Raw genomic sequence first — 71087 nt, 5'->3', positions numbered from 1 at the left:
CTGCCAGTCTCTTGTGACCCGTATGCCGAAGTCCAGACACCCCTCGGGCTTTATTCCCACTAGGGGCTTCCCTAGGCTGCCACTAGGGGACATATTCTGGGCCGGTGTCTCTGTTCTGCTGGCCAGGGTCCCCCCCCCCACCGAGTGTTCCTGTGGCGGCCACCTGCACTCCGGGTATGGCCTTTGCCTGTGGCCATTGCTGACTGGAGCTCGTAACGTCAGACCAGGGTCCCAAGGCCTCTGGGACGTACGGCCCAGGCACAATGATGGGACTCCTGCTACCTCTGGCCACCCGACGCAGGGGCTCCCGGGCTTGTGTCACAGACTGGCTTCCTTACTCGGCACTGGGGTGGGCCTTGTCTCCTAACATCACCTGGGCCCTCCTCCCCTCTGCCCACCTAAGCGACTGCTCCTGATAGACAGCGGGTCCCTGGTCCTCCCCACCCCCCAAACGCCCCCACCCCTGCCCCCGACTCTGAAGCCCTGCATATCTGAGACTAGGATGCATGAATCCAGTTTTGCCCAGTGTCCCCATCCCGGCCATGGGCCTGCTCGAACTGACTGTTGTGGGGTCCAGGCTCCTCCGTCCTCCCTCTGCATCATCACCAGGAATTTCCACAGGACACTAGCCCTTCCCTCTGTCGACCAGCCCCGACCCAGCCCCGACCCCCTTTGGTGTCTCTACACCTGGCTGTGGAAGTCTGACCCTCCTCACCCCTGTGAGTCCCCATCCTGCCCTTGGCCCTTCTGAGATAGATGTGAGGGCTCCAACTCAGGAAGGTCTCCTCTGTGTGTCCTGACGTCCTGAGTCCCGTGATCCTCCCACTGCCCCCAACCTGGACTCCCTGGCCCTACCCGTGCCCCTGCCCTTACCTGACCTGGGATCCTGCCCCTCACCCCAAGCTCCTCAGCTCCCTCAACCCCCCCCCGAGGTATAGTTGAGAGCACACAGCCTGCAGCTGCCCTCTCCAGGTACCGCAGGGCTGTGGGAGGGGATGAGCACCTCTCCCGGGGTGGGGTAAGTCCCGAGGCTCTCTATCAGGCCCCAACACCTGCTCCAGGACAAGCCTGGGCAAGTCGCTCTGGTGCCCCAAGTCCACTGCCCTGAGCCCCACTGGGAGAGAGTCTCTCAGGGCTGCCGGCAGGGCTGAGCTGGAGTCTGGGATGAGGGGCATGCTCTGCTCCCTCACGGGTCAACGTGCACAACGGGCTGCCGGGCCTGGGCCCTTCTCTCAGCTGGCCCTAATCAGGCCTCCCAGACCAAGGCCCCCACCTCTGTCCACCCTGCCTAACAGGTGGACATTGGTGGATGTCACATCTGGGCCCCGTGGCTAGGGATCCCCAGGCTCTTGACAGCACCTGGCAGAGACAGGTTCCAGGGGTGGGGGTGGACGGGTCCTTCCATCCTTCTCTGGAGCCTCACCTTGACTCTGGCAGGCTCAGGCCAGGCCCCAGCCCTCGGCACAGCTGAGTCTATGCAGCCTGTCACTCCCCAACATCCCAGAGACTGAAGCAGAGAGTGAAGTGCGGCCACTGTTCCCTCCCAGCTTCACTGTGATCAGCTTCCCAGAAGGCATCCCACTGAGCGGATACCCCAGGCCAGCCTGGCTTGGGCGGGGCATCCCCACTGCAGGGCTTGGTCCTGAAGCCCCACCCCCTCAGCCTTGTCTCACTTGTTCTGCTCCTCTCAGACCCCTCCCTCCCTTCCCACAGGGTCCTAGGCTGCTAGACAGTGTCACTATGGGTGGGACATGTCCTGCCTCTCCTAGGGTCCTCACTGCTAACACAGGGCCCTTCTGACAGTGAGCAGAGCTCAGCAAATGTCTGGCAACCAGTAAGCCTGTGAGCAGGGGTCCTCTGTGCCCAGATGGAGTGGCTCCTCCTTTCTCAAAGCGTCGAGCCAATGCAGGCACACACACAGCTATGTCACTTGTACACAAAGACACAGGAGAGAAGGGGTGAGAAGAAGCCAGAAAGAACAAATGGGCTCTGGCATTTATTTCTTGCTTTCCTGACCCTGGCACATTATTGCCAAGGTGTTCAACGTCCAAGACATCCCTGTGCCCAGTCCAGGCACTGCGATTCCCTTTTGGATCCCAGACGAGGATGGAAGGGTTCCCAGCTCGTTGCAGCAAATGGCAAAACTCTGACTCTTGAACTGGGGAAGTACAAGAACTGTGGCGTGGATGCCATTCACACACTGAGCCTCCGAAGCTCCTGAAAACCTTCTGACACAAGAACAACATTTGAAAACTTCCTCAAGGAAACAAAGATGGATTTCCGAGGTCGCATAGACAGAGAACAAACACGGAGCCACCCAAACATGCTCTGGGTCCCATTTTCCCCCAAGCAGCCCTGGCCCTCCCCTACTCACAGCGCCCAGTGCCCTCCCAGCTCCCAGGCACAGGGAAGAAGGAGCCTGGCCTCCTACCCCTCAGGGGAAGGTGCTGGAACCCGGGCGCAAAGGGCCCGGCTGCTCCTCTGGCTCACGCCTGCTCTTCCTCATTGCTGGCAGCCTCGTGACACGGGGACAGGGAGGCCCCGAGCAGCCTGCGACTGACCATGAGGATATGCTGCAGCACGTGCACGCTGCTGGTCTCCGCGTGGGCCCTGGGACCCCACAGGAACTCGTAGCGTGCGGGCTCGCTGCCGGGCACCTGCCGGTACTCCAGGTACCCTTCCTGCACCCAGACCTCGGTGAGCAGCTCCCTAGGCTCCCCATAGAATATGTGCTCCCTGCCGGCACACACCCCCATGAGACTCAGCTCTTTCCACACCTCCTCCTCAGGGGCATGGTCGTCCTCCAGGAGGATCACTCCCAGGACCACCACCAGGAGGCTGGTCGTGGGCATGCCCTGCTTACCACTTAGCATCCCATCACAGGTCAGGCCGAGAATGGTGTCCAGGACGTAGGAGTGCCCGCCGGGGTCCACTTCCTTCACGTCAACACCAAAGACCAGCAGCAGGTACTGGCAGGCTTGGTGGAAGATCACAGGGAACTGGTCCTGGACATCTGGGCTGACCACTGTCAGCATCTCCGCCTGTGTGGTCGGCTGCTTGGTGCGATACTTGAGGAGCAGAAAGAGCACCAGGCCAGCCACCTGCATGCGGAGCGTGTCAGGGAGCGAGGCCTGAGTGACTGCCTGGGTCCCACAGGTGCTCGATCCCTCCTCTTCAGGGCTGCTGGTGCCCTTGTTGGACTGGCTCCCTGGAGTGCCTGCCATGGCACTGGGTGAGGGACAAACACTCTGAGCGCTCTGAGGAGGACCTGGGGACACAGCAGCAGCAGATCTCTCCTCCTGGGGGACCAGGATGGGGACAGAGCAGGAAGACAGGGAGGTAGAGGAGGATGAGGATGGAGATGCTGCCCCCTCCTCCTCTACCTCTCCTTCCTCCTCCACCTCCTCCACATCTCCCTCCTGATCCTCCCCCTCCAGCAGCCATGCATCCCATGGCAGCGGGGACTCTCTTGGCTCTTCCTCAAGCTTGCAGAGCCCACCCTTCTGCTGCAGGGGCATGATGTTTGTAAGAACCTGAAGAAAGACAAGGGGGATCCTCAGGGGGCAGCCCAGCCCACAGAGCCTGAGGTACCAGGCCTGAGAACAGGGCCATGTTGGGGTTGGGAGCCAAGGGGTCCCCTCTGGGATGGGATGGGTGAGTCCCCGGCTCCACACGCACAGCATGCACCTCACCTTGACAATCGGCGGGCACTAGTCTGCACCTTCTCTTCTCTGTGACCTCACAGGATTCCTGCCTCAGACCAAGGCCTCAACTCCAGAGCTGGTTGCCCCTGGAAGAAGGTGGGAGGAGACACCTCAGGGAGGGTGCAGGCTCTAAGCACCACCCTGGGCCCACACCCCACACCCCCTAGTGCTGCCAGGAGATTCTGGGCCAGACTCGCTGCTGTCCCCAACAAATCCTGCCTGTACCTTCCCCTACTCGGCCTCTCTGCTGACAGCTATGGCCCCTGGCAAGGCCTGGGCCCCTCCCCTATGCAGGCCCCTATGTCCCCTGGACACGCCTGCCAAAGGTCCACAGTGGTTGTCCCCCATCAGGAGGGATGGCCACATCCTGGTTTCCACCAGTGCTGGCATGGGTGCCCCTCTTCAACCTTCAACTGGACCCCCTGGGGGGCCGGGAAGAGCTCCCTGTGTGGACCTCAGGCCACCCTCCTTAAGCCGAGGCTTCCTCTCCATGACCCCAGAAGAAAACGCCAGGAAAAAGCACTCCACCCACCCGGCCCGGGTCCCCCGAGGCTCACACGAGCGGCGGGGCAGGCCTGGTCCCTAGGTAGGTTTCCTGTCCTGGGACGCCTCTCCTGCTTTCTCACCTCCACCCCGACCAGAGCCCGGCATCCTGCCTCAGCTGACCTGGGTCCAGGCCCTCACACCCAGGCCTCCCCTCGCTGAGACCAGGGGACTGGAAATGCGGAGGGGCTCAGCCCGGCAGGCCCTGCCCCGGGGTCCCAGGGCCCCCCGCGGGGGCGGCTCTCAGAGGGCTGCCCCTGTGCTGGAGTCCAAGCAAGGTGCCTCCCGCAGTGCTCCCGCAGGGATCTCCGGAGGAGCCGCAGCACCTCTGCAGGCCTCTGTCCGCCGTCCCCAGGCCCGTTGAGCCGCCCCCCCCCACCCGCCAGCAAGGCCCTCTGGGCCCCGAGAAGCAGGGGCGAAGGCTGTGGACGTCGCACGAGGTGACAAAGTCCGGGGGTCCCGCGGCTTATGGCAGGGGCTGCGATGGGTTCCTTGGGATCCCTCCGCCGGATCGTGTCGTCCCTGTCTGGAGTCCCTGGACGGCCTGGGCCTCAGGATCTGCCGCCTGAAGGCTGCTCGTCACACACAAGAAGCTCTCAGTCTGGCGACTTCCGACCCAGATCGGAAGTTCCCACAGGCCTCAAGTCCCTCAAGTCGTCTTGTCGTCACCCCACCCTGTAGCCTCTACCAGTCCCACCCCCGGACTGATTCCCCTCTGTGTCCTGAGTCCCTCGGTCCTCGCTCTGGTCCAAACCTGGAAGCCTAGTAGGTTCTGCACCCTTCCCGCTGCTGATCAGAGGTGAGGCGCTGCCGCCGCGAGGCGAGGCGCTTCTGCCCTGAGTGGAGGCACTGCTCAAAAGACGCCAAGCCGCCCAGGCCCTGCCTGTCCCTTGAGACCTGGATGCGGAAGTCCCAACACCCCGTGGGGCCTCATTCTCACAAATTGCTTCCCTAGGCTGCCACTAGGGGCCGCCTTCCGGGCCGGGGCCTCTGCTCTGGCGGCCAGGTTATTTCCCTCAGTGTTCCCTTGGCGGCCACCTTCAACCCGGGGATGGCCTGTGTGGATGCCCGCTGCCGACTGGAGCTCTTGCCCCTCACCGGGGTCCCCAGATCTCTGGGATGCACGGCCCAGGCACAATGATGGGATGCCGGCCGCCTCTGGCCACCCAATGCATGGGCTCCCCGTGGCTGTGGCAGGTACTGACTTCCTCACTCTGGGCTGGCGTGGGCCTTGTCTCCTGACAGCACCTGGGCCCTCCTTCCCTCTGCCCACCTGAGCGGCTGCTCCTGACAGACAGCGTGTCCTCAGTCCTCCCCAGCTTATCCATCTGACCCCGAACCGCCACCCCCCGCTTCTCCAGTCCCGGCTATCTGAGACCCAGATGCCTAAGACCTGGTGTCCACATCCCACCCAGGGACCTGTCCGGACTGACTCTGTTGTGGGGTCCAGTTTCCTTCTGTCTTCCCTCTGCATCCTCATCAGGAATCGCCCCAGGACCCGGGCCCTGCCCTCAGTGGACCTGAGGTGTCCCATCGCCCCGCCCCCCTCTGGTGTTCTGAGACCCGGCTGCGGAAGTCTGGTTCAACTCACTGCCTGGAGTCCCCATCCAGCCCAGGGCCGTTCCTGGAAGGATACGAGGGTTCGAACTCTGGGAGGTCCCCTTTGTGTTTCCTGGGGTCCTATGTCCCTTGGTCCTCCCCTGACCCTAACCTGGACTCCCCGGCCCGGCCAGTGCCCCTGCCCTTTCCCACCCTGGGATCCTGTCCCTCACCCTAAGGTCCTCAGTTCCCTCAGACCCCGGAGGCGCAGTTGAGCGGACGCAGCCTGTGGCCGCCCTTTCCAGGTACTCTAGGGCTGCCGCTGCAGGGGCTGAGGCCTCTCCCCCCGGGCAGGGTGGGCCCTGCGGTTGACCCACGGGTAGCAACACCGCTCCAGAAAGAGCCTTAGTGTGTACCTCTTGGGCCCCGAGTCCACCACCCTTAGTCCCACTGGGAGAGAGACTCAGCCTGATGACCCTGCCAGGGTCTCCTGGGGCTGCTGGCAGGGCTGACCTGGATTCCGGGGTGGGGGGGCCTGCTGTGCTCCCTCACGGGCCTGCTTGCACGCCTGGCTGCCAGGCCTGGGACTTTTCTCTCGGCTTCCTGAATCAGGCCTCCCAGACCCAGGCCCCCACCTCTGTCACCCTTGCCTGCTGGGGGACATCAGTGATATCACATCCGGACCCCATGGCCAGGGGTCTCCCGGCACTGACAGCATCGGGCAGAGACAGGTTCCGGGGGTGGGTGTGGGAGTGGGGTTGACAGGATCCTTCTGTCCTTCCCGGGATCCTCATCTTGACTCTGAGAGGCTAGCACCCAGTGTTGTCTAGACATGAGTCTGTGTGCCTCAGACCCAGGCTCTCAGATTCCCTGTCTTCCCCTAGGCTGTAAGGGATGGTTTGGTAGGGTCATGCCCAACCTGTTGTCCTGGCCTGGTCTCTCGGGTGTGCCAGCAGGGTCACAGCAGACTTACATGGCCCCCAGTAAGACTGAGGCATGTGTACTTCTCAGTCCTCAACAAGGAGCCCCTCATCAATACTAGCAGGACACACACAGTGCAGGAAAGGAGTCTAATGTGGAATGGCAGCACCCATGACCCTGGGGCCCTGTCAGAGAACAAGTACTCATTTGAAAGGGGTCCTTTCACCAGCAACCAGTCACCCAGTCTTCAGAACCATTCTGTTCAAGATTTATGTACTGAAGAGGCTGATCAGCTCCAGGGTACTTGGGGGATAGTCCTACACTTTTATGGTTATCTAATATTGTAGTGTCCAGTTCAGTGAGTTTTTCTTTGTCATGTTCATTCATAGTAAGAAATACATTGTCCAACACTACCTAGTGTGTTTACTATATACATATATATAACATGTATATTTTATGTGCTTATATACACCCGCATATATGTATCACATACATGTAGACACATATATATGCACGTGTTCATTTATATGTGTATGTATTTATATATGTGTATACTTACTTAATGAAGAATACTTTCTCTTACTGTGTGATTTGCCTTGATACTCGCTATTCTATTTCCAGTCAATTCTTTATATTCCATTTAAATAAATAATTTTTTGAAAGGGCATTCCTCCTTGCTAAGACGATTTCAGGTGGTTATTAGCACAGACTCAGGTCAAATGCCTCAATCATCCCATCTTTCCCTCTCTCCTGGTATCACTCCAGGGCTCCTGGTATGTGTGCTCTGAGGTCTACTGCCTCCAGTTTGTACAGGAAGGGGAGGCAGAAGTTGAAAATTGGTTTCTTTATCCATCCTGTCACCTGCATTTATGCAGCCTATAGTACCTCCCCAAATCCCTGTTTCTCCCTGCATTCCTGCCCCAGACATAAGTACCAGCTCAGGAGTCTTAAGTGTCCCCCAGTGCTTTGTCCTGTTTTATTGTTTGGTTATTGTTGTTCATTCTGTGTGTGGCTATTCTTTCCTGTTTTGTTGAAAATTAGTTGGCCATATATTTGTGGGTCCATTTCTGGGTTCTCTATTCTGTTCCATTAATCTATGTGTCTGTTTTTGTGCCAGTACCATACTGTCTTGATGATTACAGCTTTGTAATACAGCTTGGAGTCTGGAATTGTGGTATCTCCAGCTTTCGTTTTCTTTTTCAACATTGCTTGGGCTATCTGGGATCTATTTTGGGTTCCATGCAAATTTTAGGATTGTTTGTTCTAGCTCTATGAAGAATGCTGGTGCTATTTTTTTTTTTTTACAAACGGTTTATTGCCAAATTAGTTTCCACATAACACCCAGTGCTCATCCCCACAAGTGTTCTCCTCCATGCCCATCCTCTCCTCCCCCCAACATCCATCAGTCCTCAGTTTGTTTCTCAGCATTCAAGAGTCTCTCATGGTTTGCCTCTCTCCCTCTCCCCCACCATTTCCTCCCTTCTTCTCCCCCTTGTTCCTCAGTTAAGTTCCTCCTAATCCTCCTATACGTGCAAACATATGATATTTGTCCTTCTCTGCCTGACTTATTTTGCTCAGCATAACACCCTCAAGGTCCATCCAGGTTGCTACACATGGCCAGATTTCATTCTTTCTCATTGCCATGTAGTATTCCATGGTATAGATAAACCACATCTTCTTGATCCATTCGTCCGTTGATGGACACTTAGGCTCTTTCCATGTTTTAGCTATTGTTGAGAGTGCAGACACGTAGACCAATGGAACAAAATTGAGAACTCAGAAGTGGACCCAAAAGTATACAGCCAACTGATCTTTGACAAAGCAGGAAAGAATATCCAATGGAAAAAAGACAGCCTTTTAAACAGATGGTGTTGGGAGAACTGGACAGCAACATGCAGAAGAATGAAACTAGATCATTTTCTCACACCATGCACAAAAATCAACTCAAAATGGATAAAGGACCTGAACGTGAGACAGGAAACTATCAACACCCTAGAGGAGAAAGCAGGAAACAACCTCCTTGACCTCCACCGCAGCAACTTCTTACTTGACACATCCCCAAAAGCAAGGGAATCAAGAGCAAAAATAAACGATTGGGACCTCATCAAGATTAAAAGCTTCTGCACAGCCAAGGAAACAACCCACAAAACTTACAGGCAACCAACGGAATGGGAAAAGATAGTTGCAAATGGTGGTGCTATTTTTACTGGGATTGCATTGAATGTGTAGATTTCTTTGTGTAGTATAGATATTTTTAACAATATTTATTCTTCCAATCCATGAGCATGGAATGTTTTTCTTTATGTTTTCTTCAGTTTATTTCATAAGCATCCCAAAGGGTTTGGATTGTTGTATTTTCATTTTCATTTGTTTCCATATATTTTTAAATTCCTTCTCTAATTGCCTGGGTGACCCATTCATTCTCTAGTAGGGTGTTCTTTAACCTCCATGCTTTTGGAGGTTTTCCAGACTTTTTCCTGTGGTTGATTTCAAGTTTCATAGCATTGTGATCTGAAAGTGTGCATGGCATGATCTCAGTTCTTTTATATTTATTGAGGGCTGTTTTGTGACCCAGTACATGATCTATCTTGGAGAATGTACTATGTGTACTCAAGAAGAAAGTTAATTCCAATGCTTTGGGATGTAGAAATATATCTGTCAAGTCCATCTGGTCCAATGTGTCTTTCAAGTCCATTTTTCTTTAGTGATTTTTTTGTCTAGTTGATCTATCCATTGCTGTAAGTGGAGTATTAAAGTCCCATGAAAATAGCACATTCTTATCAATAAGATTGTTTCTGTTTGTGATTAATTGTTTTATGTATTTGGGTGCTCCCAAATTCAGTATGTAGAAATTTATAATTGTAGCTCTTCCTGATGGATAGACCCTGTAATTATTATATAATGCCCTTCTTCATCTCTTGTTACAGCTTTTAATTTAAAGTCTAGTTTTCCTGATATAAGTATGGCTACTCCAGCTTTCTTTTGACTTCCAGTAGCATGATAGATAGTTATCCATCTGCTCACTTTCAATATGAAGGTGTCCTCAAGTCTAAAATGACTCTCTTGTAGACAGCAAATACATGAGTCTTGTGTTTTTTTTATCCATTCTGATACCCTATGTCTTTTGATTGGAGCATTTACATTTACATTCAATATTATTGACAAATATGGGTTTAGAGTCATTGTGTTATCTGTACATTTCATGATTATAGTGATGTCTCTGGTACTTTGTGTTCCTTGCAACATTTCCCTCATAGAGTCCCCCTTAGGAACTCTTGTAGGGGTGGTTTAGTGGTGATGAATTCCTTCAGTTTTTTTTTTTTGTTTGTTTGGGAAAATCTTTATCTTTCCTTCTCTTCTAAATGACAGGCTTGCTGGATAAAGGATTCTTGGCTGCATATTTTTTCTGTTCATCACATTGAAGACTTCCTGCCATTCCTTTCTGGCCTGCCACATTTCAGTAGATAGGTCTGCTACTACCGTCATGTGTCTACCTTTGTATGTTAGGGCCCTTTGATAACTAGCTGCTTTCTGAATTCTCTCTTTATCCTTGTATTTTGCCAGCTTCACTATGATATGTCGTGCAGAAGATTGATTCAAGTTACATCTGAGGGGAGTTCTCTGTTCCTCTTGGATTTCAATGTCTGTTTCCTTCCCCAGGTTGGGGAATTTCTCAGTTATGATTTTTCAAGTACCCCTTCAGTCCCTTTCTCCCTTGTTGTTGTTGTTGTTGTTGTTCTTCTTCTTCTCCTTCTCCTTCTCCTTCTTCTTCTTCTTCTTCTGGAATTCCTATGATACAAATATTGTTCCATTTGATTGCATCACTCAGTTCTCGAATTCTCCTTTCATGCTCCTGGATCAATTTATCTCTCATTTCTTGGCTTCCTCTTTTTCCATAATTTTATCTTCTATTTCACCCATTCTCTTCTCTGCCTCTTCAGTCCGTGCTGTGGCCACCTCCATTTTACTTTGCCCCAGATTTATAGCATTTTTAAAATTGAACATGACTATTTTTAAGATCCTTGATCTCTGTAGCAATGGAGTCTCTGATGTCTTCTATGCCTTTTTCAAGCCCAGTGATTACTTTTATGACTATTATTCTAAATTGTTGTTCATTTATGTTGCATATATCTGTTTTGATAAATTTTTTAGCTGTCACTTCTTCCTGGAATTTCTTTTGAGGAGAATTCTTCCATTTTGTCATTTTTGCTAGCTTTCTGTCTCTGGTAAGTTTTATTTATTTATTTATTTATTTACAAATAGTTTATTGTCAAGTTGGTTTCCATGTAACACCCAGGGCTCATCCCCACAAGTGTCCTCCTCCATGCTCATCTCCCCCCTCCCCCCCTCACACCTATCAGTCCTCAGTTTGTTCTCAGCATTCAAGAGTCTCTCATGGTTTACCTCTCTCCCTCTCCCCCACCATTTCACCCCTTCTTCTCCCCCATGGTCCTCTGTTAAGTTCCTCCTCATCCTCCTATACATGTAAACATATGATATTTGTCCTTCTTTGCCTGACTTATTTCGCTCAGCATAACACCCTCAAGGTCCCTCCATGTTGCTACACATGGCCAAATTTCATTCTTTCTCATTTAAGTTTTAAAATCTTGTTATGTGCTCTGCACCTGTAAGTTCTGCTATATTAAAGGGGAGTCATACATTGTCCAGAGCCTGGCCGTTTAGGAGGATTTTTTTGGAGAGTGTTGCTTGTTCTCTGTTGTTGTGACTTTGGTTACTTTATTATCCTACTCCTAGTGATGTTTTGGACCCTCCACCTGGTGTGCTCTGATTTGTTCCTTGAAGTAGCCCTGGAAACAAAAACAAACAGACACACAAATAGGAAACAAAAACATGCAAACCCACAAATAACTAAAACAAACAAACAGAGACAAAAAACAAAAAATCTAAAAGCAGTTTACATTCCCACCAACACTGTAGGAGGGTGCCCATTTCTCCACATCCTTGCCAGCATCTAGAGCTCTCTGATTTGCTCATTTTAGCCACTCTGACTGGTGAGGTGGTATCTCAGTGTGGTTTTGATTTGTATTTCCCTGATGAGGAGGGATGGTGAGCATCGTTTCATGTGTCTGTTGGCCATCTGGATGTCCTCTTTGGAGAAGTGTCTTTTTATTTCTTCTGCCCATTTCTTTACTGGTTTNGTTTGTTTTTTTGGTGTGGAGTTTGGTGAGTTCCTTATAGATTTTGTATACTAGCCCTTTATCTGATATGTCATTTGCAACTATCTTTTCCCATTCTGTCAGTTGCCTATTAGTAAATTCTGTTAATTCCAACATCATTGTCATATTTGAGTCTATTAATTCCAACATATGGGTCATATTTGAGTCTAGTTCTGATGCTTTTATTATTTATCCAACTTGCATATTTTCTTGTCTTTTTGTGTGTTTTGTAATTTTTGGTTTAGAGTTGAATATGTTGTGTCAGGTAGTAGGAGCAGAGCTACTTATCCCTCAGGTGTAAAGTTTTATGTTAATATGGCTAGATGTTGGGTTTTATTTCTTGTAGCTATAGGTGTCAGAGGCTTTAATTCCCCCAGTGTTCTTGTTTATGTCTTCTCTCTTGTATTATGACAAATGTACAATAATAACTTAAGATGATGACAATAGGGGAAATTGAATGCAAGGTATATGAGAATTCTCTGTACCATCTTCACAGTAATTTTATAAATTGAAAACATCTAAAATTAAAAAAATTAATAAATGTGATGCATTGGACTCCATAGGAAGTAACAAGGGCAACCACTTCTTCCTCTGAGAATTGGTCCTCCAAGGGAAAGAGTTAAGGTTTTATCTTGCTTTTTTTTTCCTACAACCTATATTCCCAGATACCGCAATAGTTGTAGTAAATGCAGCAGAGTTCTTACTGGAAGATTCCAGGTGGGGAAAGTGCAGGGTGTTTGCAATCCTATTAATATAACTGGTTAGTCCATGATAATTGATGGATGCGACCATTTGATGAAAAGTTGATGAGGCACTCTACAATGGAAGCATGAGCTATCACCACCTCAATCCTTTGTTTAGTGCCAGTCTCACCAACAATGGAAGAACCAGAAGTGACACGCCCTCTGTTGGAATGCACTAAGAAGCACACAATACCACCTAGGAGTCTTTTTCTCCCAAGAAAGCTGAACTTGCCTCTGGCCTCCTGCTGGGGTGAACTTCCAGTGACAGGGAATACAGCTCTCTGTTAAAGCGACTGTGTCCCTCTGTGAAGGCACAGGGTCTGCTCTGTGACAAGAGCTCTAGACATCCACAGAAAGGTATCTGTTTTGTTCTGCACCCAGTCTGCTCAGGAAAGGCACCATTTTCCTGCCTACCACAGTGGTGCTGCAACACAGACCAAGAGCCTTGCCTATTCCAAGTCAGTGGTGCCTTCCCTTTCCTTCATCCTGGGAGAATGGTCTCCAGATGCTTAGATCTGCATTTGCTCCCTATTCCCTAGGTCAAGTCACATACCTGGGGTACAAACTGGAATCCAAAAATCCAGTTCATGGTGCCAGTGCCACTGATATTACTGCAAGGCTACCCTTGGCTCAGAGGATCAGGCCCTCCACATGGCCTTTCTAGACCTCTGCCTCCTGCCTCCTGCCTCCTGCTTTCTGTTGCATGCCATTGTTCTTCCCTAGGCATTGGATTTGTCATGCTGCTAGTACTCCTCCTGAGACATCCTCAAGCCTTTCCTTCAGTGTCACCTTCTCCATGTGTCTTATGAATACTCGATCCTAAATTGCAATCCCTCCTCCCACTCCATCCCCAAGACTCCTTATTCAGTTCTGTGGATTCAATTTGTTTCCATAATATTTATCACTGTTCAACTTACTTCACCTTTTTACTTTGTTCCATGGTTCATTTCACTCTACACCCCTACACACACTAGAGTATACATACTGCAGAGGCAGGGAATTTTCTCAATGCTGTATTCTTAGAGCCTCAAGCAGTACCTGGAACATAGTACATGCTCACTACTCATTTTGAGAATGAATAAAGAACTGCCAGCTCCAAGGTCTCAGTATTTGGAGCCTACTTTCCTAAACCCTTTTGTCATTTCTAACCCCCACAACTACCCAAACAGGCAAAGTTTAAATGCTTCCCACCATCCTCTAATTATTGGATCTAATTACTGGATCATGGATGAGACAAGAAACTGAGCTTACTGGGGACTCTTGAGACCCCTTCCCCCAGCCCCTGGTCTGTGCTCTTGGTATTCTGGGGACGTCAGCATCACAGGACTCCAAACACCTATAACTAATTGCACACTCTTTCCTGCCAGCAGGCAGCTATGACCTTCACTCCTATGCTCTGCTCCTCTTTTTGGTTGGCCTGGATTTATAAGTTGCTACAATCAAGGACTCACATGCCTTTGGCATTGGCCTGGGCCACAAAGAGTTTTACAAACAGCTGGTTCAAATAGCACTTGCCCACTGATTCCTGGGCCTGATCTGGAGAACACACCCATATTCACCATTCGCCTTGATGATACTTCTCTGGAGAAATTAGAAGAGGGGGTTAGTCAAGATGGTTTGTGAAGTTACTTTCAAAACCCAAATACTCCAACCACTAGGATTTCTCCCCATTTCCAGAATACAGGTGTCTTCCCTGACTTTGCACATACTGTTCCTTATATCTTGAAGTGTTGGAGATATTGTGCCTGCAATGAGAAGTGCTCTTCCTCCCTGTGCTGTCCTTCATGATAATGCCAAAGGCCAGCCTAATTGTGAGAAGGCATCAGACACACTCAAACTGAGGGACATTCTACCAAAACTGGACCAGTTCTCAGAAGTGTCAACACCATTGATAGAAGCAGAGTACTGGCCTCCCAGAGATGTCCATATCTGAATGCCCAGGAGCTGGAATATGTTAAATTACACATAAAAGTGGAATTAAAGTTGGAGATGGAATTAAAGTTACTAATCAGCTGACCTTAAGATAGGGAGATTGTCCAAGGTAATCCAGGTAGACTCAATATTAATACAATGGTCCAAATGTGGGAGAGGGAGGCCATGTGAAAAAGACTCAACTGTCTATTGCTGGCTTTGAAGATGGAAGAAAGGTCCATGGGCCAAAGATTGTGGTCATCCTCTGGATGCTGGAAAAGTCATGAAAACATATTTCTCCCTAGCGACTTCCAAAAGGATCACAGCCCTGCTGATAGCTTGATTTTAGCCCGGTGACACTCTTTTTGGACTTTTGGCTTCCAGAACTGCTACAGAATACATGTATGTTGTTCCATTAACAAATTTATGTTGTACCTCTAAGTTTGTGGTAGTTTGTTACATAAGCAATAGGAAAGTAATACAGGTTCAATGAAACAGGAAATACTAAGAAACGATCATAGATTGGAGGACATTAAGGGAACATAATGACTATAGGTAATGTGGCATCCTGAGTTAGAAAGAAAAAGGGCACACCCCTGCCCTTTTGCTCCCAGGGGTCTTAGCCACTTTATGGTCCCTCCAACTCTACCATCACTCGGGACATATGCAGGTGCCCAAACAGGACACGTACAGGAGTCTATGGATGAGCTGCAAACACAAGACCACCCATGAGGACAGGGCATTCCTCTCCTCCCCCCACCTTCCTTATTGCAGGACCAAGCATCCTCTCCACCCTGGTTAGAAAAAAAAAATGAGTGACAAGGATGGGGAACTGGGTCCTGACAGTTGGAGAATGGTAAGCATGAAGCTTGGGGGCATGGAAAGCTGCATAAAGCTGTTTCTATAGAAGAAACCTCAGGAGCTGTAGGTTTCATTACCACACCATGAGATCACAGACCACAGTCCACCATATTCTAATACTCAGGGATTTAAGTCATGCATATGTGCTTTTTAAGGCATGAGACTCAAGATCCTTCACCTTTAAGGCACAGGACAGGGGTGGAGGTGTTCAGAAAAGGGGGTTCCCCACAGGATGCTGCCTGCAGGAATTGGTGGGGTACTATCCATACTCTCTAGGGACCAGAGTTGCACTCATCAGTCTCCTGAGAGCCATAATGTCCAGCAAGGTTCAGGACAGGTATTCAAATGGCCATGCTGGGAAGGGGGCTGCCCTCCTCCTGTGGCCCAGCTAGCAGTCCCCATCTCCCTCACTGCCCACATGCTCAGTCTCCCTTAACCTTGCTTCAGTCTGCAGAACTTGAGGCTTTGTTCCCACTGTTAACTTCTGTTCCCCCAGTGTTCCCAGTGTTCAGGTTCATAAGCAATTATCTTCACTTGAAAGTGCAGGGGGGAAGTGCCCTTTCATGACTGCTCTGGTTTGGGTAGGGCTCGCATGATTTGATGCAGCATCTTGGTGAGTCTCCTAGAAGCTGGTGAATAATAATTATTGCCATATGATTGTGTGACAAATCGCTAGGATTATGAGATATTTTCAAATAATTCCCTATGTAATACCAACCATTTCATTAAGCTGAAGGTCTTGTGAAGGTGATTCTGAGGTGTTACTCTCTGATGCTGAAATGGAGACAGGATTTGTATCTGTCAGCCATCCACAGAGCCAGCTAGGACCCTGGTGTCTGCAAACAGGCAGTTTGAGCAGAGGAAAGATTTAGCAGATGACAGTGGCAAGTCACTGGGACGCTCGTGCACACACAGACCAGACACCCCCAGACTCAAATGAGGATTTGGAGAGCCGCCGAGAAGAAGGGGGTTTGGGGTTCCCAGGCAGCAGGCCATGAAGAAGGTCAGCCTCCCCAGCAGTGGTAGAAGGAGGACCTCCCACCAAACACCATCTGGATCTGTCCTGTGCTGACCAGGGGAGGGTCGTGGGAGTACATGTGGCCTGAGGGGAGCTGGAGCCCTGGACGACATCATGAGAGGGGCGCTCTCGGCACACGTCCCAGGACCGGACCCCATGAGGGACTTGAGGGTTGAAGCAGGGCCCTTACATGCCGTCCTTAGAGGGAACTGACTGGTGTTAGATGGTACTCACCCCAGGCTGGGATGGATGCTGGGATGTAGCACCCAAGATGCCCCAAGCTCCACCACAAGGGTCTTTCAGGAAGGCATTTTCAGGGTGCAAGATCCTCTCTAGCAATGTCTGTGCTGACACCCACCACCCAGGTCCCGGGAAGTTGTCCCAGGGTGGGGCAGAGCAGGCAGGAGCTACTCTGACCATTAGCAGGAAGATCCCCTGAGCCTGCCCCCTGACATGCTGCTGTGAGGGGTCTTAGCTTATGGTCCTGCTCCTCTGAGAAGCCCCCATTCTCCAGCAAAGCCTGCTCTGAACTCCAGCCTCCTTGGCAAGGTCTTGACTTCCTGCCTGGCTCTCACCTACCCTCTCCTGTGACAAATATTGCTGGCAGAGGGGCGCCTGGGTGGCTCAGTTGGTTAAGTGTCCGACTTCAGCTAGGTCATGATCTCACGGTTCGTGGGTTCGAGCCCCAAATCAGGCTCTGTGCTGGCGGCTAGCTCAGAGCCTGGAGCCTGCTTCGAATTCTGTGTCTCCCTCTCTCTGACCCTCTCCTGCTCATGCTCTCTCTCTCTCTCTCTCTCTCTCTCTCTCTCTCTCAGAAATAAATAAAAAACATTTTAAAATTAAAAAAAAATATTGCTGGCAGCTACCCTAAGTTCTTCATGAGCGAGTATGGGATGTGACACCAAAGGCCATCCACAAGACAGCATCCAGGGGCAAGGCCATGTTTACCAAGCACCCAGATAAAGGGTCTGTCCAAAGACCCCTTCAGAAATTCTCCCTGTGGGGATAGTTAGAGTCCACAAGCCCAGCGGGTGTGTGTTCTGAACTGGTGGCCTGCTGTGTACCTGATATCCAGCCTGCCCAGGGAGCGAGCCTGCAGGAGAACATTGGGCCACTCAGCCAGCTTGGGGAGAAGGTGACCAGGCTGGGCAGGGGAATGGGACAGCAAGGGCCATGCTTGAACACTAGAATAGCCTTCAGTGGCCACAGTTCCATCACTCACCTCCAAGTGGAACCTTATCCATCCTTACCCCCTCTGTCTTACAGCCTACCTCTCATCTCCATTTCAGGACAGATACTGACCCGATCGGGCTGGGAGAGGGCACATGGGCTGGCCCAGTGTCTGGCTCTCAGTTTCCTCCTCTGTAAATTGGGGAAGATAAAACAGTACAATCCATGTGCCTTAATGTGATGTTGTATTCATTTCCTAGGACTGCCTAGGCTATCACAAATTGGATGTGAGGGGTTTCTTCTCTCACATTTATGGGTGCTCACAGTCCGTAGCCAAGGTGTTGGTAAGGCCATGCTCCCTCTGAAGTCTCTAGAGGAGAGATTGTATCCTTGCCTCTTCCAGAATCTGGTGTCCCCAAGTTTTTCTTGGCTCATGGACACATCACTCCAGTCCCTTCCTTTTCACAAGGCTGTCTTCCCTCTGTACATGTATATGTCCAACTTTCCCTCTTCTTATGAGGACACTGGTCAGATTCATTATGGCCTACACTAATGACCTCATCTGAACTTGAGTATATCTGCAAAGACCCTATGTCCAAATAAGGTCACCTTCTCCAGTCCTGGGGATTAGTAGTTCAGCATAATTTTAGGTGGGGGGCATAATTTAACCCCTAACAAAGACTATACAAGTGTCATCTGTATATAAAATGCCTGGTTCAAAGTAGGTGGTCAGTGATAAGGAGCTATCATTACTAAGCATCTAAGATGTACCTTTGACCCCATTTAATATTGTTGAATCAGTATATGTCTCACAATCCACATACAAATTGATTGATGCAGTGATTTCTTTCCCCTTGAAAATCAGCTATCAAATGGACAGCCCATCTCAAATGGATGGTAATGTGCAAACATGGTATAACTTGTATCAGAAGACTCAAAAACCCTCAGCGTGTCAATGGCCTGGAGAATGTGGTAGGAAAAAGGGAGAGTGGGTGCCCACAGATAATGCCTGCACCTACTATAAACTTAGGAATAATAGATCATTGTTCTGACAGATGTTGGGGGTCCAGTTTGAGGTGTGGGGGAAGGAGAACTGCTTGTTTGAAAGGATCTGAGGATGATCTGACACCTGTGCTCATTTCATGAGCGCTCCCTGAGCACCTAGTGTATGCAGGGAGGTTGCTGGTCTGTAACAGCTTCCTGAGCTGAGTTCTCACTGCCCATAGGTCTAGGATTGCAAGTAGGCCAGGGCAGGGGCAGCATGCTGCTAACGGAGGTGGAGAAAACAATTATTTCAGGAGGCCACAGGATCTGAGGATAGACTGGAGACTGAGACAAGGCAATCTACCTGTATTAGAAATGTATACAACAGCCTAACTGAGCTGCTGTTTTACATTGTCCGGTTCTAGGTGCTGTGTCTACACACAGAATCTAGCATGGCCTAGGCTGAGTCCTGTTCTGTTCCAGGAGTCAGTCTGAGGAAAACATTTTTTGAGATAAGTTTTCAGAGCCCAGACTAGAGGACCTGCCCAAAAGGAGGGTTCTCCAGGGACTCCACAGAGAATGAATGTAGATGACGTTTTTCTCCTGAAGGGTCTTCCTGCCTCCACTTGCTGACTTCTGTGACTTTGCAAGTGCTGTTCCCTTGGCTTGCAATCCCTTCTTCTCCTCCTGGCTTGAAATCTTCTGTGTCCTTTCAGGTTCAACTTAGCAGTTCTCCTGCCCTGGTAGTTTAGCACATACAATGCTGTGTGTTACCAGCGCCTCCCATAGCACCGGGCATGAAGCAGATGCTTCAGAAAAGACATTAGCTGAAGGTAACAGAAGAAGTGAAGGTTGCAGGCTGTCCCAGCCGAAAGGGTGAATTAGGAGAAGACATGGGGAAGAAGGGGCCATCTGATCAGTAAGGGCAGAGGGTCCCAGAGAAAAGTGACAGAAAGCCAGTATAGAAACACAAAGGTCAAAAGTCAAGTGGTAAGTGGAGACACAGGAAAGAGGACAGGACAGGGATGAGAAGAGAAGGGAATAGTGTGGACCAGCTAGTTGGTGACCTCTCATGGGCTGTTTCTTCCTGTCTGCCCAAGAGGCCTGGCCACATGTACTTCACCTGGGCTTTACTGGCACATCTTATTGGAGGAGGGGGTCCCAGGAGCCTCCCTCTCCATGTAGGAAGCCTTCCTGGAGCCCCTTGTGGCAGGAGAGATCTGGTGAGAAAGCACAGGGACACCGTGGTAGCTCTGAAGGCCCAGACAAAGTCTCCTTGCTCCACCTTCCAACAGGAAATGGCCCCTGCTCCCTTCACTGGGAAGCTTGCCCCAAGAGGGATACTGACCCACTTGCTCCTGGGGCCACCCTCAGTGACAAGAGGGACAGTGGGGCTTTGGGGCTGCCTTCCCTCCTTCTTGTCTCTCAGCAGTGCAGTTTGCAAGTCCTCAGGGACACCTCCATGATGAGGAGTGGCTCTTTCTGGGTTCTTGAAGAAGAACAGGGGCAGATGCAAATTGAAGCAGAACCAAGGCACTACCTTTTTGGTCCCTTCCATTGCCCCCAGCCTCCTCCCCAAGTTCCTTGAGCACCCCTCAATCCAGCTATGCATTCTACCACACCCTTGCCCAGACTCCAACCAGCTCCCAGGGAGATCTCAGGAACAGAAAGACCACACACACTTCCCCCAAGTCAACTTAAAGTAGCCAGAAACAAAGCTCCCTCTCAGGAAGTGCATTTTGCAGGTGGAGTCCTGAGGACTTCAGTGATTCTCTAATTGGTGGCATTGAGGGTGTGGACTTTGGGGAACTTAGAGCAGAGAACTGCGGGTTGAGAGAGGGCCAGCCTTCAGCTGGCCCCTTGTGTCACCTGGCTGAAGAAGTTGTCAAGCTGACTCCTCAGGAAGTTTCCTTCCTCTGGAGCAGCAGTGAAGCTTGCTGAGTCTTCTAATTCCATGCTCTTTCCACCCTGCTGCAGCCCAGGGGAGGAGCCCAGTGGTGTGAGAGCTGGGCCATAGCCACTTCTGTTTCCTAACCCAGGCGCTCCATGACCAAAGTGTCTGAATGTACCAGGATTCTCTCTTTCACAGTCCTGCTCTTCAGAAGCCTGCCCTTAACCCCATCACATTGAAGCCAATGTGAACATTGAATTGGACAAGCCACCAACTCATCAGAAGGGTGGTACACATCCAACCATTGTCCAGATATACAATGATGCTTCTGGGACACTGTAACATGTATCCACTCCAAAGCCACATGGATGTGCTTTCTGGTTTATTTGGGGTCATGCTTTTTCGACCCTGAGCCATTTTATGCCTTTGTATAAGCAATTTGGAGAGTCTGTAGTAAGATGGCTCTGAAATTTGGTGGCAAGTCAAAGTCTACTAGGGGAGATGATGAGGGTGTCATCCTGTGTATGACTCAGAGTCTTTTTCAATGTCTGGGTCACTTGTGGGTCTGTGCACACAGGCCAATGAAGCTACGGGCCTCTGCTCAGGGTGGGACATTGATGGAGGGGTCTGAGGCGGGAAGTAGATTGGCAGCAGAGGCTTTGCACTTGCTGGAGAGAGGACAAGAGGGACACCTGGATATTCTGATTTTTATTTCCATGAGAGCACCAGCAGAGTACAGGGCTGGGCCTCCAGTGAAGCTGAGGCATTTCAGACATATCCACTTTGTGAAGATTGGTCATCGAGGCTTTGAGATAGTCTGATTCTTCCCTTATGTTCCCACAGACAGGCTTACAAGCTCCCCTCAGCAATTTGGTTTGTCAGAGCAAAAGATTACATGGACAATTGGTTTGTGTATTAGTGTTCTGTTCCTTGGGGTGAACAGCCCTCACAACCTGGTCCCATCTGGGGGACCATGAGCCTGAAGAGTAGGGGTTCAGCTCTGGGACTGCATGGGAACTCACCAAAGTAATATCTTCCCTCAAAGCTCTGGACTCAGAGCAGCCTGCCTGGTCTCTATCTGTGAATTTTTTGAAAGGGCAACAGTATCTGTTGTTCAAGTGTCTTAACTGACAAACAATCTCAGTCTTTTTTTTAAAATTTCTTAAATGTTATATTTATTTCTGAGAGAGAGAGAGAGAGACAGCATGAGCAGAGGCAGGTCAGAGACAGAGAGAGACACAGAATCTGAAACAGGCTCCAGGCTCTGAGCTGGCTATCAGCACAGAGCCCGACGTAGGGCTCGAACTCACGAACCACGAGATCATGACCTGAGCCGAAGTTGGACGCTTAACCGACTGAGACACCCAGGTGCCCCCCAAACAATCTCAGTCTTAATTCCTGTTTGTGGAGAGGTCACCAGTAATTAAGATGGTGCTGGCCAATCTGCCCACTGGCAAGTGCCTCTTTTTTTTGCAGAGTGGGGGCTGCAGTTTTGCCAGGACCCCAGGTTGCCTCTTTGCTCCTACACCTCTACTAAACGAGTAGCTCAGGGCACATTACACAAGCCTCTCTATGCCTCAATGTTCTTTCCTGTATTCAAGTGTTTATTGAGAACCTCCTCAGGGGTAGACACTGGACTCTACCCAGAGGACAGACAAGGGAGCTGGACCAAAAACTCTGGGATGGAGTTCTGGTGCTTCAGTAGTTGACAAACCTGATTCAGATTACTCATCCTTAAAACCAGCTCATATAATAATATCCATTCTCCAGTGGGTATGGGAAGCCTAATTACCACTTGTGAAATGTTTTCAGTTTCTCAGAAGAAAGGTGATACATCATGGTAAGGCATGACTATCATAGCAATTGTGAACTTCTCAAGTTGCCCCCAGGGCTAACCCATATATAATTGCCATTCATGAAACTTTGCTATTGTAACAAAGTACAACTATTATCCCTAATGATACTAGACTAATGTCTAAGGTATTGCTGTGCTCATGGAAAAGTCTTAAATCAGCTGGAAGCGAAGAAGGTAGATTAGGTCACCTGCTGTGAACTTGTCTAGCTCTCCAATTCCAAAAGTAATAGCCTTTTTGAGGAGGTAGGCATCGGAAAGAGAGCCAGAGAGCAACAGTATTCTCTGAGCACCTGGTGTGAACCAAGCACACTGTTATGGATGCTATCTCATTCGAGTTTAGGGAGTCAGTTTTATCATCTCCATTTTGCAGAGGAGAAAAATTGAGGCGTAAAGATATTAACTTGCCGGAGGAAGATGAACCTGGCAGTTATGAACAGGATGGCCTCCAGTGGAGGGAGAGGCCAAGTGTGAAGTGACCACAAAGTCTTGGCAAGGGCCAAGTCTCTGGACTAGGTTGGCAAACGGGAGGATGACTACCAGCTTTCCAGTTTGGCGTGCTCCGTGAATAGGTCTGCTGCCAATGGAGAGAGAGGGAAACCCAGGAGGGGAAGGCATTTGGGAGGAAAGATGACAGGTAGCCCAAGTTTAGCACCACCAGCACGTGTCCATATGTGGGCCTGGGCCTTGGGAGGGAAGTTGAGACACAGACATGGGAGATCTAACAGGTGAAGCCTGGGCTGAGATCGCCAACATGCATCGTGTCACCCATGCTCACTAACCCCCCCCCCCCACCGAGGCTCAGGGGAAATCTCCAGAAGGCAGCGTGGGCAGAGGTGACAGGTGTCTGTGAAGACCTCCTCACGGGACTCCTGGGTGGCACGCTCCTTTCCCGCAGGCCTGCACCGGATAGAGTTCTCTGCTCGGCTCAGCTCTCAGTCACCTCCCCCTGGCTCCCCTGTCCGTCTCCATGTCCCCCGCCGTCTCCTGGGACCGTCGCACGGGCACCTAGTGCCACGGCCTCGGGGCGCGGCCAGCCGGGAGAGCGACGTCGCATGCGGCTCGCAGCGCTTCCCCGGTCGACGGGGCGGGGCTCGGGCGCATGCGCCGCCATCGTACGGAAGCCCGGAAGGAGGGGCGGGGGTCGGCGGTTCAGGTTTCTGAGGGCGGCGGCGGCGGCGGCGGTGGCGGCGGCGGGGACGCGGCTCGCGCCGGCACCATGAACCCGCTGTAACGCACAGCCTCCGCGGCGCGGGGGGAGGGGGGAGGAGGAGGCCGCCGCGGCAAAGTTCTCCGCCATGAACCTGAGGGGCCTCTTCCAGGACTTCAACCCGAGGTGAGGCTCCGCCGGGGAGGGGCGGCGGGCGTGAGGCTGCGGCGGCGGCTGGGCAGCTTCCCGCGGTGCTAGCCGCTCTCTGGGCAGTGCTTCCCGCTCCCGCGCCCGGTGCCTCGAGTCCCTGGCCCCGGCCCCCGCCGGGCGCGTCCCTTTCGGCCAGCCCAACCTAGCTGCTGGCCCAACGCCCCCTCTCACCCCCTCTTCTCTCACCCCGTTGCCTGGCCTCGGTTCCCCGTGCCGGGGCCGTTTCACTTGACCCAACACCCCTAACCCTCACCCCCCCCTCCCCCGCCAGCTGTTTCCTCCAATTCCTCTGAGCCCTTGAGATTTTCCTTGGATATATGCCCATCCCTCGCTTGTTTGCTGCTTTGTCGAGTGATATCTGAAACGACGTTGAATCCTCGGAGTCTGTGTCAGGGTATGGCAATACCTTACATAATGCCTCTGAGGGTGAACCTGACGATTTTCCATATGCGGTTTCTCATCGGTCTTCACTGTAAGTTTATTTGCAGCAAGTAGGTATTACCGTCCTGTTTCCTAGCTGGGGAATATCCCCTGGACAGTGTAGAGAGAACACTGACTAAGGAATCAAGTGCCTGCCCTTGCAGTTGTCCAAGTGTTCTTTAACTCTGTTTCCTCCCCCGGGCCTTTAGCTCTCTGAAGCAGAGACCCTTCTCCTGCCCTTCTCACTATCCCTAGCACCTCTCAACCGGGTCTGAAACTTAGCAGGCCCTTATAAAATGTTTGTGGAACTAAACTGAGCCAGAAGACCTGGATCGAGGACCAGGCCCCATGTAACCGGGTTACGTATTCTCTGCTATTCTGACAAATAAGGAGTTGACCTAACTGGTCTCTTAAGTCCACTAGTCTGTGAAGGGAGTACCTGTTTCCCTTATTTGCTGGTGGGAAGCTGTGCCCTCAATCAACCTTTTGTATTCTAGGTCCTTCAGATGCTGGGAGGTCCCAGCTTAGGGATGGAGAAGGGGCATGTAAATATATGATTGACAACACTGTGCAGTATTGTACTGCAGGAGCCCAGTGGAGGCCACTTCCTGGGCTGCTTGTGGGGGATGAAGGGAAGTAAGTCTTGGGAAAGAGATTGAGAGTGTTGGGAGTGTAGTCTCCCTAGGGATAGTAACGCTTTAAGCTACAGTAGGCCATCGTGACTTCCTAGGTGCTTATTCTTTGGGCACTACTGGAGTTCATATTTCTAGTCTGGAGTGCCAATGTTCCAATCACAGTGCAGTCATTGTCATTGTCAGCCTTGGAGGCCTCCTCTGCGTAGAGGAGCTTGTTGAGAATAGGTAAGGGAGAAGTGACTGGGACTCCTTTTACTGCCTCTCTTAGGGGTTAGGATTGGTCCACAGCATAGTGTCAGCCTTGGAGTTGGAGAGGCTTTGTGTGTCTACATTGTTTGGCAAGAGTGATAAGAAAGATAAGTTAAATCGAATTGTTTTGTATCTTTGGGCCACTCACTTATTTGTCTGTTTTATCTGTAGAATTAAGTATAATCTCAGCAGGATGGGAGGCTAAATTAATGATTGATTGCAAAGTGTTTTACAAATAGAAAGTTCTAGGACTATTTTTCAGGGTGACAGATAATTCAGAACCCTAGAACTGCCTCGAGTGTTCTAACCGGTCAACTGAGTTGCCAAAGCACAACAGTGCTGCACAGAGAAATCCTTAACCGTTTTTTTCCTGTAGCTTCTCCCCCACCCTGGCTAAAAAATTGTTATATGAAAATCACAATGAAATATTGTATCTAAACGGATTTAGAGTAATCATCAACATATTTATCAACACTTTTATTCTACTAGGATTAAAATGCATCTCTAAGTTTAAAGACCCTTCATAGGGTGCCATTTTCCTGATGCAGTGTTGATTCAGTGGGAGTGAGCAGTGTTACCTCACAGTGGTGATTGCAAACTGAGTGGCCAGGTAATATTGGCAAGTCTAATTTTTTAGCTGGTGACATCTCATGTCTCGTGAGCACACCTAGTTTTTTACATTGTTCTTTAGTCTTGTTCCATGCTGAGAAGGGCCTTCTAGACAGCTGAAGTACAAACCAAGGAGTATAGACAGGAAGATACCTTGTGCCAAGGCCTCTAACCTTGGTGCTTCTGCCTTTCTCTCTGCCTCTAACTCAGAGCCAGTTCAACACCTCCCTCCTACCCCAGGACCTTGGCACATACTGTTCTCTTTGCTGGAAATGTTTGCCTCTTTTCTCCTCACCAAGTTAACTCTTACTTATCCCTGAGGTCTCAGCTCACTTGTTACTTGCTGAGGGAAGCTTTTCTTACTTCCCTAAGTCTGCCAATGCCTGTTTATACAATCCTTGTAGCATGCTGAACTCTTCCATCATAGCACTTGTACCCTTATATTTGTGTGCTTATTTGATTAATGCCTGTCTCCCCTACTAAACTATAAGTTCCATGGGACCAGGGCCATAATTCTTTCATTATGGTATACTCATACCTAGAATAGTACCTGCCTCAATAAATATTTGTGGAATGAATGTATGGATGAATGAATGGATAAATTACTCTCTAGAGCCTATAGGAGAAATTTGAAATGGATTCTTCCAATCAGTGCTTTCCTGGTGGTCTATGACCTGGTTCTCTTTCTTCTCAACCTCTTCCCTCCCTCAGAATGCAGCCATTCCATTGGAGAGACAGGAAAGATGGTGATGCTAAGGCAGAATGTGGTTGCCTTTGGGATTATGTGTGTCACAAAAATAGTCCCTGTCATGGTTTTGTGGGTCCCAAGACATGGGCCATGGCTCCAGGTTTCCTTTCCAGTCTTTTGATCTTGGTGAGTCTGAACCCACCGCTATATCGCCAAGGCTCTGGGAAACTGCAGTAGCAGAGAATGATTCACAAGTGTCAGCACTGTGATGCACAGGGCTGCCAGCTGACCCTCTGCCTGTTTCCATATGGCCCAGAACTGGTTGATCATGAACCACTTTTTCGTTACACAGGTTAAGACTTGCTGAAATAGACACACCGAACCTACCAAGTCCTTCCCTGAATGCCTGAGACTTCCTAACTTAGCAGCGAGGGAGCCTTATTCATTGAAGAGGCAGCTATTAGCAGTATACAGAATTTGCAGACTGATTCTGAGGTGCCTATGTGAGGTGGGGATCTGGGAATAGGTGGTATTGAGCCAGCACCCTGCCCACACCACAGAGCCTTGGGATTTTCTGCTAACTTGAACTTTTTGGAGCTGCTGGCTTGGAAGAAGACCGTTTGGCCCTGGTATCCAGACAATGCTGGAAGGCTGTGAGAACCCTGCTAGACCCTCTGAGTCTAGCTCCATAGCAAGCTCCTGACAATGCAGTGTGTCCTGCAGGTGTGCTGGACTGGTGCGAAGGCTGAGGGATGCTGCTCCGGGGGTTCTGTCACGTGATCATGGAGTACTGAGGAGGCTGGTAGCGTTTAGAAAGTTCCATATGCTACAACTTCTTTTTTTTTTTTTTTCAAATAGTTTATTGTCAAATTAGTTTCCACATAACACTCAGTGCTCATCCCCACAAGTGTCCTCCTCCATGCCCTTCCCCCCCTCCCCCCCACATCCATCAGTCCTCAGTTTTTGTCAGCATTCAAGAGTCTCTCATGGTTTGCCTCTCTCCCTTTCCCCCACCATTTCCGCCCTTCTTCTCCCCCTTGTTCCTCCGTCAAGTTCCTCCTAATCCTCCTATACGTGCAAACATATATTTGTCCTTCTCTGCCTGACTTATTTCGCTCAGCATAACACCCTCAAGGTCCATCCATGTTGCTACACATGGCCAGATTTCATTGTTTCTCATTGCCTTGTAGTATTCCATGGTATAGATAAACCACATCTTCTTGATCCATTCATCTGTTGATGGACACTTAGGCTTTTTCCATGTTTTAGCTATTGTGGAGAGTGCTGCTGTGAACATTGGGGTACATGTGCTCCTATGCCCCCCATATGCTGCAACTTCTAAAGCTATTCTGTGGTCTATGTAAGCTATCTTGTCTCTCTGAATTTAGGAAAAATGGATGTGATTTCTGGTAATTGTTAACAAAAAGCAGCTACCTGGCCTTTACCAATCATTTGTAAAATATTTCTCTTTAAAGCATTTGTTCATCAAACATCTCCTGAGTTCCTGCTGTGTGCCAAGAGATGTGCTATATGCTCTAAGTACAAAAATGAACGAGATGTAATTCTTCTCCATGCTCAAGCCTGGCAGGAGAAGCAGAAATGGGAAGAGAAATTAAAACTTAACACAGGAAGAGGCATTCCAGAGACAGGAACCAAATGCCGTGGAAGCACAAGGGGCAGAGCCACCAATTCTGTCAGAGTGGGAAGTGAAGATTCCACAGCTCAGTCTTGAAGGATGTAATTGTACGGTTTTGTCAGACCAGAGGGCAGGAAAGGCAAATTAGGAGGGACAGAGGATGCAAAGAGTTCATAAGAGCGCCTGGTATGCTCAGAAAGTTGTGAAAAGTCAGTGTGGTAGGAGCGCTTCAGGTTGCAAATGTCATAGGATTTAAAAATAGTACATGCAGTGTTATTAACTATTGCAAATAGTATTTACATATTACTGTGGGTTTTTTTAATATTTTTATTTATTTCTAGGAGAGAGAGACAGACAGTGTGAGCAGGGGAGGGTCAGAGAGAGAGGGAGACACAGACTCTGAAATAGGCTCCAGGCTCTGAGCCGGCAGTCATCACAGAGCCCGACGTGGGGCTCGAACCCACGAACCGCGAGATCATGACCTAAGCGAAAGTCGGATGCTTAACCGACTAAGCCACCCAGGTGCCCCTACTGTGTTTTTTTTTTTTTTTTAAAGCAGGCTCCAGATCCATTGGTAGTGAGCGTATGCTGGTAATGTTAATGAACTACTCACCCACCACTCAAATGTCAGTTTATCTTTCGTTCTGTCATCTCAAGCCACCTAGAGTAAGAAAAACCTCTTGATTATACTGAGTTTCTTAATAATAGGTGTGACTTATGGGGCCCCTACCATATGTTAGGCACAGTGGGGGGTCATTATCTCCCATCTGTGCAACAACCCTGCAAGTTAGATTATCAGCGTTGCTTTGCAGAGTCTTAGAGAACTTGTGATTTTCCTGAGGCTGTACAGGCAGCAAGGAGCCAAAGCAGGATTCTAATGTGAGTCAATCTCCTTCTGAAGCCTGTGCTCCTTCCTGCATGCCATGCTACCTCTTTAATTTAGTGACAGTCCACCATGCCACAATGGGTCCAATATCCTAAGGAGCCTTCTCTTTATGTGTTGTGATTAAACAAAATAAACCTTTTATCTGAGCTTACACATCCAAATGAGTGCTATCCCGCCAAGAAGTTCCTTAGGAAAGAAATACACACACACACACACACACACACACACGCACGCACGCACGCGTGCACACACACACCCTATTTCACTGCTCATACACATTGTTACTCATCTGAAATTTCCTTTGGAGTCAGATTACAAATCATATAAGGAAATGCATCTCATTGCTTTATAGTCATGTATCATTTTTGAACCAAAATAGTGCCACCTAGTTTGATCATACATTTTAGTCACTAAACTTGGCTCTGACTGACTTTTGGCCATTTCCAAAAATCAGATTCACTCTCAGTGAAGACTTGGCACCATTTAGGATATTCAGAAGAACAGACTACAGGCTCTCAAGGCGATTCCAGGAGGAAAGCTCCAAAGGTGGTTTGAGCAATGAAGTAGAATTAGCTTTTTGCCTCCCAGGGAGACTGTGTAAAGGAGACAAGTCTCATTTGAATGCATAATTTCTGGTTTTAAAAATATCATTCCCATTACTTGATAATTACATACATGTTTTTCTTGGCTGTGAGCTCTTTGAAGTCCAGGATGTTGAGGCATTAAATAAATGTGCTGAATGAGCGGATGTTGAGTACAAATAGACATGTACCATTGGAGACTCTGCTGTTGTAGGGGAGAGTCAGTAGATTGGAGGAGTTTTAGATGGTTTCTTAGGACTCCAGGAGTTAAGATTCCCCATATTGAGCTTGGGGTTTCTAATTGCCTTGCCTGATCACAGGTTGTACCTATACTCGAATTTAAGATGAAAGCCTTGAGTTGAACTTAAGATAGGCTCTTTATAACTAATGATTCATACTTTGTCAGCTATAGCCTAATAGTGAGAAAAAGGATTGTGAAGTGAGAGATTGTTACAACTTTTCTTTTTTATAATATGAGTAGCAGAAAAAAATAGATAAAATTGATTGTTTACACAGGGCTTTCACATCCCCTAATATTAGTGAAATAATATGTGAGCAACCTCAGGAGGAGACGGGCTTAGGGAGAGAGTAACCCCCTGACGATTGCACAGCTGATAAACTTCCAGCCTGGCCCCTTTCTAGTCCTCCTTAAGAGTGGGGATGAGCACTGGGTGTTATATGGAAACCAACTTGACAATAAATTATTTAAAATAAATAAATAAATAAAAATTTAAAAAAGAGTGATTTGTTTTTATTGGGCTTTTCTGCTTTCTTATATCTATTGGTTAGATGATCTTGAACATTTGTCATCTTAATAAAGCCAGTTAAAATCACCACTAAAAGAATTTAAATTTTGTCACTAAGGTTCTGCTTAATGTCAGAAATACAGTCCCTTTAACAGTTTGGGAGCGTGTCAGTTAGTAGTTTGTCAGTTGGAGCCATTCTCTGAAGTTGTAGACAAGAGGCAACCACAGGGATGTGTCATGCAAGAGCATGTGTTTGTGTGTGTGCTCGTGCATGTGTGTGTTTGCATGTGCACCTACTGCATTTAACTGGAGAAGACTGATGGGTCTAACACGAGTCCAGTTGCATTCTTTTGATTTGCAGAAAACGGATGTTAGAACTTTTATACCCATATTCCTCTCTTCACTAGGTGTGTTCTCCCTCCTCCCTCTCGTCCCCTTCCCTTCTCTTGCAAAGCGGAGAGAGGGAATTTGAGCCTCCAGCAGGAAGCTCCGTATACATTTCAGAGATGACACTAGCTTTGTAGTTAGACCCACGTGATACTACTCTGTGATCATGTACTAGCATTACAGATTCATACAGTGGAATACACTCATTTTAAATGTGTAATTGCAAAAGTGAAATTTAGGAAATAGTGATTGATGCCACAATATCCAGTGGAACCTCCATTTGCTGGTTTGTGGAGAATTAAGCAAAATGTATTTTTATACTTGGACTCTGGTCTAAACATTTCTTGAAAAGTGATTCAAAGTAGTTTAGGCTTTTTGACTTTTTTTTAATGTTTATTTATTTTGAGAGAGAGAGAGGGAGGCAGAGAGGAAGGAGAGGGAGAGAGAGAATCCCATGCAGGGTCTGTGCTGTCAGCAGAGTCTGATACAGGGATAGATCCCACGACTGTGAGATCACAGCCTGAGCCGAAATCAAGAGTCTGATGCTTAATCTACTGAGCCATCCAGGGGCCCCAACTTTTTTTTTAATAAATTTTCTTGTCACTATGTTATTACTGCATCATGTTCTCTTATTGCCAGTCAGGCTTAAAATTTCCTATTTGATATGCAGTCATCTTTTTTATTTGGCTCTCAAATGTATTGGTATAGGTGATGGACTATTCCTTCTTCCCCCAATTACAAATGTATCAATTACATCTTCAAAAATTTGAGTGCATTAACTTATTCAATCAACTTTGTAGGTGTTCATTTTTTCAAAGAACCAGCTGTTGGTGTTACTTGTCAATTAATTCCACTTTGGTATCTATATTACCACTTTCAGTTTTATTATTTCCATATTTTGGTTCCCTTGGGGTTTTTTATCACCCCTAAATTTCTAGTTTTCCCTTTGTCTCTTTTTTCTTTCTTTTCTTTTTTGCTTTAGTTCCCCTTTTGCAGTGGATACGTTTTCTCCAAGTTTTGCTTTGGCAACAGTCTGGGTGTTTTGATGTTTCCATTGTGCTTTGGCAGTATTTGAATATTCTCCAGTACCGTTCTGTTTCATCCTGGATTTAGTCATTATTTAAGGAAAGAAACTAACATTTATTGAGTGTTACCTGCTTGGCACCAAGCCCTGCAATAGGTGCTTTCTGACAAGTTAACTTAATTCTGATCTCAGCACTGGCTGGTAGAGGTAGTATTATCTGCATTCTGCTCATGAAGAAGTGAAGGTTCAGATAAAGTTGCACAAATAATCTCTTCAGCTCTGCTGCACTGCTCAACAAGTGAGCATTGAAAAAGATCCATATGGTTAGGCAGTGTTCAGTCCATTGTTGTCAGTTTATTATGAATTGTGTAGAACTGCTGCCTCTAGTCTCTGCCAGTTGCAATATAATTTACATATTTTTCTATGCCATCTATACCTTTCTTTTGCTCAGAAAATCTCCAGTGGTTCCCCATTGCCTATTAATAAATTCCACGAACTTTACCTTAATATTCAAATCCCACTACCTTCTTACCCTAGCCTATTTTTTCCCCCTGATATCCTCTGGTACCTTTTTTCCTGTCTCCATACCCCACTGCCCAAGACTTACAGAATTTATTCTGGGTGTTCCAGTCTCCTGGGATACAGAAAACTGTTTCATACTTTAAAGAATATTATCCCTTTGTCTGGAATTCCCTGTCCCCATCCTACTGCCCAAATCCTACCTCCCTTCCCAACTCTCCCAGGAAAATCAATTTTCCATGTACCAGTTTATGATGATATGTAGTTACTTGTAGATCACCTCCCTCTGTTCCCATTAGCCTTGAACAACTTGAGGACAGAGACTTCCTTTCTCATTTTTTTTCTTTTTTTTTTAATTAAAAAATGTATTTATTTTTGAGAGTGTGCAAGCAGGGGAGGGGGGGAGAGAGAGGGGGACAGAGGATCCAAAGCTGGCTCTGTGCTGACAGCAATGAACCTGATGTGGGGCTGGAACTCACAAACCCTGAAGTCATGACCTGAGCTGGATATGGACACGTAACTGACTGGGCCACCCAGGCACCTTCACTTTCTCATTTTTATACATTCAATACATTGAAGGCACTCAAGCAGTTTACATTTTAAATTAGATTTAATGTGTGTCAGTGCACTGTGATCTTTTTCTCCCTCTCCGAAAAAAAATCTATGTATGTAAAGAAAGCATTATTTTTGTCTTGCTACTTGATTCTTTGTATAGAACTGTGCTAATTTTATCTACTCTAGTGTTCATTTCCATAGTTTCTAGTTTCCTTAGGAATTTTCTCTATCAGTGATGATTTAGCAGTAGCAGTGTAGAAGCCGACAGTGAAAATATCTCTGTATATTCTTAAAAGAAAAATTGTCAGATTATTGCCATACTCTATGGCCATGTTGCTAGGTTCTCATTGTTTACATTTTCATTATTAGTCATTTTTGTATTTTAATACTTTATCTTTGAAATCTACCAAATTACGATACTAGTAAACTGCTTCTCTTGTCCTTATCCAGACATGTTAAAACCTTTATCATCTCCTTTCTTGTAGTTGGTTTGACTTTTGATATTGGTTGCAAATGTGACTCTTGAATGCAACAGATTTAGATTTTATTTTTTAATCCAGTAAATGAACTTTCTTATTTTAGGTCTGTGGTAAGCAGAATAATGATCCCCCAAGTATGCCTACATCCTAATTCTAGGAACATGGGAATATATTCCATCATATGGAAAAGAGGAATTAATGTAGCAGATGGGATTGAGGTTACTTATCAACTGACCTGAAAATAAGGAGATTATTCTGGATTCTCTGACTAGGCCCATAATCACAGGTCTTAAATGTGGAAGAAAGAAGCGGAAGAGGGGGTCAGAGTGAGTAAGTAAGTGAGTAAGGAGGACTGGGCTCTCCACTGCTGGCTTTGAAACCGGAGCAAGGGGCCATGAGCCAAGGGGCTACACAACAGCCTCCAGAAGCTGGTAAGGCAATCCTTCCTCCAGAAGGATCACAGCTCTGGTGACTCCTTGATTTTAACCCGGTGGGAACCACTTCAGACTTTTGATGTCAGGAACAGTGAAGATAATAAATTTATGCATTTTAAGCCACTAGGTTGGTAGTAACTTTGCATGACAACATAGAAGAGTAATACAAGAATATTTCTTCCTATTTGTATTTTTGCATCCCCAGTATTTGAATTAGGAATTATATTTTTGTATTATTATTTGTCCACTTGCAGGGTTATCTTGTTTCTAATTTTCATTTTTCATGTAAGAGACCCAGAACTCTTAATTTCCTTTTAAATTACATCAAAAGTTATAAAAAATTACTTTCCCAACATTTTAAACATTTTGGTACTTCTGTATTCATTATTTTTACTATTTTCTTCAATTAAATAAAAAATCCCTCTCCTTTAGGGAAATTCATGAATTTAGCTTAGAGAGTTTACTCTCAACCAACCTTATATTTTTAAATTTTTTTTATAGTTTATTGTCAAGTTGGTTTCCATATAACACCCAGTGCTCATCCCAACCAGTGCCCTCCTCCATGCCCATCACCCCCCTTCCCCTCCCCCCCAGCCCTCAGTTTGTTCTTAGCATTCAAGAGTCTTTCGTGGTTTGCCTCCCTCCCTCTCCCTGAATATTTTCCCCCTGCTTCTCCCGCTTCGTCCTCCGTTAAGTTCCTCCTAATCCACCTATATGTGCAAACATATGGTATCTGTCCTTCTCTGCCTGACTTATTTTGCTCAGCATAACACCCTCTAGTTCCATCCATGTTGCTACAAATGGCCAGATTTCATGTTTTCTCATTGCCATGTAGTATTTTTTGTTTGTAGTTTGAAACTCCTTTAGAAAAATTTTACCTCTACATATTATTTAATTTACTTATGAATCCTGTGTTTATCATTATCCTCATGTTTGTTAATGTTCAAATTCACTTATTTTTTTGAAAAATATTCCGTTCAAATTAGTTTTTGTTTTCTTTGGATAAATAAATAGGCAGTGGTGGAATTGCTGGATCATATGGTATTTCTATTTTTAATTTTTTGAGGAAAACCCTGTTTTCCACGTGGCTGCATCCACCAACAGTGCAAGAGGGTTCTGTTTTCTCCACATCCTCACCAAAACTTGTTATTTCTTGTCTTTTTGATAATAGCAATTCTAGCAGGTGTGAGGTGTTACTCATTGTTATCTCATGGTTTTTACTTGCATTTCCCTGATTATTAGTGATGCTGAGCATCTTCTCGTGTACATGTTGGCCACATGTATATTTTTGGGAAATATACAGAACTTCTGCTCAATTTTTAAACAGATTGTTTGGGAGGTTGTTTTTGTTTGGTATTGAGTGGAGTTCTTTATATATTTTGGATATTAGCCCCATTGTCAGGTATGTGATTTGTAATTATTTTCTCCCATGCAGTAAGTTGCCTTTTCACTTTATTGATTTTTAGTGTTGTTGTGTAGAAGCCTTTTTTTCTCTTAAATAGTTTATTGTCAAATTGTTTTCCATATAACACTCAGTGCTCATCCCAACAAGTGCCCTTCCCCATGCCATCACCCCCAGAACCTTTTAATTTGAAAAGATATATACAGCCCTGAGTTCACTGCAGCATTATCTACAATAGCCAAGATATGGAAACAACCTAAGTGTCTATTGGTGGATGAAACAGATGTGGTATGCAGACACAATGGAATATTATTCGGCCAGAAAACATGAAATCTTGCCATTTGTGATAACATGGGTGGAGCTTGAGACATTATGTTAAATGAAATAAGTCAGACAGAGAAAGACATACTGCATTATCTCTCTTATATGTGGACTCTAAACCATCTGACAAAGAAAAATACCATGCTTATAGATACAGAGAACCAAGTGGTCCTTGTAGGAGGCAGGGGGGAGGTTGGGAGAAATTGGTAAAGTTTTTTTCTTTTTCTTCAGTTTAAATAAATGGAATAAGATTGTAAAAATAAATAAATAAGAAAATTAAAATATTCTGTTTTCAAGTCCATTGTTCTGGTAATGGTAGGTATAGCCACAAGCTTTGGCTGACAAATTGGTTCTGGTTTTCTAGGTTTTGCCCTATCCTCCTGTGCTTTAGAGGGAAAAAGTTGCCTCTCCTGGTCTCTTTCTTTGTGGTGATCACTCCGTTTCTGTGAGCTCATGAGTCCCCTTCAGGCCCTTTCCTTCTCCAGAGTCTAGTGGTGAGGTCATTCTTGCCTTGGCATCTTTCAGTGGCAGCTCTCTTGTCTTTGTGGCAGCTTGGAAAAGCATCCTTTGGTTTCGAGCATTGATCATAACTAACATGTATTTAGTGCAGCAGTTATCAAACCATTTTTCATAGACACCTTGGGAGGGGGTCCTTGAGAACTTTTTTAGGGGTCTGTGAGGTCACAACTGTTTTCATAATACTAAGATGTTCTTTGGCTCTCTCTGGGTTGACATTTGCACTGATGTTACAAAAGCAGTGGTGGGAAGACTCCTGGCACCTGAGCATAAATCAAGCTGGTGCCATAAAGCTGTATTAGTAGTCATTGGAGTCTTCACTGCAGTATGCTTGCAGTTCAAACAGCCAGCGTCACATAAGGATGTCCTTAATAAAGCGTACAGAAATACCAGTCTCACTAGTGACCCTTGAGTACACATCCATTTTAATATTCTGTGCGACAAAATAGGAAGAATGCAAAAAGGCCATTTGCTGTATGCTGAAATACAGTGCTTGACTCAAGGAACAGCACTTGTGTGCCTGGGCTGCAAGCTGCCTTTTGTCTTGGAACACCATTTTTACCTGGAAGGACAGCTAACACACAAGATTATGGCTATTTGTATTAGAGCATTTGTCACTTTTCTTGAAAATGCAAGTGAACCTGTAACTTGGAAATAGCACTGATAACACAATAAACACAAATCTAAGTTAAAATGTAAAAAAAAATGTTGGAATGCCTTCAATGTTTTCAACAAGGAAAACAACTGATAGTATTTTTGCAAATAGTAAAATTTGAGCTTTCAAGGGAAAATCATAATTTTTAAAAAGTTTTATCGACCTCCATGAACTTGACAGCTTCCCGGTACCTACATATTTCTGACGAAATGGCTTGTGACAATAACTAATGTGATTTCTTGCCTTGTTATAGTGAAATGTGTCAACATTTGAAAGATCCTTATTACTCAGTGAACGACTGTTTTTCAATCAGCCTACATGGTATTATAATTTTGCAGGGATAAAACATTCGGAAGTACAAGAGAGTCCAGTGGATTTTAATGTAGCAGACTACAGGAAGTTCACTGACAGGGTTTCAGAGTCCATGTCACAGTTAACCTTCAGGAAACTACCACTAGTTGACTTTTGGTATCCTGTCAAAGAATATCCGCCATTATCTGAAAGAGCTGTTAAAACACTCCATTCTTTTCTAACTACAAATCTCTGTGAGGCCAGATTTTCTTCATATGCTTGAGCCCAAGCAGAATATTGTAACAATGAATGCAGATGTGGATATGAAAATCTAGGTGTCTTTTATGAAGCCAGACATTTATAACATTTTCAAAAATGTACAAATTTTGGAAAACAGGGTTTTTTTCATTAAAATTATGTTACTTACGTTAATATATAATGAGTTTATTGTGATTTTTAAATTAATAAGTATTTCAAAAATAACAGTTTCAAAATCTGATACAATAAATAAATAACAGTAGGTATAATGGATAGAAACAAAGCTCATTGGGTTCCTCAGTAATTTTTAAGAAAGTAAAGGAATCCTGATACAAACAATTTGAGAGGGGCACCTGGGTGGCTCGGTTGGTTAAGCATCTGACTTTGGCTCAGGTGATGGTTCCTGAGTTTGAGCCCCGCGTCGGGCTCTGTGCTAACAGCTCAGAGCCTGGAGCCCGCTTCAGATCCTGTGTCTCCCTCTCTGTCTATGCCCCTCCCCCGCTTGCACTTTGTCTCTGTCTCTCAGAAATGAATAAATGTTAATTTTTTAAATTAAAATGATTTTGAGAGCCACGAATATAGTGCTTTACACCAAGTGCCTTTCGGATTCATTTGTTGTATTCACGACCACCTTATGAGGCACGTATTACTGATTTTATAGACAAGAATACTGTGACACAAAAAGGCTGTATACATACTCTAGTTAGCAACCTTCCCAAATCTGATGGCCCTCCCACTATAGTTTACATTCTTGGAGGTTTGCTTCTGAGTTGAGTTTTATAGGTCCCATCTCCTTACAGCCTCCCCCTTTTTATCCAATTGAAGTTTCTTATGTTGCTTTTCATAATGCAGGTGCAGTAAATGTACCTTGAAGAAAAGTCAGTAATCATAAACAAGAATGTAAAGGCTGCCCTTAATCCTCTCCACTGGAGATCATTGTTCATTCTCAGTGTGTATCTATCCAGATGCTTTCCAAGAATGTTGAATTATTGGTGTGATGTCAGTATTAAAAGGATTCTGGTGTCAAATATCAAATAGATCTTAGTTTGAATCATAGCCCTGTGAGTTGCGAGCTGCTTAGACAAGTTGTTTTATATCTAAGCCTTAGTTCCTTATTTGTAAAATGGGAGTAGTGAAAGCTCCTCCTTCTCAGAGGTGCTATGAGGCTTAAGCGAGATAATGCATGAAAAGCAGCGCAGTATTGATATGTCATAAACATCTAGTAAATATCAGCTATTGATGTTGTTTTGCATGCGCAGATAGATCAATAGATATGCTGGGTTTACTAAAGTATATTTTACATGCAGTAAAATGTCCTTTTTTATTTTATTTTTTATTATTTTTTTAGAATAGTTTATCGTCAAGTTGGTTTCCATATAACACCCAGTGCTCATCCCCACACGTACCCTCCTCCATGCCCATCACCCCCCTTTCCCTCCCCCCACCCCCATCAAAAATTTCCCCTTTTTTAGTGCAGTTTTGTGCATTTTAATAAATCCATATATTTGTAGATATATGGATAACCCAAAGATTTAGAACAGTTCCATCACTGCAAAAAATTCCCTCATGTCCCTTTTTAGTCAGATTTCCCCGCCAACACAATCACTGGTCACCAGACTGATATATTTTCTGTATCTATACTTTTGCCTTTTCTAGAACATCAACTAAATGGAGTCATGCGGTATGTTGTGTTTTCAGTTTGAGTTATTTTACTTAGCAGAGTACATTTGAGGCTTAGGCACATTGTTGCATGCATCCCTACTTCATTCCCTTTTACTGCTGATTAGTATTCCAGTGAACAGATATACCACAGTTGGTTTAACCATTCACCAGTTGATGGACATTTGGGTTGGTGCTAGTGGCTATTATAAATAAAGCTGCTTTGAGCACTTGAATACAAGTCTTTGTGTTGACATATGCTTTTCTTTTTCTTGAGTAAATACCTAGGCATGGAATTGCCGGGCCATAGAGTAAGTGTGTACTTAACTTTATAAGAAACTTCCCAAATGTTTTCTAAAGTGGCTGTGCTGTTTTGCATTCCCACCAGCACGCAATATTTGAGGGTCTCAGTTGTTCTACATCCTTTGCAACAGTTGTCAAAGTTGGTGGTTTTAATTTTAGCCATTGTGGGGAGTGTATAGTTTTATCTTGTTGTATTGCATTGATATTGTATTTCTTTAGTGTCTGAAAATATTGAATATCTTTTCATGTATTTGCCTTTTGTATAACTTCTCTGATGGAGTGTCTGTCCTTATTTTTTTTTTTGCCATTTTTAATCAGATTGTTTTCTCATTTTTTAGTTATAAAAGTTCTTTATATATACTGGATTCAGGTACTTTGTCCGATACAGGTTTTTGGAATATGTTCTCCCAGGTTGAGGCTTGGGTTTTCATTTTTTAAGTTGTCCTTTAAAATTTTTTTAAATGTTTATTTTATTTTTGAGAGAAACAGAGCACACCGTGGAAGGGCAGAGAGAGAGAGAGGGAGACACAGAATCTGAAGCAGGCTCTAGACTCTGAGCTGTCAGGCCAAAGCCCAACACGGGGCTTGAACCCACGAACCATGAGATCATGACCTGAGCTGAAGTTGGACGCTTAATCAACTGAGCCAATCAGGCGCCCCTTTAATTGTCTCTTTTGGAGATTAAGAGTTTTTAATTTGGAAGAAGTCTTGTTTTGTATTCCATCTAAGAAATCTTTTCCTAACCCTAGGTGGCAAATAGTTTTTCCTCCTGTGTTTTCTAGATGTTTTATAGTTTTGGCTATTACATGGAGGTCTGTGATCCATTTCACATAAATGCTTGTATATGCTGTGAGGGTAAGAGTCTAGGTGCATTTTCCTCGTCTTTCCAGTTGTTTCAGCCTATTTGTTGGAACACCGTCCTTGCTCCATTGAATTGCCTTAGCAGCTTTGTCAAAAATTAACTGACCATATATGTATGAGTCTGTTTCTGTATTCTCTTCTGTTCTCTGTGTCTCTTCTGATGCTAATACCACATTGTCTTGATTATTGTAGTTTTACAATAAGCCTTAAAAGCACATAGTATAGGTTCTTCAACTTTGTTCTTTCTCACCATTGTTAGTCCTTTCGTTTTCACTTAACTTCTAGAATCAGTGTATCAGTTTATATAGAGGGATTTTCATTGAGATTGTGTTGAATCTTTAGAATAATTTGATGAGCATGGTGAGCTAATTAATGATTGCCAAAGATAACCACTTTCCTAATCCATGGAACCTGTGAATATTACCTTCTAAGACAAAAGGTGAATATTAGCTTATGTCCTATAAGATGTGATTAAGTTAAAGATCTTGAGATGGGGAGAGTATCCTGGATTATCTCAGTTGAGTCCTAAATGCAGCCATGGGTTTCCATATAAGAGGTAGGTAGAAGGACATATATTATATTAATACAAGAAGGCAGTGTGATGTGAGCAGAGAAAAAGATTTGAAGATGCTACACTGCTGGTTTTAATGATGGAGGAAGGGGCCTAAGGAGTGAAAGGACTACAGTTATAGAAACAGGGAAAGGCAAGGAATGGATTATTCCTTAGTCTCCAGAGGGAGTGGGCCCAGTGACACCTTAGTTTTAACCCAATGAAACCCATTTTGGACCTCTGGCCTCTATCCACAACTATAAGAGAATAAATGTGTGTTGTTTTAAGCCACTGAGTTGGTGGTCTTTTGTTATAACAACCATAGGAAATTAATACACAGTGTGTGCAAATCTTAACAATATTGAATTTTCTAATCTATAAGCATGATCTCTCTCTCCACTTATTTAGATCTTTAATTTTTCTTGGTAGTGTTTGGTAGGTTTCAGCATACAAGTCTTGCACATATTTTGTTATATTTATTTCAGTATTTCATATTTTGATGATGTTTGTAAATGGCAGTTTTTTTCATGAACTTTTAATTTTAGAATAGTTTTAGATTTATAGGAAAATTGTCGTAAATGATAGGTTAAAAAAAAATCTCAGGATCCACTTTTTCATTGCTGGCATAAAGAAATGTAGTAATATTTTTTTGTATAAATTACTTGGTATCCTGCAACCTTGGTAAATTCACTTATTTGATTTGGAAGTGTTTTGTTTTGTTTTTGGTAAGTAGCTAGGATTTTTTACATAGATAGTTATGTTGTCTGCAAATATTAGATGTACTCCTTCCTTTCAACTCTTTACCCCTTTAGTTCTTTTTCATGAATTACGGTTATGGCAGGGACCTCCAGTACAAGGTTGAATAGATGTATTGAAGTGGACATACTTGCCTTGTTTCTAATCTTAGGGGAAAGTATTTAGTCTTGCACAATTAAACATTATTTTCATAGATATCCTTCTCTTCCTAATTTATGCCAAGTGCTTTTTCTGGAACTATTGAGATAATCATGTTTTTACTTTTTTTTAAATTCTATTCATGCAATGAATTACATTAATTGGTTTCAAACGTTAAGCCAAGTTTTCAATCCTGACTAAACCACACTTGGCCATACTGTAATATCCTTTTTGTATAGCGCTGGATTCAATTTGATAAAATTTTAAGGATTTTGCATCTATGTTCATAAAGGATATTGGTTTATAGTTTTCTTTCTTGGTCAGTGTTGGTATCAGGGTAATGCTAGCCTCATAAAATACATTAGGAAATATCCTTCTCCCATCTTTCTCTGTAAGAATTTGTGAAAAATTGGTATTATTTCTTTATGTATTTGATAGATTTTTTTTCAGAGCCTGACGTTTTCTTTGTGAGAAGAATTTTAACTACAGTTTTAGTTTATTCAATAGTTATTGGGATGTGATATTTCTTCTGGTGTGAACTTTGATAATGTCTCAAGAAATTTACTTGCATAAAGATGTTCATAATATCCCCTTCTAATCCCCGTAATGTTTGTAGGATTTGTAGTAATGTCCCTGCTTTCATTTCTGGTATTGGTGATTTTTGCCCACTGTTTTTTTCTGATTACTCTGACTATAGGTTTGCTCTTTTTCTTGATCTTTTCAAAGAACCAGGATTTAGTTTCATTGATTTTTCTGCACTCATATTTATCATTTCCTTCCTTCTGCTTACTTTAAAATTTTCCTTCTCTTCCTAGTTTCATAAGGTGCACCTTAGAGCATTGACTTTATATCTTATCTAACGAAAGCATTAGATGCTATAAATTCCCCTTAAGTACTACTTTAGCCGTATCTCACAGATTTTAGTAAGTTGTGTTTCCACTTTTCATTTATTACAGAATTTTTCAAATTCTCCTTGTGGTTTTTTATTTTACCTATAGATTATTTAGAACTGTGTTTAATTTGCAATCATTTTGAGAATTTTCAAGGTATCTTTCTGTTGTTGATTTTTAGTTTAATTTCATTGTGTATAGTGAGTTACTTTGTTTTTCATTTTTAAAAAAAATTTTAAGTTTATTTATTTTGAGAGAGAGAAAGAGGGCTAACAGGGGAAGGGCAGAGAGAGGAGAGAGAGAATCCCAAGTAGGCTCCACACTGTCAGCACAGAACCCAATGCAAGGTTTGAACTCATGAACCATGAGATCATAACTTGAGCTGAAACTAATTGTTGGACGCTTAACCAACTGAGCTACCCAGGAGCCTCTAGAGATTTACTTTGTATAATTTTGATCCTTTTAAATTTGTTGAGTCTTGTTTTATGACCCACATTTCAGCCCATCTTGGTGAATATTCCATGTGTGTTAGAAAGGGATTTGTATTCTGCTGTTGTGGGAGGGATGCTTTATCAGTATCATTTAAGTCATGTTTGTTGATAGCATTATTGCAATCTTGTGTAAACTTAGTAATTTCTATGTGTTCTATCAGTTATTGAGAGATAAGTGTTAATTTCCAATAATAATTGTGGATTTTTCTATTTTTTCTTTATTGTTTTCTACACGTATTTTAAAGCTTTGTTATTAGGTACATAAATATTTACAGTTGTTAGATCTTCTTTGACAAATTGACCTCTTTATCATTAAGAACTGTCCCTATTTGTCCTTGGTAATATTCCTTGTTCAAAAATATACCTTGTCTTATATTTTGGCAGGCAGAGTAGCTCCCCAAAGATATACAGGCCCTAAACCCTGGAACCTGTGACTGTTATGTTACATGGTAAGGGGGACGTTGCAGCAGTATCTAAGGTGACAGTATTAGTTTCTGTTATTTCCACGACAAATCGCCACACTTCTTAAACTAAGAAGTTTAAGACACTTCTTAAAACCACACAGAACTCATTATCTCACATTTCTGTGGGTCATAAGTACAGGTACAGCAGGGCTAAGTTGGATTTTCTGCTTAGAGTCTCACAAGGCCAAAATCAAGGTGCTGGCAGGGCCACATTCCTTTCTGGTGCTCTGGGGATTAATCTGCTTCCAGATTCATTTTGGGTTGTTGTCAGAATTTAGTTCCTTGCATTTATATGGCTGAGGACTCCCATTTTTCTTGCTGGCTATCAGCAGGAGTCATTTTCAACTTCTCGAATCTGCCTGCATTTCTTGGCTCGTGGCTCCCTTCCTCCATCTTCAAAGCCAGCAAAGGCAGGTTGAGTTCTTCTCGTGTGTAGAATCTTTCTGACTTCCCCTTCTGCCTTGTCTCCCCTTTTCTGCTACCTCTCTCTGACTCACCCTTATGCCTCCATTTTTCTGCTTTTAAGGATTAATATTATGATCACACTGGGCTCACCTGGATAATCTAGGATAATCTCCCTATTTTAAGGTCACCTGATTAGTAATTCCATCTACAAAGTCTTTGCATGGTAGTACCTGATTAGTGTTTGACTGAATAACCAGAGGACAGGAATCTTGGGGAACATCTTTAGAATAGTTAAGCGTCCGACTTTGGCTCAGGTCATGATCTCACAGTTTGTGGGTTCGAGCCCCGTGTTGGGCTCTGTGCTGACAGCCAGCTCAGAGCCTGGAGCCTGCTTCAGATTCTGTGTCTCCCTCTCTCTCTGACCCTCCCCTGCTCAAACTGTCTCTCTCCCTCTCCCTCTCTCAGAAATAAAATTTAAAAAAATTTAAAAAAATCTGCCTACTAAAGTTATGGACTTGATGACAGGAATAGTATCCTGGATTGTCCAGGTGGACCCAATCTAATCACATGAGCTCTTAAGCAGAGAACTTTCTCTGGAAGCAGGAGCAGTATGGCAGAAGGGGAGGTCAGAAGAATTCTAAACATGAGAAAGATTCACTATGCTGTTGCTTTCTTTGAGATGTAAAGGCTTATGGGCAGGGATCAGAGAGAGACCTCTAGGATCTGAAGGGCAGCCCCAAGCTGACAGTCAGTGAAGAAACTGGGATCTCCGTTCTACAACCACAAGAAACCAAATTTGGAGCAACCTGAATGAACTTGGAAGCAGATTCTTCCCAGAATCACTTGATAAGAGCCCAGCCAACTGACATGTTGATTTCAGCCTTATGAACATCTGAGCAGTGAAAGCAACCAAGCCTTTCTGGACTTCTGACATACACAACTGTGAGATAATAAATTTGTATTGTTTTAACCTGCTAAGTTTGTGATAATGTATTATAGCAACAATAGAAGACTAAAACAGATACTAATACACCACTGCTGCAGCTTTCTTTTGGGCGGTATTTGCTTGGTATAACTTTTCTCTGTCCTTTTAGTTTTAATCTGTGATTTTATCGATTGATGAAGTTGGTTTCTTATAGATAGCATATAGTCCTCCTGCTATTTAATAAAATCTGACAATCTTTATCTTTTCACTGGTAGACCATTTACATTTAATGTAATTGTCAATAGTGTTGGGTTTTAACTACCTCTTGCTGAATACTGGGAACTGCCTCTAGCAATAAGCTGGAGCATTAATAAGTTCATTTTATTTTCTTTTATTTATTTATTTATTTATTTATTTATCTACTTAAATACTTTATTGTCAAATTGGTTTACATATAACACCCAGTGCTCATCCCAACAGGTGCCCTCCTCCATGCCCATCACCCCCCTTCCCCTCTCTCCTACCCCCATCAACCTTCAGTTTGTTCTCAGCATTATTTTCTTCCTTCCTTCCTTCTTTCCTTCCTTCCTCCCTCCCTTCCTCCCTCCCTCCCTGTCATCACAGTCCTTAGTTGTCTGTTGTCCAGTATCTGAAAACTGTTGTTTCATATATTTTGTCCAGTCTATTATTTAAGGTTGGAAGAAAAACCCCATTCCTCTTACTTCATCAAAGCTAGAACTAGAAGACTTCAACAATGTAATTTCTAATTAATATTTTAAGGACATGCCTTCAGGAAGTCCCTTTTATGTGAAGTGTGTGTGTGTGTGTGTGTGTGTGTGTGTGTGAGAGAGAGAGAGAGAGAGAGAGATCTATTCGGTTACAGAAATTATAATACATGTACTAAAATGTTACTGTATCTGAACATGGAAGCTTAAAAATGCCATGCCTTTTTAAAAATACAATCAAATAATTAGTGACAAAACTTGAACATATCCTAAACGTGTCAGCCTTTTTCAGTCTCCATGTCTTGGTACATCTAGTTCCTTCTGCTTGAAATGCTTCCTCATTTCATAACATTTCTTGCCTGGCAGCTTTCCACATATCTTCTGGAAGCTTCTCAGCTTCCTAGTATCCCCATACAGAATCCATATTTCCTCTTCTGGGTTTCCATGACTCTCTACCCTAGCACTGTTCCAGCACACATAAAATCATGTGTTTCGTTTTTAAAAATTTTTAAATACTTTTATTTGAGAGAGAGAAAGAGGCAGAGTGCCATCAAAGAAGGGGCAGAGAGAGGGAGAAACAGAGTCCAAAGCAGGCTTCAGGCTCTGAGCTGTCACCACAGAGCCTGACATGGGGCTCGAACTGATGAATCACGAGATCATGACCTGAGCCGAAGTCGGACGCTTAACCCACTGAGCCCCCAGGTGCCCCATATAATTATGTGTTTCTGTGTAGACTCCCTCCTACCAGGAAGCCCTGGAAAGCAGGGAACTTATTTTAGTCTTCTTTATGTGTCCCTTACCCCTAACACACAATATGTCTACTTAATAGAACCTTTCAATAAACGATTGTTGAATTAGTGACTCTACACGTGGTCAAAAATACTGTTCTTACTCTCCCTTTCGGTATCATATATTTATAAAAATGAGTCCTCTTTAATCATTTTACTTTTCTCCTAGTAAATTCCTCATCTATGCCTGTCTCCTGCTGTTCTCTGTGCTGCTGGCCCTTCGTCTGGATGGCATCATTCAGTGGAGTTACTGGGCTGTTTTTGCTCCAATATGGCTGTGGAAGTTGATGGTCATTGTTGGAGCCTCAGTTGGAACTGGAGTCTGGGCACGAAATCCCCAATATCGGTAATACTGCTTTATAAACTGATAAGTCTCCACCCTGAGGGAGCAAGATCTTGTTTTTAACTTTTGATTAAGTAAAGACTATTTTTTCTACCTATCTAGAGTTTTATAAGAACTATAATAGAGGCAAACTGAGTTCTAGCCTAAGTTTTTTTCTAAATTAGTTGTTTGATATGCATTTTTAAAAATATAAGCAGTGTTATGTGGGGTGCTTAAGGTCCTGGCTAGTCCTACAATAGGAAATATAAGCTAAAATGCATCTAAAGCATCGACCTGTTATACCATCCTAAACTAGGAAGTATAAGACCATCATGTTTCCTGGAGCAGTTCTACAAAACAAAGGCCTGGCTTTGGTCATCACGGATATATCTGTCTCCAGTTCAGTCCTGGAACTGGCGTCCCTTTGTCCCAGTCCCCTTATCGTGGGGTTTTAGGGCTGTTAGTGGTGTGGGGGAGGTAGTTTGGCCAGGAAACAGTGAGTCCTTGAGACAGGGAAAGATGAGGCCCAGATGTTGTGAAGTAAAGCAGAGCCATTGGGGGCTAGGAAGAGGGGTCACCTCTACTCTCAACTCCTCTGAGGCTTTCTTCTTGGTTGCCTCAGCTAGTCCAGGTTCCTGGAGTCGTCTCCCTCCTCTGTGCAGCCTAGTGCTGCTGGGGCCTGGAGAGTCTCTTCTCCCTCACAGAGACTGGCACTTCAGACAGGAAAAAGGGGGACTGGAGGTGCTGTTCTCAGCCTTCCCCAGACAGAGGGGGAGGGCAGGAGTGCCCCGTGGACAGGCAGGGCACATTCAGTTGCTTGTGTGAGAAAAGTACAGGAGGTGTTTAAATCTTTCAACTTTAAAAATAAGCTTTAGCCCATTACCACATATGCATCTAAGAACTTTAAAACAGTCCTACAAAGAGCCTTGGCAGATGGGAAACATTTGTGTGCAGCTGTTTAAAAGTCCTTAGACTTTCTTTGTTTTCTTTTTAATTTTTTAAATGTGTGTGTTTGCTTGTTTGTTTTTGAATGTAAGCAGAGAGATGAAACTCTAAGATTTTATTTTATTTTTCTAAAACAGTTTATTGTCAAGTTGGTTTCCATATAACACCCAATGCTCATCCCACTAGATTTTATTATTTGTAAATTATTTTTTAAATTTTTTAAATAGTTTATTGTCAAGTTGGTTTCCATATAACACCCAGTGCTCATCTCCACGAGTGCCTTCCTCCATGGGAGAGAGAGGGAGGCAAACCATGAGAGACTCTTGAATGCTGAAAACAAACTGAGGGCTGATGGGGGTGGGGAGGAAGGGAAGGGGGGAAGATTACCTGTGCAGCCGGCAAATCTTTTCTTTTTTACGAGATATTATCAGATATCCAACGTTTACGTCTCAAAGAATGAAAAGTTAAATAACTAAACATTTTAGGTTCCACTAATTGATATTTAGAAGCTATTGGAGCTTTGCCCTAGTGGTTTAATTTAAGGTTTTTAGAGCACGGAAAGGAATCGTATGCGTGTTGTTGAGTGTAGTGAATGTTGGGGCATGATCATTCTGGTGGTAACATTATCCAGTGGAACATGCTTGGGTTCTATAGAAGTAACCACTGGCTTCATTTTTTCTCTGTCCTAAACTCAGGTGTATTTTCACCAAGAAGATACATCATATGGGGGTGGGGGAGAGGAGAAGGGGGGTGATGGGGCATGGAGGAGGGCACTTGTTGGGATGAGCATTGGGTGTTATATGGAAACCAACTTGACAATAAACTATAAAAGAAAAAAAGTAAATGTTTATCTGTATTTCAGTGAAACATTATAGGCTTTCCAAATGCATTTGTAAGCATTTTCCTGATTAGCAGCCTTATTCTATTTCAGTTGTTAATCTCAGAAGTTCCTACATGATACCTAAACTTCTAATTAAACTGATTTTGTTTAAAACCAGTTTTAACTGATCTTATTTTTCTTTCATCTGCAGGTGTTAATTCATCACAATGTGATAGAAAGGAAAATAAAAAGGCATTCATAATTTTATTTGCATTTTAAAATAGCACCTAACAATAGTTCCTATATTTTCTTGAAATATAACCCACACTTATTCATAAAGCTAGTTGTTTTTATAGTATTGCATGAAGTGTGATTTACATGGTTTTTATTTTATTTTATTTTTTTAAATGTTTTATTTATTTCTAAGAGAGACAGCGTGAGCAGGGGAGGGTCAGAGAGAGAGGGAGTCACAGACTGAAACAGGCTCCAGGCTCTGAGCTGGCAGTCAGCACAGAGCCCGACGCGGGGCCCGAACCCACAAACCGCGAGATCATGACCTGAGCAAAAGTCGGACGCTTAACCGACTAAGCCACCCAGGTGCCCCTATTTTATTTTTTTATCGTTAGTGTGTTTATTTTTTCACAAAATATAAGAAAAGATAAACAGAAAAATTGGAAAAACCCCTTATAATATATAGATGAAATTTTATTTTTCTGGCCTTCTTGAAGCTTTTGAAAATTACCCTATGACAAATCTGTTTCTAACAAACACTAAAGACAGAAGTATTAATGCCTTTAAAATACTGTATGTATGTAGCTTTGAATAAAATGTGCCAACAAAAGTATATATTTTTATTTAAAAATGTATTAAAGTCATAAGTTGAACAATGACCTGTGTCATTCCTCTCAGATCTCCAACATGCAGTGACTCACATTTTAATGCCTGCACTCTACTTTAATTATACCATTTCTTGTTCAAAAGTCTATCATCTAGAAAAGGAAGTATATGTCCAAATATATGATATGCGACTGAGAATGGCCAATGAGAACCTTAAAAATTTGGGGGCCCTGCTTGTAGCAAACCTTATTAAGTTACAGGTTTATTATTTTTCTTACTATATGGCAATGCACTTGTATATATAAGCCATGGTACACATGAATCGATGAATAGAAACATACGGAAGAATCCCATATGTGCAGATGCACACAGGACTGAGGAATTAGTTAAAAGAGTAACATGTAGTGTGGTTACTTTTTAATAGAAAAGTTATATTAGACTATAAGTTTATGTCTGACATTACTTATTTCTGTAGTTGAAATTTTTTCAGGAGTCCAAAATGGGGATTAATAGTACACTTACCTTGATGAGCATAGAGAAATACATAAAATTGTCAAATTATTACATCATACATTGAAACTAATATAACACTGTATGTTAATTATACTTGAATAAGAAAACAGTGACTTAAGGTGGCAAAACAAAGTTCCCAAATAGAGTAAGACATGACATAAATTTTTAAATACATGGTTTTTAATTCATTGAGGGATGAGGATCATGAGATTTAGGGGATATTTGTCAGGTTTTAGTAGTAGAAGCAACCAGCTTGAATAATCTTGGAAGCAGCTAAATTTAAAGTTATGAATGAAACCATTTATGTACACCGTCAGAGAAATAATAACTGCCTATTACTTCTGAGAAAACTTTGGTTTGATTGTAATGTTCATTTCTTTTTTTTTTAATTTTTTAATGTTTATTTATCCTTGAGAGAGTGAGAGAGACAGAGAATGAGCAGGGAAGGAGCAGAGCGAGAGAGGGACACAGAATCTGAAACAGGCTCCAGGCTCTAAGCTGTCAGCACAGAACCCGACACGGGGCTCGAACCCACGAACCGTGAGATCATGACCTGAGCTGAAGTCGGACGCTCAACCGACTGAGCCACCCAGGCGCCCCTGTAATGTTCATGTCATATAGTTCTTTGGTGTTTGGAAGATTACATATTAAAGATTAAGTTAGTTTTCTACCTAACTTACTTTGCTTTTTGTCAAATTTATAACTATATTTCATGGTATCAACATAAGTTGGTATTTGCCTTGGACTGCTTGCTTGTTTTGGAGATTCTGAACTGAGAGTATTTCTCTTCTTCCTCTTCTTGTGTCCCTTTTTAGAGCAGAAGGAGAAACATGTGTGGAGTTTAAAGCTATGTTAATTGCAGTGGGCATCCACTTGCTCCTGTTGATGTTTGAAGTTCTGGTCTGTGACAGGATTGAAAGAGGAAGCCATTTTTGGCTCCTGGTCTTCATGCCGCTGTTCTTTGTTTCCCCGGTATCTGTGGCAGCTTGTGTTTGGGGCTTTCGACACGACCGGTCCCTGGAGGTGAGATTTCATTTATTTGAGAATGTTTTTAAAAGTAAAATCTTTTGGTCACTTACTGTACTGAAGATCTCTTGCCCTTTGTTAGGAAGAGAGGAATCATTAACTCTAGGTGATGGTGTGTGAGGAAACAAAAGGATGATGGAAATAATCATGGTTCTCTTTCTTGACTTAGAACACTGGCTCTTCACCCAGGCCATCAAGCTTCATCCAGCATCACGGCTCACCCCAGACACCCCTGTTAGTCAGGCTTCTCCTGAGAAACAGAACCAATAAGAGAGGTGGGGAAGGGGAGAAGGGAGGGATTCAGGAAGGGAACAAGGGAGGGAGGGAGGGAGAGAGAGAGAGATTGATTGATTGGTTGGTTGGTTGGTTGGTTGGTTGGTTGTAGGGAGCTGGCTCATGTAGTTGTGGCGCTCGCAAGTTTGACTTTCATAGGCCGTGCCAGTATGCTGAAGATGCAGACTTACTTGAGGCTATGGTCTTGACACAGAATTTCTTCCTCTCCAGGGAACCTCAGGGCTTCTAACTAATTGGTAAAACCAACCCACAATATTGAGGACGACCTTCTTTACTGAAAGGCAATACTTTTGCAGCAATACCTAGACTTGTGCTTGATAAATAATTGGGTACCACGTAGCCCAGCCAAGTGGACACATAAAACAAACCACCTTCCTGTCTCAGACCCCGTGATCGAACACTTCATCTGCTCTCTAGTTAGCTTTAAGCCCTTTTTGCCTAGGCATAGAGGATACACAGATTAATTTAAAAAGTAATACTAGCAATACTAATACTAGTATTGAAAATGATTGCTGATCACATTTACTGAGCACTTACTGTGTGCTGGACATTGGGCTAGTCCTTTCCAATGCAGTGGTGTCTTCTTAAAGATTCACATCAACCCTGTGAAGTAGATGCAGTCACCACCTCTGTTTTCCAGAGAGAGGAAGGAATTTGTTCCTGGCTGTTGGTTAAGGGGCAGGGCCGGGGCCAGGATCCCATGTCAGTCAGCCTGACTCCAGAGCCTGCACACCAAACCACATGGAGGCTGAGGGCCCAGAGCCCTATATACGATGGGTTGAGGAGAGAATGAGATGGCTAGGGATGCTCTGTTTTGATTTAGGTGAGTAAAACATGGAGGAAGGAGAGTGGCAATTGAGCTAGAAGGCTCAGGGTATGTGAACTTGAGAAGAAGGCACCCACGGGGGGTGGGTGGGTGGTGGTGAGAGAATGAGACCCTGAGGGAACCCATGGGTACAGGACCCTGAGCACCAGGAAGGGCTTGGTCTGGACCAGGGAGAGCATCCCCGATCCTGGCATTGGAGGCAAGGGCACAGAGCAGTGTGACTGGTAGGCTGGAGTGACCATGGTATCTGAGGACCCACTTTCCCCTCCCTGCAGTCATCCCAGCCTTCATCAACCCGGCTACTTCGCATGGCTCCCTGGCTGCTTGCCAGCTGTATGAACACTTCATGAGGGTGTGTAGTTAGGAAAAAGACGTGTAAAAGACTCCTTGGAGGATAGTAATGGGAGAAAGGTTGGGAAACACTGAGACTCCCCTTGTCCCCATGCAATCTACCACCTGTCCACCTCTGCACGGCACTCCTTCCCAGGGGTAAGCAGACCCTCTCCCCTGCTGGTTCCTCTGAGCTTTTGCTCCTGAGTCCACAGAAAGGCTCCCTGCCGTAGTGCTCTTCTGACCTCGTGCTCCCTGCTCCGCCCTGTGCTCCCCAGAAGCTGGCAGATCCAGTGGGCCCTTTCCGTCCCCTCTTTTCTGTAGCTCCTGACACTCCACTGGCCTTTGACTATTCTGATCACCTCTGCTTTGGCTCCATCACTGCTTCTTAGGATTCTAGGCTTGTGAGCATTTTCTGTGCTCACCTTGCATACTTCCTTGGAATGATCTTGATCTTGTTTATACTTCCTGTCTCCACTGCCACTTATGTTCTGTGATCCCATAAATTCACACCACAAAACTCTGATTTCTGCATTAGCTCCAGATGCCTCATCCAACCTCACCTGAATCTGTATTCCCTGTGCTGGTTAAAGGCACCATTTCCATCCAGTCACCCTTACCATTTGACTTTATGCCTCTGTTGCTTTGCTTGTTCTCTCTAGTACCTGGACAGATGGAGCAAAACCAAGCTTTAAAAATCATTTGCCAAAGTTTACATTACACAAAATCACTGAGAGCCCACATTCTAGATATTCCCTATTTGGCTCAACATTTCTCAGTGAGGGAGGGACATGTGCTGTTGGCCTTTTGGATGGGAAATGTTGTGTTGAACAGGACTGTCTTCTGCATTGCAGGATGCTTATGTCCGACCTCTGCCCATGAAATGGTAGTGGAGAGGCTCCCCACGACAGGTATTTGTGATATCCAGCAGTACCGCTGCACGTTTCCTAGCCTTTTCCTGGCTGCCCAGGTTGCAAAGCACTGGGAGAGTTATCTAAATATAGTTGGATAGGGACAGAGGAGGAAGTTTAAGATAACTAAAATTTTGGAACTTTGTTTCTTAGAAAGTAAAAGTATATACAAGGGTTAGGACTGCATTGGGCATGAAACCATATTTTCCTAATGTGGAGTTACAAAACATAAGTTCATATAGTCACACTCTTGGCCTTCCTGCCTACAAGAAGAAGCACCATGCCAGCAGTTGAACTCCCTCCCTCTCGGTTCTTATGTCCTGGGAGCAAGAGTATAACATTTGCTAGAGAGTGACTGGGGATAGGCTTACACAGAGATGTGAAGGAAGAGCAGGGTTTGCCAGGGTGCCTATGCAGGTGGGGCACGGGATGGTGTTTTCTGGGCAGAGGGAATAACACACAAAGGCGTAGAGGCAGAAGAAAATCTGTCATCATGCTGAGTGAACTGTGGTGACTCCAGTATGACTGGAGCATAGTTTGGCGAGATGCAGAGACTTCTAGAGGTAGATGCTGATGAAGCTGCACAATAGTACTAATGGACTTAATGCCACCACGCTGTACAGATAAAGTGGTTAAGATGGAAGATGGTAAGTTTTCCATTGTGTGTATATTTTACCATGGTAAAAAAAAAAAAATTGCCTGAAGCATGAAATGGGAAGGAGTGAGTGGTGGGAGTTGGGGTAAGGAAGGCTGTAGAGAAGAGCTGAGTAGGGCCCAGATCCTCAGTCCTCAGAGCATGCACTGAGCTGTCCCAGGGCGCCATAGTGAACTCACAGGGCACCATGGGATATTGGACATTTTTGAGGGAGAAGCAATGATACCAACCCGGCTGTGGGGATGTGCTATGAACTACTACCTCCAAGTAGTTTACAGTTTTATTTTTAGGTCATGCCTCATTGATTTTGACGATAACATATAAGAAGCTAGGTTGTTGGCAGTTGCCATGATGAGAAGGTAGTCCTTTGCAGAAATCCACCTGGAGAACAGGTAATGAATGAGGGAGTCACTGTTTTAAGAAATGGTGCAGTATCCAACAGGCATGCACATCCTCTTAGGGAACAGTTGTGGTTGTTTAAGAATGAAATAAAAATCATATTTTTCTTTCAACTTATGTGAGTTATTTTTTTAGATGGCTACTTAGGACATAAACAGTTACTAATTTTAGAACTAAATACTTAACCCAATGGAACTGCTAAGGATTTCTTTCAGCCCAGCGGCCTGTGAAAGAATTGCTACCTCACTGAATGCCCTGAGAGCTGAGAACTTTGGGGAAGTTCTGGGCCAGATCAGATGGCTTCCTGTGACTTTCATTTTGTAGGCAGCGAATTGAAGAGCAGCGAGTGCCACAGCCAGAAGGAAGACAGCCTGGATATTTGGCAGCATAGAGCCTTCCAGACTAGAGGCTGGGAAGCTAGTTAGGGGGCTGTTGGAGGCATTGGGGGGGGGCTGGTGAGGGGAGAGTCCTGACTAGGCACTGGCCCTCGGGGTGGTAGAGAGGACAGGACATGGTGACTGAACATGCAACAGTGGGAAAAGGAATATAGGGTGCTTGCTGGCAGTGTAGCTTGGGTAATTGGGCTGCCATGGTGCCTTACCATCTTGCCTTCAAGGCAGGAGGCTATGGAAGGGAGTGGGGTGGGATAAAGTTGTAAAGGTGCGAGGGGGTGATGGACTCAGTCTGAGGCTGACTCTGGCCAAGGCACTTCTAGCAGGGCTGGGTCTGGACCACAGCAGGAAGGCCAGGCCAGAAACAGGATTGGGAGAAACCACCAACTGGAGGTCATACTGGACAGGGCTGTGGATGACAGGGCAAGCGAGCGAGTGTAAGCACGTGTGTTTGCATCTGTGTCTCTCTAGTGGGGACAGAAAACTGAGTTGAAGGCTCTGGGGGGCATCAGGGTTCAAGGAGAGCAAGAGACTGAAAAGGAGCTGCAAGAGCATGAGGAGGAGGGCAAGACTCCATTGGGCTCCTGGAAAGACATGCTGCATAGTTGGCCCATAGGGTGATCTGACATAGGTGGTCTCATGCTGTAGAGGTTACTGGCAACCCTGACAGAAGTATTTGCCAGTTGGTCAGAGCTGGGGATCAGATCACAGTGCTGGGAGTTCAGAATGGCAAGGGAGGCCAGGGGGGCTTGTGCATCCGCGAGGTCTTACAAAGCTTGATGGTAACAAAGCTACGGCTGGAAGGACATACTGGCTCAAGGGATGGATGGGGTCATTTAGTCTTGCGGTTGTTTTCTGTTTAATGGGAATGAGTTGAACTTTTTTGTGTGCTTCTGGGAGGGATCAGTGGGATAGGCAGGGTTAAAGATGCAGTAAGGAGGGGCGCCTGGGTGGCTCAGTTGGTTGAGCATCCGACTTTGGCTCAGGTCATGATCTTACTGCTCGTGGGTTCGAGCCCCGCATCGGGCTCTATGCTAACAACTCAGAGTCTGGACCCTGCTTTGGATTCTGTGTCTCCCTCTCTCTGACCCTCTCCCACTTGCACTCTGTTTCTCTCTCTCTCTCTCTCTCTCAAAAATAAACATTTAAAAAAAAGAAGATGCAGTAAGGAATCTGTAATTGATGTCTTGATGTGACAGGGTTCTCAGTGAGCCAGAAAGGAAGGGGTAGGATGCAGATCTGCATCCTGGGTACAAGAAGAAGGAAGTCCAGGTATGGTTAGAAATCGAGAAGTTTGTGGGTAGGGGCAGGAAGGATGCTTGAGGTGTCTGCCATAGATTGCCTGTAGTCAGCAAGCCTGGAAGCAAGGTTATTGTGTGGTAAGAACATAAAGGACAGGGAAACAACTAAGCAGAGGGGCTGAGGCAGGAGACTGGGGTCAGCTTTCTTTTTGCCTCTGCAGTGTTTTGCTCCTGTAGTGCTGAAAATCAGGAGGTCCCAGTATAATTTTTTTAAGTTTATTTATTTTATTTATAAAATAATAAATTTATAAATAAATAAACTCTCTCTCAAAATATATAGAGAGAGTGCAAATGGGGGAGAAGCAGAGAGAGAGAGGAAGAGAGACAGAATCCTAAGCAGGCTCCACACTATCAGCACAGAGCCCAATGTGGGGTTCATACTCGTGAACAGTGAGATCGTGACCTAAGCCAAAGTCACACTTAAGCATCTGAGCCACCAAGGTGCCCCTGGAGGTCCCAATATAACTTACTAAAACTTTTACCATATTATAATTTGCATTGCCTTTTAGTGTGTTAACCAAATAATTGCAGTATTGAATACAACTTTTACTTTGTTTAATTGACTCTTCTCTTCATTTTTAGCTAGAAATACTGTGTTCTGTCAACATCCTGCAGTTTATATTCATTGCCTTAAGACTGGACAAGATCATCCACTGGCCCTGGCTTGTATGTAACTTTTAAAATCCTAAAATAAACTTTTCTTTTTTTTTTTAATTATAAAAGTAATTTGTGTTCATTGTAGAAAACTTGGAAAAGACAGAGAAGCTTAGGTAATAGAAGGATAATCACCTGTAATCCACTGGGAGATTACATGGTTAGTGGTTTCTGTTTCCTGTGCTGGAGGTTGTCTCATACAGATAGTGGAGAACATACCGTGTGTATAATTTTGTGTGCTGCTTTCTCATTCTAATGCATCATAAGCATTTTCCTGTGTCAATAAAAGGTCTTGATGAACATAACCTAAAGTCTAATTGATGCAATATTCTTCAAACGCATTTACTAAACCATCCCTTATTTCCAAATATTGAAGATACAAATGTGAGTCTAAATCATGATGTAACATATATTTTTGTGCATAACAAAAATCTTTGCCTGATTTTTTTCATTGTTTCTGTAGGAAAGACTCTAGAAACAGTATTACTGGGCCAGAAGGTGGGAGCTTTCTGAGATTTCGAAATACAAACTGCACTACCAATTTGCTTTTTAAAAGAGTTGTGCCAGTTTACACTCCTTCCAGGGATGAGGTGTAAGCCATGCGTATAACCTGTGGCTTCAGTTATTGGATGTTTGGTTAAAATTGACTACATAGATGGATAGAAGAGTGGGTGGATGGATCAGTAGGGATACATACATATGTAACTATGTACACATGGCAAGCTACAAATTAAAGAATACAGTAGGACTTCCAACTACTGATGCAGAGAGCAGAAGTAGAAGAGGTGCGTTGCCTCTGGGAGATGAGGTCATGCCAGTGTTTTGTTCTGTTTTCTTTCCCTCTGCTGTTTGATGTGTACTTTTGCACATAAAACATTTTTCTGTAATGAACATGGTTTACCTTAAGAAAAGTAACAAAAATAGAAAAATATTTGAAAAAAGAAAATATTCATTTGGTGACAGGGAAGAAAATAAGGGAACATAAGTCACCTCCATAGTGAATAGAGACAAGACTCTTCACTTCTGCCCATTATGTTCTGATAAAACAGTCATAATAAAAAATGTTTGGGTACGTACTTTTAGGATGCTGTCTCTGGAGAATTGTAATTGGGTTCAGAATTTTCTGTTGTGACATGAGGAAACAAATCTGAGTAAGACCAAAATTTTAGTATAAAGTGCAATCAGAGAAAAAAAGATTAGGAACTAAGAATATTTTCTGTAGGTGAACGGAGGGATTTTTCCGACCTCAGTCCTGTGCAGGTCCCAGCAGGTGGAGCAGTCTGATTGCATACTTCCCACAATGATCAAGAGAGACCAAGTGAAGCTGCTATGATCACGGACATTCCACCCATGGAGGCCCCAAGTGAGAGCAGCTGCATGACGAGAGGACACGGGAAGAGGCTCTCCATAGACTTTTTGGCCAGACCTACCGTCATAAACTCAAGCGATTCAAGAGGATTAAAAATCACACACCAACTCAAATCATAGGTCTAAAAACAAAATGGAAAACCAAAGTACTGTTTGAAGAAAATGTAGGAGAAAATCTTTGAGACCTGGGGTAGATGAGGAGTCCCTACAGGTGACACTAACAGCAAGGTCCGTAAAAGAAGCTCAGAACTGAAATGGAATTAGTGAAAAGACAGGCCACAGACCAGCAGAAAATATTTGCAAAGCACATGTCCAGCCAAGGACTTGTATCCAAAACATCTGAAGAACTCTCAAAACTCAAAAAACAACCTAATTTTAAAACTGACAGAAGACTTGGAAAGATAGTTCACAAAGAGGATATACATGTGGCAAGTATGCACATGGACAGGATGTCATCTCCCATCAGGGAAAGGCAAAGGAAAATCAGGATGAGGCCCCACAACCCACTCACCAGAATGGCAGGGATAAAGAAAGCCATGCCAAGCACAGGGGAGGGTGCAGAGGGGCCGGGGCACTTGCACCCCGACAGTGGGAATACTGAACTATATAGGCACTCCGAGAAACAGTTGGGCAATTTCACAGACTTAAACATGGAGTCACCATATAATTTAGCAGTGCAATCGTGGTTATTTGCCCTAGAGAGATGAATACATACAGCCACACAAAAGCCATGCGCAAGTGTTTATAGCAGCTTTATTTGTGACAGCCAAAAACAAGAAAGCACCCAGATCTCCTTCCACAGGTGGCTGGATAAACAGGCAGTGGTGCATCTATCCAACAGAACACTACTTGGCACTAAAAATGACCTGTCGTTACACGCAGCAGCTTGGAGGAACCTCCCAGACATTGTACAGATTGAGAGAGGGTAGTCTCAGATGGTGACTTGCTCTGTGGCACCATGTACATCACGCTCTTGGAAAGATGAAAGTGTTAGTGATAGAGGACAGATCAGTGGTTGCCTGGGGTTAGGGGTGGGGTGAGGGTATGACACTGAAGGGATCACACAAAGGAGTCCTGTGGTGTGAAGGAGCTGTCCTGTGTCCTGCCAGGGGATACATAGTTCTACACATGCATGGGTGACAAATCCTAGAAGTATACACCAAAAGGAAACAGTCAGTTTACTGTTTGATAACATGGGATAGAGGGATGACAGATGGATCCAAGGGGCAGTGCAGGAGGGAGAAGGATCACACAGGGGAGCCTGGGGTGGGGAGGAGAGGAGCTCTCCTGTGGGCTCATAGAGAGGTGAAGCCAGGTCTTTCCAGTGCAATGGCAGCAGAAGTGTAACCCGCCTGGGTGAGGTGGCAGGGACCGGGTGGCAGAGCCCTGTCAGTGTCGGCATGCTTGTGAGTGGAGGGCCTCTGCAACCTGGGCAGCGAAAAGTTCCCAGGGGTACATCCCCCAGAGTCTCTAGCCAAAGTGCCTCCAGTTGGATGGGGAAGCAGCCCGTGGTGAGGGTATGTCAGGGATGTCAGGGGCAGGTGGGGCGAGTATGCCCGGAGTGGCGGGCTGCCCTTTCCACAGGGCAGAGCCTGAGGCAGGCTGAGTGAGATCATATCTTAGGAAAGGCAGCTGTCGGGCTCCTCCCCCCCATGAGTGGCCCAGAACAGAACATGTCCCAGAGAGGGTGGCAGGCTCCACGCTGTCCTTCACAGCACCCCTGCAGTGCGGAGTGGCTGTCCTCATTCGTGCATGCATTATCTTACCACAGAGATCCAGTAAGGGCTTGGCTATGCCCCCCTTCAGGTGCTGGGCACAAGCTATAAAGATTTTTTTCTCTCCTTCCCTCAGGTCGTGTGTGTCCCCTTGTGGATTCTCATGTCCTTTCTGTGCCTGGTGGTTCTCTATTACATTGTGTGGTCTGTCCTGTTCCTGCGTTCCATGGATGTGATTGCAGAACAGCGAAGGACACACATAACAATGGCACTGAGCTGGATGACCATTGTCGTGCCTCTCCTTACTTTTGAGGTAAGCCTTTGATACCAAAACTCTTCAGTCCCTGAGTCCCACCCTTCCCTGCAAGTGTACTCTGCATGCCTGTCAAGATGGCCTGCTCTACCTGGAGCATGGAGTACCATGAGCACATGGAGAGGATGATGGTCAAATTAGAGTGACCTTTCTCTTGAGGGGCTGGCAGTGAGAAGTCTCTCTAGCCATGATGCATGGGTATGTACTGATTTGTTTACATGTAGAAAGAGAAAGTTGGGTATTTTTCATATTTGAGTTATGTGCAGAATTATAGAATTGGCACTGTTGACTCTTTCGAACAAACACCAGGAGGAGCCTCCTGTAACAATGTTGGTGTTGGAAACGTCCCAAGTGGATAGATTTTGCTTAGTCCTGAAGAAGGATATGAAAGTTTATCTAATTCTGCCCTGCAGAATAGAGGGTTTCATAGTCTCCTGTGGAGCTAATTTTCCCCCTTCTGAGACCTGACAAGGGAAGGGTGGACTGGCTTCAGACATCGTCCACTCTCAGATGCTTTACCAATAGAAGCTCAACTATTTCTCTTTCCTTATTAGATCCTGTTGGTTCACAAACTGGACGGCCACAACGCATTCTCTTGTATCCCAATATTTGTCCCCCTTTGGCTCTCCTTGATCACTCTGATGGCAACCACATTTGGACAGAAGGGAGGAAACCACTGTATGTACTCAGCACTTCAGAAGCCCTTGACCTGTGGGGTGTGTGTGTGTGTGTGTGTGTGTGTGTGTCCCACTCTGTGAAAAGATGAGCCTGAGGGTCTGAGCTAAGGGAGGTTGCATGAGAAATCTAGACCTGAGAAAGGCCTGGAATTTTTAAAGGAAAAGGTGAGCTTTCAACCTTGCTTTCCCTGCCCCGCACCATGGCCTTCTTAGTGGTCCACTCTGCCATTTGAGGTAGGACTTACCATGGTAGGTAGCATCTACCCCTCTGCTCCAACATGGGGATCAAGATACCTGCTTTTCAGGGGCTCCCAAGGATTAGACGAAGATCCATGTCACCCACCAAACCCTGGGAGTCCTTTTAGGTTCTGTGTCCTCCTCATTCTCCGCAGTGACACATTGCTGTGTCTTGTCAGAGGTGCTCTACTTTCTCTTTTCTCCACCTGCACGATGGCACATTCGGTTTTGAAGTGACCCTTGACAAAAGTTCCCTCCTCACTAGACTGTGAGCCCCTTTGCAGGTAGCCCCAGAGCACACCATTCTAGAAGCCAGGGGAACTGGGGGGTGGGAGGCGTTGTGCCCTATGGAGAGCCAGTACTGAGCCGATGGATGGTCCCGTGGTACAGACAGCAAGAGCAGGTCTCAGAGAAGTAACTTAGAGAAGTAGCTCAGGCTGCCTGCCGGCCTGGACCAACATACCTGCCAGATGCTGAAAGAAGTCCCTTTCTTGAATGACATCCTTGACATTCTTTGTCACATGTGAGTGTATCCCAGGCAGGGAAGATGAGAGGTTGTTGACATAGTCTTGATGCCATAGAGATTTGACACTTGCTAGAGCAGCCCTCTCACTGGAGCAGCCATGGGAGTCCCAGGAGGCCCATGCCCATCTCTGACAAGGTTGCAGGGATACATGTGGTTGCTGCTGGTCTGAGAGCCCCACTTGGAGAGCCACAGAACCACAGGCCTTTCTTCTTGTCCTTAGTGGGTATTCAGGCCTTGCTCTGTCTTCATTTGTAAGATGTCAGGATGAAGCATTAAACTGTACAAGTAAAACATCACATTCAGGAAAGAAAAGTTACATGAAATTCAGTGGAGGCTAGTGTTTGAAAAAGTTTTTTCAAACTTCTTTTTTCAGGGTGGTTTGGTATTCGCAAGGATTTCTGTCAGTTTCTGCTTGAAATCTTCCCATTTTTGAGAGAATATGGAAACATTTCATATGACCTCCATCATGAAGATAACGAGGAAACCGAAGAAACCCCAGTTCCAGAACCTCCTAAAATTGCTCCAATGTTTCGGAAGAAGACCAGGGTAGTTATCACCCAGAGCCCTGGGAAGTATGTCCTGCCACCTCCCAAACTGAATATTGAAATGCCAGATTAGACACCACGTCCTTGAACAGAATGCAAGCGGACCACTGGGACGCACGCTGTCTCCTACCCTCCTCTGCCTCTTTGTTGACCCCACCCAGAACTGGAGCCTGAGCTGGGGCTCCGGGGACTTCCATCTCATGCCTTGTTTGCACTCAATGCCTACCAGTGACTCACCCTGATGGGATGCACAAATGGCAGGTGACTGGCACCCGCAGTGTGGGTTGGGCTCGGGCATATGTCAGTGGACGTGGACATGGGCGTGATGGAGGAAGCGTGTGTTAGAAAGGGAAAGCAATCCCCTTTGGGCAGGCGCCTTAGGAGCTGACTTAAATCTGTTAGGGATTGGCTGCTTAGGCCAGAGAATGAACTGGTTTTCAAAGTGCTAAAATTCCTATTGAAGGTGTTCTTTGAAAATGGTTTTTTAAACCAAGCCAGCCTCACCACATAGCTTAGATTCTCCTGTTGCAGTGTAGTCCATAGGAACTGTAAATACACCTCTGTGGCACCACGTGTGTACCCACACCGTCATTACTGTTTGTGTTCCTGCTGTGGAAGTCGTTTCTCTTTGGGCAATGCTGACAGCAGTTTTTAACAGCCCCATCGGTGAGCCCTTTCCAATGGAGTGACTCTGTGCCTGTATAGTATTTATACAAATATTTTAGCATTGTAATATACCGTGTTAAATCCTAGTTCTGTACAGTATATTCTGTTAAAGTATTTTTTTACGAGCTTGTTTGGGAGACATGCGTGTTCTCTTGCAGAAGCAGAAGCTGCTGGCACACGTGTCCTGCCCAGGGGGTGTCACCCCTTAATGGGCCATCATCATCACCCCCCGTTGAAATTCTCCACACACATGGTAGCTGCTACTGCCAGAACGGCCACAATAAGCAAGAGATGGTTTGGGCTTTTCCTACATTCTGGGAAGATTTGCATGAGCTGAAACTAGAATACTGGAGAAAGTTGCTGAAACTGGAAATAGCCACTGGAATTGTGTATTTGTTAAGGTCTGAGTCCTTTTGTTGGCCCCCCAACATAAGCCATTCCAGCTGGCCTGTGCTTTTGACTAGGAGTACACTTGTTCCAAGAGCTGCTGGTAGAGCCCCAGGCAAAGCAGAAGAAAGCAGATCTTCCAGGATAAGAGTCTTTGGCCTGAGAAAAAGTAGCCGTTTGTGAAAGGAGGGAAAAGGGGCACTGGCATCGTTGCCCCAGAGAGGGAAGGGTTTAATGGGGGCAGCTGATAACGTGTCCCAGTCAGGCTCAACCAATGTTCAGCACACAAGACTGCCTGGCAGCGGCTGTCAGCAAGCCTGTTGTCTCTAGGGGACAGGGGGAATGGGAATGGCAAAGCCTTTCCTGCTTGCTGTGTAACAAATGTAGCTCAACCCACTATTTTTGCCCCCTGCAGTTATTCAATAAACTGGTTCCTCCTTTTCGATGGTACTGTGTGCATCTTCCATGAGATATGGCCCAGGACGCTTGGATTCTTCTCAGCCAGCATGAAACACCCTGTAGTGGTCACAGGTGGCCACGGCGCATGTGGGAGGGTGAACATCTCTAATGAGTCTTCAGGCACAGCCTGAACATAGAGAGTGTAGAGGGAGACGGACATCATGGAGACTCGGCTGTTGGCTGGGTAAACCCGTGCCATCATTGTTACAGCTTAGGAGCCCTACGAGAGTACTCTTGAGTCCCAAGAGAGTCTAAAACTGAAATGGGCTTTTTAGTGGTCCTGAGGCATTGCTCGGTGACACCAGCAGCTGAGTATTGCTTACATTTAAAATACCTTGTGATTTCTGTCTTGCTCACCTAGCTGTCTCTGCATTTTACCAGGCACTTAACTCAGATGGCTTTTCAGCCCATGGTTTGCCTGCAAGTAGCCAAAGTCAACAGACCATATTTCAGACTTGCTGTTAGACAAAATGCCCTTGAGTTTGGAGATGTTTCTGCTTCATGGAAATCTCTGGAAGATCATTGAGTTCCTGCCCAGAATTGAGAGTGTGTGATGGGTCTTCAGCGTAGGTAGCCCTGCACGTGGAGAGAATGTGCAATAGAGGCTTCTCTGCATGGCCGCCTCTTACTGATTCTCCAGCCCCACAGCCCAGAGAAGGATTGCAGAGCTCAAACCCTGGGCACAAACCAGGACGGTGTCCCTGCAGACGTCAGTCAAGGAAAGTAAGCTGGCATGAGTCCAGTGGCTCATGCCCTGTCCTGATGGGCCCGGGAATCTGCCTGGGAGGCATTGGTGGGGTGTGGAGGGGGGCAACATACAGGCTGAGGAAAGGCAAGAAGAAAGCCGCCTTCCCCTCATCAGTGTGCAGGATAGTAGTGGGACATTTGGCTAATCCATTCACCTAAGCAGCAATCTCCATGTGCCTTCAGGTGACCCAGGCATGGGTGAATTGGGAGGGTCTCTGAGGACCTCACCATGCTGGCTGTGACAATGCTGAAAGGACCATGTGGCCACTCCCTTGGCCGTGGACACCCGTGTTGGCCTTTGCTGTGTGTTTGAAAGCATGCACCTTGTTTGGGGCTCTCAAGGCTCATGGCCTCAGAAAACGAGCTCTGACTTTCTTTGGGCAGCATGTCAGTGTGGGTCAGCTGGGCCCCGGGAGATCAAGAACACAAAGAGAGTTGTTGGCTTGTGCCCCATGTTTGACATTGTTACTTTAAACCTGTAGATGAGTGTTGGTTTTCTGGGTGAATGACTTTGTGTGACCAGAATGCTGGTGTGCTGACAGGTCACTTGTGTGGCTCACCCTTGATCAGGTCACCTGCTAGCTGTGTTATGATGTCACCCCCAAGTAACCTGAGAACCTTTGTGATGTCCCCAGCTGCACTCTTACCAAGGGGTGCTGCTGGCCATGCCACACTCTCATGTTTACAGGAAGGAAGGACATGCCACCACTGAGGATGGCTCTCTAGAAAAATCATCTGACAGGTCAGGGTCCCAGCTTTGGGATGGTACCATTTCCTCCAGAAATAGGGGTTCTTGCAACTGGCTCAGAGAGCTATGCTCCCCCAGCAGACCCTCCCCTCACCCTGGCCCACCTGGTATCAGCTGGGCTCCCTGGCTTCCTGCTGCTGCTTGAAGGAAACACGTTGCAAGCTTTGACCCAGGAGCCTTTGTTCAAAAGACCACACGCCGTCTGTGATGCCCTGTCCTTGGGAGCAGGCAATCTCCTCAGCCTGCCCTTCCCCAAGAAGCTGTGGAAGATTGTCAACAGCAATCAGTTTGCATTAGTTTGGTGGGACAATGGGATTTGCATAGGCATCAACAAGAAACTGTTCAGAAGGAGATTTTGCAGAGGCCTGGCCTGAACAAAGTGATTGAAACAGACTGTATGAAGAAATTCATCCTCCAGCTCAACCTCTATTGATTCAGCAGAATTTACCAGGATGTCCTGCCATCTGCATGCCTGACCAACTTATTCCCTGGAGACCCCATCTAGGTACTGATCAAGGTAAGGGTGGGTGACCCCACCCCCGACAGGGGCTGAGCCACCAGGCTCTGGGGTGGTGAGGTCCGATGTGCTGGAAATTCAAGGACCCCTGAAGGGGAATTTGGTGCACATGTCCCCCTCTGGGTGGCGGCGGTGGCAGCGGTGGTGGAGACTGAATATGGGGAAAGTGCTCCAGATAGTGCCAAGTGTGTCCCTGGCGCTTTCTTCAAAGACACAGCACGTGATGATGAGGGCACACGCTGCAAGGTGAGGTGCTGGCACATGATTTAACAGAGTAAGTCCCGAGAGTTCTCATCACAATGGAAAACGGCCATTCCTTTTTGCCTTTCTTTTTCTTTTTTCTTTATTCCTGTTTATTTTTTCTTTTGGTTTGGCATCTATGTGAGGTGATGGGCATCCCCTGAGTGTACTGTGGCCATCACTCCACAGTACATGTAAGTGAAGGCATTACTCTGTGGGCCCTAAATGGATCACTGCCTGCCAGTCCCATCTCAATGAAACTTGGGAAACTCTTTTTTTTTTTCTGTTTGTTTTTAATAGTTTATTACCAAGTTGGTTTCCATATAACACCCAGTGCTCATCCCCACAAGTGCCCTCCTCCATGCCCATCACCCCCCATTCCCCATCCCCCCACCCCCATCAGTCCTCAGTTCTCAGCATTCAAGAGTCTATCATGGTTTGCCTCCCTCCCTCTCCCCCACTATTTTTCCCCTTCTTCTCCTCCACGGTCCTCCATTAAGTTCCTCCTAATCATCCTGTACGTGCAAACATATGGTATCTGTCCTTCTCTGCCTGACTTATTTCACTCAGCATAATACCCTCTAGTTACATCCATATTGCTACACTGTTGGGAATGTCAGCTGGTGCAGCTCCTCTGGAAAACTGTGGAGATTCCTCAAAAAATTAACACTAGAACTCCCCTATGACCCAGCAATAGCACTGCTAGGAATTTACCCAAGGGATACAGGAGTGTTAATGCAGAGGGGCACATGTACCCCAATGTTCATAGCAGCAGTCTCAATAGCCAAAACAGGGAAACTCTATCTTCACACTCTCCTGCTCAGGGACAAGCGTCACCAGGAGATGTGTGCACGCATGACGCCCATAGCTCTAAAGTGTACCTGGGGGGGAAGGGTGTGTACTGGTCTGTTTTGGTGAAAGCAGTGTCCCCAGGCTGGTCTGGGGGTGCCAGCCCCCAAGCACTCTTGGAAGCCTCCTGAAGGTTGTCTAAATGGGCATGCTTCCCAAGGTTAGTGGGCCCCTGCGGGCCAAGAGCCAGTGACTCCTGGCAACGGGGCGATTCTGTTGCCAGCTGACACTTGCTCATACAGCCTCCACATCTCTCCCCGTCTGCAGACTCCAAGTCGCCCTTTGTCCAACTTGTACTCTTAGCCTGGTTGGCCCCTTGTAGTCCTTGTCTCAGGGTGATTTGTGGGTCGTAAGTTAGTGAATGGTGATGGGCAGGCTAGCGTACAGCTTTCCGTTGGGACTGTGTGACCTTCTCCAAAGAGGTCTCCGGATGGCTGGCTTAGGCAGCACAGGGGCCTAGGATGTTGGTGCTGGTTGTGATCAACTCTGTTGTGACTGGGGGTTTCTTTTCCTCTTTCAATTTTACACCTCAGTTACAGTTCTACAGCAGTCCCTTGCTTAAGAGAGACTGCCCTCACTTTGTGAGGATGAAGAGGAGAGTGGGCATTAAATCTGCATTAAGGCAGGCAGAGAGCAGGCCTGAAGCCCTGGGAATTCCCCCAGCACCTGTAGCCACCAAGCCACCAGAGGAACTCCCCATCTCTCATGAGGACAGGATGGAGCCAGCAAGCAGCCTAGAGTTTGACAGCCCTACTGCCCCTGGTCAAGAGTGAGTTTGCGCCTCCAGGCAATCCAGGGACCGCAGCCAGGCCCAGCTTGACTGATCCAGATGCTGCAGGAGGCTGGCTCTCTAATGGCCAGCCCGAGGGCGCCCAGGCTCCTGACCCTCTCATCGCTGACGTGGCCATGCCTGCAGCCTTCCCCCTGGTCTGTTTCACACTGCCTTCTGCCCACGTGCATTCCTATGGGCCAGTGGTGGGCTTTGCTGTTGTGCCTCCTGCGCTCCTCCATGTGCCAACTGCACCCCTCTCCGTGGCTGGGCTGCTACCCTTGTGCCACCCCTGGGTGTCTGTCGTGGCTGCTGGGCCTGCCGCCTCTGTGACTGTGATTCCTCACCACCCGGGTCCATTCCATAGCTATTGGGACTGCCACTGTTTCCCGGATTACCTGCCACCTACTGATGGCCCTCAGGGTGCCCCATCTAAGCACACTACAACTCCTGCAGGTGATCATTTTGTCAGAAAACAGGCAGGTGAATAAAATGTATCAGAAAAGGAGCCATTTCCTGCTGAATGCCAGTGCTTGTGGCCTCTGTGATGTTTCTTTCTTAGCGGTTGGGTAGCCCTCTTTTGCTTGCGCAGTAAAGAATTGAATGGAACACCACTCCTGGCATAATGCATTACCCAGTGGATAGTCAGTTAATCTGCTCCCGTGTTCAACATCCACTCGTTAAAAAGACTTCTTAAGGCACTGGACAGGTCCAAGAACCTAGCATCAGTGGCCTAAGGATGACAGTGACAATGTTTTTCCAGACATCCAGGCACATTTCCCTGTCCTGTTGGTGTCCTTAGATAACAGGATCTTCACTTTATACACGAGAAGAGATCAAGTCTCACCTCGCAAGAGGGCTAAAAGCACCCTCACTGGTCTCCAACACCCAGATGTGGGTGTGGACAGTCGCTGCCAGAGTCCTACAGGTTTCCAGTTTAAGGGGCTGCTCCCTGGTGCCTGGATGACAGGATTTATGTTTGGCTTTCACTGCAGGTACAGGATCTGGTGAATTTTTCCTTTTCTTCATTTTCTCCTCCTTCGAATTGAACTAAACATTTCAGCGTGTCATGGTTCAACTTGAGAAGAAACCTCTGGTCGCTGGGCTTTCCAGCTTATAAGTAATGCACGTTCTTATCCAGGAGCTCCGTTAAAGGGTGTTGGTCTTAAGGAGCATAGGAAACAAGTGTCCATGCTCTCACCATAGCAATAATTGGGCATAGACACGAGACGGGCTCCGAAGTCAGGTGGAGGGGGAGCGTCTGTCTGCACAAGCAGCCATCCACTAGAACCTAAAGACACCGACGGTTTTCCTTTCTGAACATCAGGCCCAGAGTCCCCCTGAGAAGGGGGAACAGCCCACAATGGATGGACACATGGCGATGGATGACAGGACCCCCATCACCCTGAGTCTAGCCCTGATGTGGCTGCAGCAAATTTATCCTGCCCCAGCCTGCTCCCTTATAAACTGATGCTACCAAATGGGTGCTTGTCCCCTTTCTAAGATTAAGTAACCTGTGAAATCCTGAGCCCTTAAAAGGGACATTTTTTTTCATGTTCATCTTGGACTTCCATATGCATCCTGATCCCAAAATCCATCCTGATTTGAGAACCACTTTCCTGTAAACTTAAACCCGTGTGAAACTCGCTGACATGTCAATCTATCCAGAAAGGGGCGGACGTACGGAACTGTAGTATCACAGTGTCTGCTTTTCAAAAAGGGTATGGTCCTATTTACAAAACCTAGACAGCATGATGTCATTAGCAGACCAATCCCGCGCTTCCTTCACACCACTCAGTCATGCCTATGTGTTGACCCTTCCCTCCGTGGATGGAAAGTGACTGGCCTCCAGCCCTCCTGGGCTGGGCACCTGGCAGCAGTCTGAGCTCAAGCGAGGCTGAACTGAGCAGCAATATAGTCTTGTATGGGCTGGTCTGGGCTGGCCAGATAAAGTCTTAGAAACAACCCCTTCTCACAGAACCAGAGGAGACACCACGCTGGCCCAGAACACTGTATTTTACTTTCCTTCCCAGGGCACCATCAAAGGTGAGTGTGTCTAGGAAAGTGAAAATGCAATGCAACCAGCAAGGGTTGCATAGGGAGGGCTGTGCGAAGTGTGCTCCAAAGTATGAGATGTGGTGTGGGGCCAGGTGATTCGGAGTGCGTGGACTCACTCCCCACAAAGCATTGCCCAGACCTCCTTCACCTTGGGCTGGGGTCAGCTCTGTTCTTCAGTGGACCCCCAACATCTCTTCTAGGGTACATTTCCCTTGGTCCCTTCTTGGGGGAAGGTGCCAAACAGTGACGGGAGGGAGGGTGGAAGACTTGGAGCCTTTCACCCACTGACTGGCCAATCCCAGGAAAAGAAGCACTATCACGGTCTCATCTGGACGGCATATTCCATGGAAGCATGCACACCACTTTCTGCCTGAGTGCCCTTTAGTGCTTGGGGATGATTGTGGTTCACACTCATCACAAGAGTCACCGAATGAAACACGGATACACCAATGCCACAGAGACTGACCGGGTGCTCTGGGTCATCACCCCAAAGATGGACATCAGCTCTCATGTGGTTAGGTAACATCAGATGAAGCAGCCACCCACAAGAGAGCTTTCTTAGAGGGGCACCAAGAGTTGAGATCTTATTCCCCAGCAAAGCCTTAGAAATCACCTGTTTAGGGGCACCTGGGTGGCCTAGTCGGTTGAACATCAGATCCTTGATTTCAGCCCAGGTTATGATTTCATGGTCAGGAGACTGAGTCCTGTGTCAGGTTCCACATTCAGCGTGGAGTCTGCTTGGGGTTCTCTCTCCCTCTCTCTGTCCCTCTCCCACTCACGCTGGCACCCTCTCCCTCTTTCTCTCTCTCTCTCTCAAAACAAATAAATGTAAAAAAAATAAAAGAAGTGGCCTCAATAAGTCCCCAAGGAGAGTGGTTCTCACCTAGGGTAACCCCTCACACTCCCTCACACCAGGGTGGTCCCCTTCAGGGGGACAAGTGGCAGGGTCTGGACCCATTTCATTTGTCCCAACTGGGGAGTGGCGCAGGCAGGGGATGCTACTGCCACCCAGGGGTAGAGATCAGGTATACTGCTAAACAGCCTGCAGCGCCCAGCCCGCACACCCAGGATGACCCAGCCCCCAATGTGGACAATGGCACTGTGCACAGACCCATGCACAGACCCTGGCCCAGACCATGGCCCGCACACCCACCCCTCTCAACCGATTTCCTCGTGCTTCCACCAGACACTGCCCACAAGGCGTCAAGGCAGGATTGGGAGGAAGGAATTCACTATCCCCTTCCCAAATATAAAAACCAACTGAGGGGCGCCTGGGTGGCTCAGTCAGTTAAGCGTCCAACTTTGGTTCAGGTCATGATCTCACAGTCCGTGATTTGGAGCCCCGCATCAGGCTCTGTGCTGACAGCTCAGAGCCCAGAGCTTGCATTGGATTCTGTGTCTCCCCCTCTCTGTGTCTCTCCCCATCTTGCACTCTGTCTCTCTCTCTCAGAAATAAGCATTAAAAAATAATTTTAAAAAATAAAATCCAACTGGAAAGGTCTTCTAACCATGATGACTGTTCACGTGAGAGTTCTGTCACCATGATGACAGAATCAATGTCACTGTTAGGAATGCCATTTCAGAGACATACTGGCACTCCTGAAAACACAGGAGGGTGGCACTTGAAAGTGTGAGGAGTGACCCAACAGCTCCTAGGAAACAGCCAAGTTTCAGGTGGCAGGGAAACATGGATTCCTTGGTTCTTACCTAAATTTCTCAGCTTCTTAAACTCTGATGTTCTTAGTGCTTCAGCTCAGTTTAAAAGCTGAATTTGCGGGGCGCCTGGATGGCTTAGTCGGTTAAGCGTCTGACTTTCGCTTAGGTCATGATCTCGCGGTTCGTGGGTTCGAGCCCCGCGTCAGGCTCTGTGCTGACTGCCAGCTCAGAGCCTGGAGCCTGCTTCAGACTCTGTGTCTCCCTCTCTCTCTGACCCTCCCCTGCTCACACTGTCTCTTTCTCTCTCTCCTAGAAATAAATAAAACATTAAAAAAATAAAAGCTGAATTTGCAGTCAAACCACATCAGCCTTTTGGCCAAACTGGACTTAGCCTCTTGTGACTGACACTCACCGGTGCTTTGGCGTCGAGGTCTCTGTGGGGGAAGGCTGTTGGGGTTCGCTGTG

At 45.9% G+C, this 71087-nt stretch overlaps 3 protein-coding genes across 3 annotated transcripts; 2 read left to right on the top strand and 1 right to left on the bottom strand.

The window, feature by feature from the left end:
- Positions 1-2234: 2234 nt before the first annotated feature.
- Positions 2235-3612, bottom strand: LOC120227318 (melanoma-associated antigen 9-like). The gene is made up of 2 exons (XM_039225460.1): positions 3592-3612; positions 2235-3533 (listed from the first exon to the last, which is right to left on the bottom strand). The coding sequence occupies exons 1-2, from the start codon at positions 3610-3612 to the stop codon at positions 2487-2489; spliced, it is 1068 nt and encodes a 355-aa protein (XP_039081391.1). The 3' UTR covers positions 2235-2486.
- Positions 3613-23514: 19902 nt separating this feature from the next.
- TMEM185A (transmembrane protein 185A) lies at positions 23515-63029 on the top strand. The gene is made up of 7 exons (XM_039225461.1): positions 23515-23650; positions 46090-46266; positions 50173-50380; positions 56074-56157; positions 59365-59541; positions 60096-60219; positions 61355-63029. Exons 1-7 carry the CDS (start codon positions 23613-23615, stop codon positions 61597-61599), a joined length of 1053 nt encoding a protein of 350 aa, XP_039081392.1. The 5' UTR covers positions 23515-23612; the 3' UTR covers positions 61600-63029.
- Positions 63030-64547: 1518 nt separating this feature from the next.
- LOC120227317 (heat shock transcription factor, X-linked-like) lies at positions 64548-66908 on the top strand (the record flags this gene model as incomplete). The annotated part of the gene is given in 3 exon segments (XM_039225459.1): positions 64548-64875; positions 64878-64987; positions 66673-66908. Coding segments are annotated over 3 exon segments (674 nt in total), but the record flags the coding sequence as incomplete, so codon positions are not given.
- Between the last annotated feature and the right edge of the window lie 4179 nt (positions 66909-71087).

The sequence above is a fragment of the Hyaena hyaena genome, unplaced genomic scaffold (genome assembly GCF_003009895.1).
Source record: "Hyaena hyaena isolate Hyena2069 unplaced genomic scaffold, ASM300989v1 scaffold_2187, whole genome shotgun sequence".
In the NCBI taxonomy this organism is placed as follows: Eukaryota; Metazoa; Chordata; class Mammalia; order Carnivora; family Hyaenidae; genus Hyaena; species Hyaena hyaena.
The sequence above is the reverse complement of the archived record's forward strand: the minus strand, read 5'-3'. Positions and strand labels throughout refer to the sequence as shown.

Bases quoted from the DNA above. Each gene is read 5' to 3' on its own strand.
- TMEM185A (XM_039225461.1), top strand. From the start codon at position 23,613: ATGAACCTGAGGGGCCTCTTCCAGGACTTCAACCCGAG. The intron at 23,651-46,089 runs GTGAGGCTCCGC...CTTTTCTCCTAG, and splicing joins TTCCAGGACTTCAACCCGAG to TAAATTCCTCATCTATGCCT. The intron at 46,267-50,172 runs GTAATACTGCTT...GTCCCTTTTTAG, and splicing joins GCACGAAATCCCCAATATCG to AGCAGAAGGAGAAACATGTG.
- LOC120227318 (XM_039225460.1), bottom strand. From the start codon at position 3,612: ATGGCCCTGTTCTCAGGCCTG. The intron at 3,534-3,591 runs GTACCTCAGGCT...GTCTTTCTTCAG, and splicing joins TGGCCCTGTTCTCAGGCCTG to GTTCTTACAAACATCATGCC.